The sequence below is a fragment of the Mustela nivalis genome (assembly GCF_964662115.1).
Source record: "Mustela nivalis genome assembly, chromosome: 10".
NCBI lineage: Eukaryota > Metazoa > Chordata > Mammalia > Carnivora > Mustelidae > Mustela > Mustela nivalis.
Genome location: NC_139029.1, coordinates 18,109,476 through 18,179,918, shown reverse-complemented (window position 1 = coordinate 18,179,918; position 70,443 = coordinate 18,109,476). Strand labels below are relative to the sequence as shown.

The following is a 70,443-nucleotide window of genomic DNA, read 5'->3' as shown; positions in this document are numbered from 1 at the left end:
CGATGCAGGACCTGGGGTCATGCCCTGAGCCGAAGGCAGACACTTAACTGACTGAGCCACCCAGGTGCCCCTCCTCCTACTCGATCTAAAGGTCTAAACTCAAACCTCACCTTCTCTGGGAAGCCCTCCTTGATCTTTCCAAAGATGGCCCCCTTCTCTCTGCTCTCACAGCCTGTGTGCCCGCAGTAGTAATGAGCCAGCCGACCTTGACTAAGCCCTGTACGAAGTACTTTGGGGCAGTAACTCACTTCATTCTCACAGCACTCCCTCAAAGACAGAAGGTCTGCGCTGCTAGTCCCCTGCTTTACAGATGAAGGAATGGAGGCCTGGAGGGGCTTCACAGCTCAGAAGTCATGGAGTCAGTGAGCAAGGCAGCTTGTACAGCGTCTCTCCGCTTAATGATGTGGGTCCTAACCGGGAACTTGCCTGCCTTTCCTACAAGATGGAGTAGCCTGAGGGCCGTGGCCCACATCTGCACAGCCTGGCAGAGCACCTGGCCGAGACTGGGCACGTAACGGCTGCTCAGTGAACGGATGTGTGATAAATTGACAGACCCAGGAGCCGGGGGCCAGGTATCCAAGATGTCAGTTTCTGCATAAATTCTAATAATGGATTTCGCTGACAGTAGCCGGGGGGGGGGGGGGGTGGCCTAGAGAGATGGTGAGATCCCCGTCGGTAGAGCTAATTAAGCAGAGCTAGATGAGCACCTGCCGCTGTGTGGTGTGTCTGTGTGCGTGTTATGGAGGGGACATCATGGAAACTGCCAACGAGATCTTAGGGTTCTGTGACCCTATAAGGCACTTGCTACAGACTCAGGGCCTCAGTGCCCAAGGATGGAGTCAGTGTGGCTCCCTTGGGCCCTCTTGCGGGCTGGCTATAGGCAGGGCACACTGTGACTTCCATGTGCCATAGGCTCTTTGGCCTTTGGGGTCTCTCTGCCATAGATATTATATATAAATTACATTTGATAATTTCATTGGTATAAAAACAAAAACACTGGGGTGCCTGGCTGGCTCATTTGGTGGGGTGTGCAACTCTTGGTCAAGATTACTTAAAAATAAATGAAAACATTAATATTATATATTAGGGGCATCTGGGTGGCTTAGTCAGTTAAGCATCTGCCTTCAGCTCAGGTCAGGATATCAGGGTCCTGGGATTGAGTCCTGCACAGGGCAGGGGGCGTGGCAGTCCCAGCTCAGCAGGGAGTCTCTTTCTCCTTCTCCCTCTGCCCCACCCCTACCCCTGGCTAGTGCTCTCTCACTGTCAAATAAAATCTTTAAAAACATATATAACAAGGGGCACCTGGGTGGCTCAGCGGGTTAAAGCCTCTGCCTTCGGCTCGGGTCATGATCCCAGGGTCCTGGGATTGAGCCCTGCATTGAGCCCTGCACTGGGCTCTCTGCTCAGCGGGGAGCCTGCTTCCTCCTCTCTCTGCCTGCCTCTCTGCCTACTTGTGATCTCTGTCTGTCAAAAAAAATAAATAAATCTTGGGACGCCTGGGTGGCTCAGTGGGTTAAAGCCTCTGCCTTCGGCTCGGGTCATGATCCCAGGGTCCTGGGATTGAGCCCTGCATTGAGCCCTGCACTGGGCTCTCTGCTCAGCGGGGAGCCTGCTTCCTCCTCTCTCTGCCTGCCTCTCTGCCTCCTTGTGATTTCTGTCTATCAAATAAATAAATAAATCTTTAAAATAAATAAATAAATCTTAAAAACAAAAACAAAAACAAAAAACATATATATCTAAACATTTTCTTCCACTTAAATGTATGGTTTTTTTCTTCTGATTTTTAAAGAAATGAAAATCATTTCATCAAAATAAAAATTTTCTTGGGTCCCTGAAAGTACCACAGGACCTAGGCACTGTGCCTCCTAGATCCAAAGGAAACCTTAAAACATGCATTGAATTTATGTTTAAAAAAAAAAAAAACCCTAAGTGGGAGAGAGCACACACATGCGTTGTTCGTGCACACAGAGTACCTCAGAAAAGAAACTAGAAACGGTGTTTGGCTCCAGGAAGGAAAACTGGGTGGCCAGAGTCAGGGGTGGGAGGGAGATTTACTGTATACCCCTTTTGTGCCTTTGGAATTTTGTAGCCTGTGAATGAATTCCCTATTCATAAAAATAAATAAATAACAATTTTAAAGGGTGGAGGCTTATTCCAAAGCAATAGGAGACTGTTCACCGGAGGTGGAAAAATACGGGTTTTGGGGCCAGAAGTGTAGGGCTGAAGCCCAGCTCCATAGCCGCCCCATCACAAACTCGAGGGAGGCTATGATGAGTCAAGGAGTTCATCACCCAAGGGCCTTGGCTGGCTCCCTCCACCACTCTGAACCTCAGTTTCCTGTTCCCTGAAATGGGAATGAAAATGCTTCCCTTGCAGGGTACTTGAGGGTGAGTGACTTGTGCAAAGGGGCTGGCACAGCACTGGGCTCCACGTGTTCACTTCCTCCCCTCCCCCTCGGCCTCCCTGCCTGCCCAGTGAATGTGGGAAAGTGGCTGTGGGACAGTGGCAGGGACTGTGAATTGCCTCTTTCTCGGGCCAGTGCTTGTTTATTCAGGCCACCTTCGGGGGTTGCCCTGTGGCTGGTGGCCTCCCTCTCTCCTTACTGTCTGGCTGCTTCAGGCAGCTGCCTGACACCTCAGGGAAACTGAGGCTTAACGTTACTCCAGAGATTACAAGGCCTGTTCTCTGCAGGGGGTGGGGGTGGGAGCTGAGGTCAAAGACAGAACTGGGGAAATTGCAGAGGACGGTCAGAGTCTGCCAGGCATTACCCCTTGGAAATAAACTCACCCACCATGCTACCCAGAGGGCGGCCCGCACGGGTGAGAAAGCCTTGGCCAGTTCTGGCCAATTTGGGTTCCATCAGAACACATTCAGCGAGTCCGCAGTTCGCTTCCTGTGTGAAGCTCCCTAATTTCCAGTTTCACAAAGAAGTTCAGACCGAAATAGCTTTCAGATTCACCAGTGCAGTAATTAAAGTCAGCCGAAAGAAGAACTTCTAGGGGCGCCTGGGTGGCTCAGTGGGTTAAAGCCTCTGCCTTCGGCTTAGATCATGGTCCCAGGATCCTGGGATCGAGCCCCACATGGGGCTCTCTGCTTGGCAGGGAGCCTGCTTCCTCCTCTCTATTCCCCTGCCTCTCTGCCTACTTGTGATCTCTGTCTGTCAAACAAATAAATAAAATCTTTAAAAAAAAATCTTCTATAAGCAAGAACAGCTAAAAGTCTAATTAGGAAGGTCAGGCGGGGCCATGGTGAACAAGAGAAACTTGTTCACTGAAGGTAAGCTCTGTCTGAGCTCTGAGCTTCAGGGGCCTGGGGGTGGGGGTGATCCCCGACCTTTCAGATCACTCCGAGGATGGGTCCGGGCAGCAGGGCCTGTGGGCTAAAGAGGCTATTGCATTCCTACCTCTGGCTGTGGGGCTCCTTGGAGGCCGTGTGCCTTGAGGTAGAGGAATTGCATTCCCAGCAGAGCCCTCTGGCTGAGAGAAGCCCCTGAGAGGCAGAGGCAAAAAGGGAGCTTGGCCACGTGAAGAATTCCCGTGGGGGACAGGGGTGGTGAGCTGAGAACAGCCCATGTTGTTCTAGCAGAGAACAGGGAGATACCTGAGGGAGGGAGCAAGGGAAGGACACCAGAGTGACAGGTTCCAACTCGGGTCTGCCCCACGCATGGAGAAGGAACCTGCTGCTGCTCTGGGCCTGGACAACCTCAAAAGGAATGGAATACAGGCCTGCACAACCACTCTTCGGACACTGCCGGCCTCCCAGGGGCGCAGAGGGGTTTGGATACTTAGGGGTTAACTGCTTTATCACCTGAGGCCTGTCACTCCAACTAGCCCAGGGACAGGAGTTTCTGAACAACTCTCCATGTCCCACAGGCCACCACGCCCCTTACATGTCTCCAGGCAGTCGTGCTGGTGGGAAGTTCTTCTGCTGGTCTGACCTCATTCATATTTGCTGTTTCCTTAAGAGATTAATTCCCCAAATTAGACACAGGAGCAGCTTCCATCTGTGACTAGTCCTTAATCTCCACGGCTCTGAGGCATTTGATGGGTTGATCGTTCACCCTTGGTTAAAACTCAGAATTCTAATGCTGAAGGTTTTGGAAACGGGCAACTCTGGATTTCAGCACTGTGCCCTGTCTGTCTGGGTGGCCTCAGACAAATTACTTAACCTCTCTGAGCTTAGTGTCTGGTACACAAACAAATGAAAGCAGTTAGTATTATTTTATTATAACGATTATTTATACTTTAGCACAGACCGAGCCCAACAGACATGTATGTTAAAATATTAGGGAAGGAGGAATTGGAACAAGAGAAAAAGAGTAAGTAGGAGTGAGTCATATTTTTGTGTTTATGGACCCCTAAGGGAGAACCCCCCAAACCTACTTTGGATACCCCGTGTGACAAAGGACCTTCTGAGTGAGGTTTCTCTCGGTCTAACCTGATTCTCCCTCCTGGGGCAGCTGGGGCCAGAGTTCGTCAGGCCTAGCTGGTTCTCCAGTCCCATCTCCATCCGCCCTCTACCCTGGCCTCTGGGCTCACTCCCACTGCAGATCCCTCCCACCCAGCACCCTCCTTACCCACCCCCCACCCCCACCCCGGGGTGGCAGAGGTAAAGGTCCACTTACTGCTCAGGTCCGTGGTCCTGCTCACAGTGCCCATCCCGGGGGCAGGCAGAGGACTCAGTGCCTGCCGTGCGCCACCCGCCCCTCTCCTCTGCCAGGGCTAGCAGGGGCACCCCAGGGTGGGGGCTGTGCTGTCCCAGCTGGCCAGGGGCCCCACCTCGCCATGGGTGGGCTTCGGGGAGAAGCGGGAGGGCCACGTCAAAGCCAGGCCGGAAGGTGTCCACTGTGGGGCTGGCCTTGGCCACCATCGCCTGTCCCAGTTGGAAGGTCTGGGGGCAGAAGTTTGGGTGGAGACCGAGGACCAGATGGTTCCTTCCACCGTTCCACTGCTGGGGCAAGGGGCTGCTCTCCCCAGCTGGGGCTTCCAGGCTGAGGAGGAGGAGGAGGCAGGCCTCCTCGGGGCTGACGGAGCCGAAGCGGGAGCTCTCAATGGAAGCCAGGATCCCACGCTGAGTGTCAGAGATCGGTCCAGCCACTGGGTACGCGAACACCTTGAGACCACCACCCCTGCACTTGGAGACATCAAAGCAAGCTCCCCAGTCGCAGCTGCCACCACGGGGGGCTGGAAGAGGTTGAGGATCATCTTCTGGGAGCTCCCCAGGCTGGGAGAAACTCTGCAGGAGCTCTATGTCCAGCCAGTGGGGCCAGCCTTGGGGGGCACCCGCCCGGGGTCTGGCAGGCACTGCCAGGCGGAGGAGGGGGAAGACTCTCAGAAGGACGAGGAGCCAAGAGGCCGACAGTGCCAGCCAGAGGGACTTTCTTCTCCACGACTGCATGTGGCCACCCGTGGCCAGGGCTGGGGGAAGCAGGAGGAGCAGGGGCTCGAGGCTGAGTCGCTGGAGCTGGGCTCTGCCTTCTAGTTCAGCGCCTTCATTGCACAGATGGGAAGACTGAGGCCCATTGAGAACGGGCGGCCTGAATAAGGTCAAACCGCAAGTCACCAGCCAGGTGCCGGGAAGCCAGGTAGGACCCGACTTTGTGGCCTTGCCTTCTTGCAGTCAGGAATCTGCTTCCTTGGCCTTTGGACAACCAAGCTGGGCTTTGCCCCTGCAGCAGGGCCCCCTGCCCCTGGGCACTGCTCAGGCTGATGCAATCCCCTGACCACACTGCAAGGCCACGTCCTTCTGCCCTCCTGGCTGCACCCCCTGACCTTGGCCTCAGCAGAGAGGCGGGCAGTCTGCCAGGCCATGGGGAACCCGTCAGGGCTCTCGCAGGAGGTGGCTTGGCCAGGGTGCAGGGCTGGACAGAAGGGGGGCTGACCTCTCCAATTCTCCCCTTGCCTGAGCGGCTCCGGAGTAGCCCACTGGCTGGCACTCCTGGGCTGTGGGCCCTGCGGCTGGAGCTAAAATTAGACCCCACACCCCATGTGGGCTATCAGGGTCGGCTGAGGTCGAGGCCTGGGTGCAGCCGGTGCCCCCTGCCTGGGGAGCTGGGAGTTCTCTGGGTCCTAGTCCTCTCCCACTCCGCGGCTGTCCCCTACGCAGGCAGCTCGGTCCCCTCCTCCCCCACCCCTAGCAGCTGGTCCTGCACCCTCTGACTTGGAGCTATCACGGGGCACACACCGAGGACCCTGCCCCACGCCCAGTCCCACCGCCCCCTGCCCAACTGGCGTCTTCTCCCGTTCCCTCTCCGGGCAGCATCTGGCCGGACTGGATCTCTTTCCCAGCCTGGCTCCTCCCCTGCCAGCCCTGATTCGTTCCTGCCTGGGAGGCGGGGTCTCCACTTAACCCTTTCCAAACCAGTTTCCTCCAATGTCAGTAATTCTCACCGGCGGGACCCAAATCTCTCAGATACCTCAAGCTATCCCAGCCCGTCTCTGAATTCACACGTCAAGGCTCCAAAGCAGAGGTTTAGCCGTGTCATGCTTCACAGGGAGAGAAGCAAAACTCAGAGAGAGGTGGTATCTTCCTAAAATGACAAAGATGCGGCAGGGCGGGGACTTTAAACCTTGAACTCCAGGCCCTTCTTCTTAGAGCTCCCCACCGGTCACTGCAGCTGGTGGTGCGAGTGTGTGGAGTCTGTCAGTCAGAGGACGAGGAAGCCCACAGAGGAGGAAAGTGAAGTGTCGAGTGGGGAGAGGGGTAGGTGGGAGCGGGATGGGGTGGGTGGTATTGGGTAAGACGCTCCCACTGATTCCCAGGATTAGCCCCTCCTCCTTCAGCACCGCCCCCCAATCTCTTCTGGCGGCAGGCTTTTCAGGCCCACTCCTGTCACCCCCACTCCTGTCATGGGCTGGTCAGGTGTCTGATGAGGTCTGCCCTCATCAGGAGCCCTAGAGGGAAGGTCTTGAGGCTCACCCTCCAGTCCATATGGAGAGTTCTGCCTGACGAAGAACTTGGCTATCCATTAGTCCACGGCTGTTGAGGGCTTCCCCTGCTTAGTTCCTTGGTCTGTGCTCTGAAAGGGGGGGGGGGGTTTAGGAATGGGGGATGTCACCCACTGAAGTATCGCTGAGGCACAGACCCCTGGCCGCCAGGAGTGCCAGTCTGATGCGGGAGGCCACACTGGACCAGGCTGACGAGAGCAAACTCTGTCTCTTCCTCTCAGCTGGATGATGTGGGACCTCTGTCCCCTCATCTCTACATGGAGGTGAAGATCTTTACCGTGAGAAGGTTGTCAGGTTAAATCCAGGCCTATCCCATGGGGTCCCCCAACAAGTGGCAACCTCTTTTCCTTGCTTGCCTTGCCCTGATCTCAGAGGGCCACTGATCTGACCAGGGAGAATGTTTTGCCCTCTGTGGGAATGTTTTGTCGTCCATGGGCAGCAGGTCTGAGGGAAAAGCACAGTTCATTCACCCAAGTATGTCCTCAAGATGGCCAGCACAGGGGAAACCTGGCCTCTTCGCCTACAGTGTCCATCACTGAGTCCTGGACTGACTTTCCCTGCACGAACAAGGCTTTCCCAAGGGGAGAGGGGCCTTTGCACTTGCTGTTTGCTGCTCCTGACATTCACCTTGCTCAGTGAACCTCCCCTTCCCCACCCCGCCATCCGACAGGAATCAGCTCCCCTCCTACAAGAAGCCTTCCTGACTCTCCTCAGGCTGGGGCTGGGGCTGGGCCCTCCCCTAGGTTCTCATGCCACTTCTTCATCCTTCTATCCCTGTCCTCATTCATTCATTCATTCATCCAACAAGTACTTACTAAGTACTCAGTGTGGGCCGGGTTTTGTGCCAGGCCCTGGAGATAGACCCTGAAGAACAATGACAGCTACCTTTCCTTTAACACTAACTATGTCCCACATGCAACTCCTAAGTGCAAGTGTATTAGCTCATTGGGTCCTCTCCTGGGGGGACTCTGAGGAAGGTATTGTTATTATCCCCATCTTATAGACAGGAAAACAGAGGTCCAGGCAATTTAGGTAAGTCGCCTAAATTCCCAAATATTAGCAAGGATTTGGACCCGGGCAGTCCATTCCGTCACCCATTGCACCATCCTGTCTCCTGAGTGAGACACGTGCACCCCATTCTTTTAATTTAATTTAATTTAATTTATTTATTTGAGAGAGAGAATGAGAGGAGAGGACCAGAGGCAGAAGCAGACTCCCCGCTGAGCTGGGAGCCCAATGCGGGACTTGATCCTGGGACTCCAGGATCATGACCTGAGCCAAAGACAGTCGCTTAACCAACTGAGCCACCCAGGCACCCCCTTTTTTTAAAAAAAAATATTTTATTTAGGTACACCCTCATTCTTACAGAAGGCAGCATCCCTGAGGAACACCAGGATCCTGGCAATTACAGGACAAGGGGGGCGGGGAGGATGGGAGTTCCCCAAGGGGCTGCCTCATGCAGTCATACCTGCCCTAACACTTGAAGGACACAGTATGTTTTTTAGAACCACTGGCTACCTACGTGGAGCAGACAGGAAATGGCAGAAGTGGAGACAGGGACTGCCTTTTTTTAATGACTGTCTCCCCCACAAGTCATTCATTCCCTCATTCCACGACTCTCCTTCCTGAGTCCATACTGTGGGCCAGGTGGGTTCTCAGGGAAGAAAACAAAGCAGACAAAACCTTGCCCTCATGGAGTTCACATTCCTGGGCAGGGACATGGGCAATGAGCAAAATGTAAATAAATTATCTGGTGTTATTTGGCAAGAAAGGCTGTGGAGAAGGGGAGGAGCTGCAGTGTTAGATGGGACAAGTCTGGAGGGACGAGGGGCGCACCGAGGGACGCACTGAGAAGCTGACATTGGAGGTGAGGGAGTGTGTGTGTGTGTGTGTGTGTGTGTGCAAGGTCAGGTCACTTCAGTCGGGTGGGGAGAAGCCAGGGCACAGGTTCTGGGGGGCTGTGGATGTGTGACAACATGGGAGACAAGACCTGACTTGTTTTTGAGGCTCGGCTCGGATTCCAGGGAAGAAGTTGTTGCAGGGGCAGAGACAGAGGGGGGAGCCCTGTTGTCCCGGGGGAGCCATGTATGGGAGCCCTGATGGTGTCTAGGACCAGGTGGCAGGGGCGAAAGGGGCGAAAGTCATTGGATTGTGGGTATGTTCTGAGCTAGGGCAAAAGGACAGATTAGCTGCTGGACTGGATGAGAAGTTCGGCCTGAGCCACAGGACGCTGCATCAATCGAGATGGGGAAGCCGGGTGGGGAGCCGAGGTGGGGGAGGTCAGAGGTCTGGTTATGAGGCTAGGAATTTTGCCTCATTCACCCTTCTCATCCCAGCACTAGGGTAATAAATGGCCAACAAATACTTGTTGAATGAGTGAGTGAGCCGACTGGTGGACAAAGCTGGAAGGGCTAAGAGGCCAAGGCCAGCCGGTGAGGGGCTTGGCAGGGGGCTCCTGCTCCTGCTCCCCCAGCCCTGGGCACCCTGGCTGGCTCCTGCCCGTGTCCACACTTGCATACGCACAAGCCAGCTCCTACCTTCAGCCCTGCCTGGGGAGGCTCCTGGGCCCTGGGTTTGTCTAGTCTGTGATTCACAGGGTTGCCCTGCGGCTTGGATGCAGGAAGAGAAGGCAGGCCGTCCTGGCAGTCAGGGCTGAGCAGGGCTCATTCTAAAAATACATTGCCAGGCTCTGCCAAAAGCTCCCGGGCCTCCATTGTCGAGCTCTTCAGGGCTCATCAAAGCCTCCCTGAGCTCCTATGCTATGCCTGGGCTGGGATCAATGGCCGGCCCAGTAACCCACACTCTGGGGAGAGGAGGTTGAGATAGGGCAGGGAGGAAAGGACCGCAGGAAGAGGGAGGAGGAGGAGGAGAAGGCCAAGGCAAGGGCTCTGGTTCACAGCGGGGAGGCTTCTGGGAGAAGGCAGCCCTCTTGTTTCCCGCAGGGCAGGGTTGAAGCCGCCCCTGAGTGGACTGGACACCAGGAGGTGCTCTGGATGGCATCCCCAGAGCTGGAGTGCTGAAGTGCCTGCTTCGGGGCTATGGTGTGTCCCACTGCCAGGGGGGCTGCCCGGGCCGGGGGTACTCCCTGCCTGAGGTGCCAGGTCTCGTGTTGGCAAGGTGCCCAGGCAGAAAATGGGGACTAACACCACTGTGTTTGATCTGGAGTGTTCCCTCTTTGCACCCTGGTTCTGCCTCCCTCCTGTCTTTCCTTCTCTGGAATGGGCCTGAAATTTCCAGAAGGAATGTATCCAAGAGAAAGGGACCTGGAGCATTAACTCAGGTGCTCTTAAAGCTGTGTGTTCCTGTGCAAGTTACTTCACCTCTCTGTGCTGCTGTTTCCGCCTCTACAAAATGCTGAGTGTAGCACATTCCTGCAACACTTTCTGGGAAGAGGATTCAGTGAGATCATCAAAGGACAACCTTCAACATACTATGCCTGGCACAATGCCAGCACCTAATAAATGCATCCTCTGTTCTCCTCGGACCCCCGGGGAGATGAGCCGGCCTGCCCCAAGCTGTCCATATGGGGTAGATCGGGGTGCAGACTTGGACTTTCTCCCCAGTGCCCATGTTCCTCCTGCTGCACCTCCATTGCTGTTCTGAAAGAAAGACACTTGGCGCTCCAGGAGGTAATCACCATGGCAACCATCTGCTGCTTCTCATCTGCTGCTGTTTTTTCCTCTAGCTCTGAGCTTTCTGGGTGTCTCACTGCAGAATTCACACGTGTGGGGGGCTGGAGGTCATGGTAGGCTCCAGGGTCTCAACTCTCACTTGCCTGAGCACTGATGACCCCCAAGCGGCAGCACATCCCCACAGGGCTGTATGATAGCAACCCAGCTCCAGTCAAAGTGAGTTTCCTCCTGAGCCCCCCCACCCCACAATGCAGAGTGATTTCTGGCCATAGTGGAGAACTCGCACCTGGAACACAGACCTGGGGCAGACCCTGGGGCAGGCCCCGGGGATGGGAGTCAGGGAATGTAGATCTGGCCTCTGCCACTCCCGGTATAGCTGTGTGACCTTGGACAAGTCACATCCTTTCCCTGGACCTTCAGTTTCTCTCCATCACCCTAATATAGTAGCAGGACTACGTTTTCAAGCAAAAAGATCTGAAATTCTTACTGAGAAGTGATTCTGACAGTTTGGAAACCCAATCCTTCCCTTTTTCATCCTGAGAGCACTTGACTTTGTCAGGAGCTGGTCCCCTGAACCAGCTCTGTCATCCTATAGTTTCCTAATGAATGAGAGAAATACAATTTCAACAGGCACTCGCTATGCAGCTGTATGATCATTTTCTTTAAAAACTTGGAAGAGGGCGCCTGGGTGGCTCAGTGGGTTAAGCCTTCAGCTCAGGTCATGGTCTCAGGGTCCAGGGATGGAGCCCCGCATCGGGAATCTCTGCTCAGCAGGGAACCTGCTTCCTCCTCTCTCTCTGCCTGCCTCTCTGCCTACTTGTGATCTGTCAAATAAATAAATAAAATATTTTAAAAAATAAAAAATGAAAACTTGGAAGATTATAATTTGATACCTCAGTGAACCTCATTTTCCTCTTCTGTAAAATTCAAGAGAGGAATTCAAGGGAATTTAAGGGAGGGGCCAGGACATTTGATCCCAGTGCCAGGCACGGACAGAACTCTTTGGATCCATGATTCCATTTAAGCCTCACGGTAAAATCACCCACATGAGTATCTGTTGCAACCATCGAACAGGTGAGATTAGTGAGGTTCCGAGAGGTGACATGATTGTCCAAGGGCTACACAGCTGGTGAGTAACAGGGCCTAGATTTGAGCTGCTCCCTTCTGCTTGGGAGGTTTATTACAAAGCTGGTTGAAGGAGACAACGCGTGGGAAAGGTCTTGGCCAACTGGACGGGCACACGCACGTGTAAATAATTATTGTCCGCCAAGGCTACCTTCTAACCAGCCACACCTAGACACAGCCCAGGCCTGGGTCCCCACCCCTGGGAGGTGGGGCTCTGCTTCTTACACAGTAGGTGTCTCGAAGCTGGAGAAAGCCAGAAGGGATTTGGGTGAGCAGGGCCAACCTCTTACCCACAGGGCACCATCCTTGCCTGAAACTGCAGGCTGAGCTTTCGGCCCTGGCTACTCCTTTGGGGCCTGTATTCCAGGGATCTCAGGGTAGACGCTGGAGGATGGCAGGACCAGACTGGTCAAATAAAGTAAATTTCAAACCCTGGTCCGAGTCATTCTCTTCCCTCCTCCTGAATGTTTCCCTTCAATTAGTCCCTCTCCGAAGGCTCCAAAGCCCGGCCCAGCCTCCTCAAGTTCTTCGATGGTCCCAGATCAGCTCACACCCAGACTCCTCGACCTCAGTCCTGGGTGCCAAGGGGTTAACTGACAGGCCAGTTTGGCAAGTGTTTACATAGCAGTGGAACCCCAGGTAATTAACAGCCTGCTTTTCAAAGCCAAGGCAGGAAGATTTGTTTCTCCTCTCCTCCCTCCCTAGGGATGCCACTTGGCAGAGTAAACACAGCTTTCTGTTGGCTCTTTGAGGAGATGCCCAGCAGAGGAGTGAGAGCTAGGGGCAGGATCAGGCGGGAGATGGGCTTCAAGGAGGAGATGAAGGGGGCTCAGTCCCATCTCTCTGGGAGTCTTGGCCCCACCTCCAAAGCCTGGCTCAGCTGACATTCCTAAAGACACGATGATTATGGCTGTAATCGATTATGGCTGTAATTGATGGGAGCCCATGTGAGGGCTGGGCCCCTTACAGACATGGAGACATTGCCTCATTTAATCCCTGCGATCACATTTTCTATTTTCTCACAGCAGCCAGAGGATCTTGTTAAAGTATAAACCCCATCCCTCCTTGGTAACTCTGTATTAACCACGTCTTTTTATTTTCTGTATTTTGATGCTTTGACATGGGGGAGGGGGTGGCTTGCTGACCCTGGAGGGACTGCCCCTCCCAAGGCTAGCTGGTTCCTGGAGATAATAAGCAAGTGACTCTTGAGCTTGCCTTGAGGCAAGCCGACCAGTCCAGGGCCCATACTCCCAAACACCTCCTGGAGGGCTCAGGGCCACTCTCCCCCTGCCCTATTCACCCCAAGGCCTGTGCTAGACAACAGGGGGGACCGCCCCTCTGTCTCAGAGCCTGCTGACGTTAGTCACACCTTCCCCTACCTTATCCATTCCTCCCACAGAAACCGCAATAAAGGCTCTTGCCCAGGCTTTCCCCCTTGCTCCCTCTGCCTCCTGACGGAGCTGGTGCTTTCCCACGTGATCCCCTGGAGCATGGGATGGCCCCTCCTCTTGGGATCTGGGAATCTGTTGGCTTTGCCATACCTCAATAATAAAACCTTTTTTTTTTTTTTTTTTTTAATAAAACAACCCCTCCCCCCACCACCCTGTGGTTCGCATCACACAGAATAAAATCAGAGCTTCCTTCCATGGCCTAGAACAGGCCGTGTGTGATGTCGTCACTGCCACCCTCCAGGACCTTGTCTCCGGCCCATATCTTGGACTCATCGCACTCCAGCCCGTGGCCTGATTGCTACTTCTCAGACCCAGCAAAGCCACTTCCCACCTTGGGACCTTCCCTTCGCTCTTCTCTCTGCCTCGAACATTCTTCTCCCAGGGTTTAGCAGGGGCTCCCCCATCCAGGGCTCTGTGTACACGTCGCCTTCACGGAGAAGCCTTCTCTGAATCCTGACCATCGCGGAATCATAACAGTAGCACATCTTGGGTGTTTCCCACGTGCCAGATACCATTTCACACTTCCCGTGTTTTCACTCTTTGAATACTCATGGCAAGCCTCTGAAGGGAGGTGTTATTATTATTTCCATTTTGCAAGTGAGGTCACAGGCTCAGAGAGGTTAAGTGACAGGACCCAAGTCTCACAACTAACAGGCAGGAGGGCTGGGACCCGAACGTGGCAGCCCATTTCCAGAGTTCTGGTGCCCTGAACCACAGCACCTTATTTCCTGGGGTGGAGTCAGTTTGTAATTACTCGTTATTGTTGCCATTGTTAACAGAGGCTGAATTTTATGCTCCAATTTTCTTTTTCTTTTTTTAATGTATGCATTTTTTTAAAGATATCAAAAAAGTTTTTTTTATTTTTTATTAACATATAATGTATTATTATTAGCCCCAGGGGTACAGGTCTGTGAATTGTCAGGCTTACACACTTCATAGCACTCACCATAGCACATACCCTCTCCAATGTCCATAACCCCACCATCCTCTCCCTCCCCCCCCCCCCCAGCAACTCTCAGTAAAGATTTTATTTATGTACTTAGAGAGTAGGAGAGAGAGAGCAAGAGAAAGCACAAGGTGGGCCAGGTGCAGAGAGAGAGGGAGAAGCAGGCTCCCCACTGAGCAGGCCCCCATCCCAGGACTCCAAGATCATGAGCTGAGCATGACCTGAGCTGAAGGCAGACACCAACTGAGCCACTTGGGTGCCCCCCCCCATTTTTTGTTTTTAAGTATTTATTTGATTGAGAGAGAGCAAGACTGAGTGTGCGAGTGGCAGGACGGGCAGAGGGCGAGAAAGAGAGAGAAGCAGACCCTGCTAAGCGTGGAGCCCAATGTGGGGCTCCATCTCACAGCCCTGAGATCATGACCTGAGCTGAAATCAAGAGTCCGAGGCTCAACCAACTGAGCCACGCAGGCGTCTCTCTCCTATTTCCTTCCATGGAATTCAAATTCCTTTAGGCAAATCACTCTGTCCAGTTTGCCACCATCATTCCCATTCCACAGCGCCTTACACCAATTTGTTTGACTTGCATAAACCCCGAAGTCATTCGTGTTTCCAACCCCCTGCTCTGGGTGTCTCTTAATCATTCACTCATTCTCTTAAGCAACACCCACTGTGCCCAGCGCTGTGGTAGGCCCACAGAGAGGAATAAGAGGGCATCCTTGCCCTCAAGGAGCCCATGGCCATGTGAGGAGACAGACCTGTCATGGGGATGCCGGTGTGTGTTTGGGAAGCACCAAAGAGCACAGGGGGCTCAATCAGGATCCCCCAGAGGAAGTGATATTTGTCTCTGCTGGGTTTGGAAGGCTGGACAGGAAGCAGATAGGACTGGTGCAGTAGGCACAAATGGAAACAGCATAAATCACATGGAGGTGGCTGAGCACATGCAAGTCTAGGAAGCAGGCAGTCCCTTTGCAGGAGAAGAAAGGGTGAATCTGACTGCCTGAAGGAACTTGATTCAGATCTTGAAGCGCTTCTGGGCTTTCTGGTGAGGATCCTGGGCTTAGTCATGGAGGCTGAAAGCAGTCCTAGAAGAATTTTGAGCAGGGACTGACAAGGCATTACTTATGTTAGTAAAGAATCCATCCCTACACACTCCCATTTTCCCAAAGCTGCCAAGAACTTGGTCCCCACCAGGCCAGCTCGTATTCTGCAGGCTGGCCAGCCTTTACCAGACATTTGATGGGCTTGATGATAACAAGGCTGGGGGCCAGGAAGAAAAGATTGAAAGTGGGAATTTAGGACCTCCTTGGCCTCTGGACATCCCTGAACTGGCCTAGCTTCCAAGAATCATTTTTGATGGGAGGTTCTGGGAAGCAGGCCAATGCCAAGGCCAAGTAAACACCTGAAGGCATAGAAGGAGTCAGGAAATTGAAAGGGTAATGCCTTCAACAGTTTTCCCCTCTCAGGTGGGGTTGGGCAAGATGTTGAGCTTCTTCCTTTGCAGGAAATCCCCTCAGCCTGGACTCTTTCCTCTGGGCTCCACAGTCCTTGCCCCTCTCAGCCGGCGGTCTAGTGACTGCCTTGGGGGCTGTCCCCTTAGCTGCAGAGTTAGGTCTGATAGAGGGGAAATGTCAGGACAACCTCAGAGACCCCAATGCCTACCCGTCCCTCCAGCCAGGTACCACGCATAGGAGCCGAACAGGTAGATCTTGGTTTTGGTCCTGGCTTTGCCAGTCATTAACTGTAAGACCTTGGGAAAATCATCCCACCTCTGTGAACCCTGTTTCCTGACCGGCCAACTGAGAATGGCACTACAGACCTCTCAGAATGATCGTGTCAGTGGAATGAGATCAGTTTGTGGCACTTGGCACAGATGTGATTCTTGTCAGCTCTGGACACTCACAGCTGGAGTTCATCAGGTGGAGGGCGCAGGGATGGGTGAAGGTGGACATTAGATGGACCACAATGGGTGGCCATGGCAGAGGACACAGCACTTGCAAAGACAAAGAGGGTGACGGGGTATGGCCGGATTGGGGAATGCGATGTCCCCAAGCAGTTTGCTTTGCCTGGAACAAGAGGTGGCTGAGAATGAAGAGATTGGACAGGAGCAGGGAAGTTCAAGATGGGAGGGGTGTCAGGTGGGGCTAAAGGGGCTTGGGTTCCATCTTCATTCAGGCTCATTGAAGACGGTGGAATGCGATCCACGTGAACCTGAATTCCAATTCCAGTTCTGCCACTTGGTTGGGTGGCCTTGGGCGAATCACTTAGGCTCTGTCTTAGCTTGAGTCCCCTCAAAAGCAGACCCCTGGGACTTAGGTGCTTGTAGTCTACCTGGGAGGTGATTTCAAGAAGCAGAAATAAAGGCATGGAGAAGATGAGGCCGGGAGAGGAGCTAATATGGGCGGGTGCAATCGTGGGAAGCTTGCTGCCATCAGGCACTGGGTTCAGTCCCCCTGGGGACTCTCTGAGACACAGTGTGAAACGCACCTCAAAATCACCTTGGCTCAGGATGGGGAAGCACAGATTTCCTTGATGGCTGAAGGTTGCCCTTGAGGTGTGGAACATGACACTCTCTCACCCTTCCTGGTTCACAGATGCCCAAGAAAGCCCTTGGGGCAAGGAAGCAAGCAGAAGGAGGAGCCTGAGTGGATGGGCCCTCAGCATGCTGGAAAGTACCACATTGGCAAGGGACCTCAGAGAATGGATGAGGGGAAAAAAGAGGCAGGCATCAACACTCACTCCTATTACCTTTTGAGCCTCTGTTTTTTTTTTTGTCTGAAAAAACAGAAAGACTATGCCATACTTTCCAGAGGGATTAAATGAAGTAAAGTATTTGAAACTTCCTAATGACGTGTCTGACACATAGTAGATAGTCAAGAAATGGTAGGTGTGGTTGGGCTCAGCATAAATGTCAGCTCTTCATAGAATCCTTCCTGGACCATTGTTCTCCATCAAAGCATCCTGTCTGTTTCCTGTAGAGCACTTAATGTAGCGTGTAATTATCTTGGTTATATGTTTGTTTATTATCTGTCTCTCTCAGATAATAAACAGAATGAAAGCACCATGTGGGTAGGAAATTAATTTATCGATTCACCACTTGATCTCCAGTGCTGAACACAGGGCCTGGGACATACCAGGGGCTCAATAATTTTTTTTTAAGATTTTATTTATTTATTTGACAGACAGAAATCACAAGCAGGCAGAGAGGCAGGCAGAGAGAGAGGAGGAAGCAGGCTCTCTGCTGAGCTGAGAGCCCAATGCGGGCTCAATCCCAGGACCCTGGGATCATGACCTGAGCCGAAGGAAGGGGCTTTAACCTACTGAGCCACCCAGGCACCCCTCAATATCTTTTTTGAATGGGAGAAGAATCATTATATTAACAATAAGAGAGAAGGACAGTTACTATTTTTGACCTTTATGAAGCATATACTGCATCCGTTTACAGGACATTAGACCTTGCTGGATTCATTCGGACTCCAGCTAGGGCCCAAGGCTGAAAAGAGTAGATGTGGCTGTATTCAAAGTAGGACCCATCAATTCCTCCTACATGAGCCCACTAACTTCCAGGCTGTAAGACAAGAAAGAGCTGAGAGTATTCAAGCAGATCTCAGCCAGGGCAAGGGTATTTGGGGAGAGCTTGTTTGAAGGCAGTGATTTGAAAAGAATGAAGCTATTGCATAATTTTGCCTCTTCCCAAGGTCAGAGTTGTAGAGAATGTAATGAAGTTTAAGCTTTCAAGTCATTTCCGAGGCCCTGGAAGGGGACCTAGCAACGTGTGCACGTGGCCACGTGTTTTACAATGTTTGGAAAAGTACGACATTGAAAATTCTTTTTTTGTTTAAAGGGGGTCTCCCCAAATTGGATAAACACCTAGCCTCACAAAACCTGGATCCTCTTCTGACAACCGTCAGATCCATGCCATTTAAGTAACCAGTGATCCGTGCATGAGCTCACTTGTTCCTTGCGTCAACTCTATAACGTAGATGCTATTGTTGTCCTCGTTTACAAATGAGCGAACTGAGGCCCAGATCTCAGTTAGTGAGTGGCACATCTGGGATTTAAAGTTCGTAGCCAGGGCACCTGGGTGGTTCAATGGGTTAAGCGTCCAGCTCTTGGTTTTGGCTCAGGTCATGATCAAGTCCTGCGTCAGGCTCTGCACTCAGTGGGGAGTCTGCTTGAGGATTCTGCCTCTCCCCCTTCTGCCCACTTGCATTCTTACTCTCTCTCTCTAAAATAAATAAATAAATCTTAAGAGAAAAAGCTTCATAGCCTATCTCCAGGGCTCAGTGCTTTCCAGTGGTCTATATTCGTGCTTTTGCCCGTTTTTCCTACCAGCCATGAGGTCCCTAAAGACACGATGGCAAGTAATTTCTATACACCCAGCACACAGCCCAGAGCAAACATCAACAAATGTTGGTATATAAGGAAGAAGAAAGCAGCCCCTGACCTCCAGGACCTGTTCTGGGACTCATAGTTCTGTTCCTAAGCTGAATGGAAACAATTTCACAAGAACATTGACATCAGTGGGACCACTATGTCCGTGATGGGTCAAGATACAAACAGGACCTTGGCACCTGGGTGGTTCAATCAGTTACGCGGCTGACTTCAGCTCATGATCCCGGGGTCCTGGGATCGAGCCCCACATCAGGTTCCCTGTTCAATGGGGAGTCTGCTTCTCCCTCTCCTTCAGCTGCTCCCCCTGCTTGTGCTTGTTCTCTCTGTCAAATAAATCTTTTTAAAAAGATGCAAACAGGAAAATTCCATAATCACCTCTGAATATAGACAAAATGAACATTGAACATTGTCCAAGCTACAAGAAACACCAACCATCCCCTATCCTGGCTAATAAAAGAGACTATTGCTTCTTACTAACAACAGCTGTCACCTTAGTGTTCTTCCCTCCTTCTAGATAAAATTAAGATCCCCAAGTCATAGAACTACCCCTACTTTTGGATAGCATCCAATCCAGAGCAAAGCCCTGCTTCCTTTAATAGTCCCCGAAATCATCTAACAAAAGCCCCAATTCCAAGTCTTTTCTGATACCCTTTGTGAGATGGCCCACAGTTCTCGATCATGTCTGCTCTCCCTCACTGCAATGAGTACCCAATTTATTCAATTACAGCTCTGTTTCTGGTGTTCTTTTACTGCACTGGCATTAACACAAGTATCACCCATTGATGGGTCATTGAGCGTAAAACATCACTGTCAGAAGTTCCAAAGTGTTGCTCACCCAAAACTAGTTGGTAACGATAGGAAAAGAGTGGCTCCCTCTGGGGGATGAGCGGTTATTAACAGGGAAGGGACATGAGGAAACCATTCAAAGTACTGGAAACATTCCACATTTCAAACTAAGTGATGATTACACCTCTTTTTTTTTTTTTAAGATTTATTTATTTTAGAGAGAGAGAGAGAGTGCTGGGACAAGGAATGGCAGAGGGAGAGGGAGAGAGGGAATCTCAAGCAGAGTGCCCACTGAACACAGATTCCTGATTCTCTTTGGGGGCTCAATCCCAGGAGTCCAAGATCATGGTCCAAGTCAGAACCAAGAGGTGGATACTCAACCAACTGAGCCACCCAGGCGCCCCTATTTATTTATTTGAGAGAAAGAGAGAGCTTGTGTGTACGTGAGGCGGGAAGGGGCAGAGGGAGAGAACGAGGGACAAGCCGACTCCAAGCTGAGTGCAGAGCTTAACTTGGATTCAATCTCATGACCCTGAGATCATGACCTCAACTGAGACCAAGAATCAGACACCCAACTGACTGTGCCATCCAGGTGTCCCAACCTACGTCAAATATTTTTTTAAAAAGATTAAGCTGTCCACTTACTAGTAGTGCACTTTACATACTTTATTGTGTGTGTGTGTGTGTGTGTGTGTGTGTGTGTATAACAGTTTGATTTTAAAAAGTATTGTCCAACAATTTTGGCAGGTAGTGCATAGAATAGGAGATCCAAACTGGTCACTTAAATATCAAGTTAGTAACTTAGCAACAAGGAGAAGGCTGGAGTGGGATGGCAACCAACTGGAAGGGAACCTTGGGCTGTTGGAGGGCAGGATTTATGCTGAAAGCCTGGAACATCAGCTGCTTGCTAAAAATTTAAAGCATTTGGGTTGTTTATCTCCAAAAAAGACGAGACTGGAAGGAAATGCAATTGAACTTGAGCATTCTATTTTGCCACAGGAGTTTGGGCCCAAGACAGATCTTCAGTGACAAAGTCAGTGACAAAGGAGGTAAAGGAGGCTGTGATGTCCCTGTCCCTGGGTGCCCAGCAAATACCCTCATCGTAGGCTGGTCTGGGAGTAGGAGACAGAGGAATGACCCCAGCTGCTCCTTTCATGACAGGACTCTGGTTAATCCTTGGTGTTCTGGGCCAGGTGCAGAGCACCAATTAATTAATGCCAAGGAGAGCATTCTCCGATGTGTGCTACGCTTTTCTCATTCTGCTGTCAACGCCACTAACCACAGCTTTAATTAAATCCGGGGCTTAATTACCACAGTGCAGTGCTGCCGTCACTCTTTCCTGACGACTTTATCGTGGCTCCCGGAAGGATGGTGGCATTGACAGAGTCAGGAGCAGGGGTGAACCTAAAAAAGACCAGAACAGGAACTCTGGACACTTGAGGGTATGTGAGGTGGGGGTGGGCGGGGATCGCCTGTAGGACTCAGCACCTGACCTCAGAGACTCACAATTTCTTGCTAAGCCCCTACATGAGAGGTGTGCACAAATATCCCAGCAACTGAGCAGGGCAGAGGTCCTTTGAGACGTGAGGAATCAGGGAAGCTTCATGGGGAGGAGCGCCTAGCAGGATCAGACCAGCCACCTGGCAGCATCTAGTGGAGGAAAGAGCATGAATGAAGGTGTCGAGGGAACAACAAAACCCAGATGCATCTCGAGAATGGCAGGAGGTGAAGGTAGCTAGAGGCAGAGCAGAAGAGAGGACATCCCTGTCAGAGTGAGCGACACTTCTGGGGAAGTAGTGGGGGGCCAGGTTGAGGAGGACCTCCAATGCCAAGCCGAGGCACGGAAACTGAAGGGATCCCATGAGAGAAAAAGCTGTTTTTTGTTTTTGTTTTTCTTCCTTTGTTCCTTTTTGGGCTTCTATTCTTGCTAGACCTGCACCCTTGCCCTACACATGCCTTATTGTATGTATGTCCTCCTTGTAAGGGACATACATACTTTGTCCCTTGTAAGGGACAAAGAGTTAATGATATATTTGGAGCCTTCCAGCACAATAGATAATATCTAAGGAACTACTAGGCAGAGCCATCTTGTGCATATTCCAAATCCCTGGTGCTAGAAATCTCAACACCAAGACCCCTAACTCTGAGGAGTTCGTGACCTGGGACCTTGTCCTTGTTTTGACCAGTTCCTGGATGCCTGAGAGGACACGTGCATGGTACCATGATTGTCTGCAAATCCCCCAGACCCCAAGCAAAGATGAGACTCGGGCTCTCTTCCTTTCTGAGTCTCCCAGACGCTTTGCCTATATCTGCTGTTTCTATAACCTCAACAAACCTCGTTTGTTGTTGAAATTGGGACCTCGTTCGGTAGGTAGTTGGAAGGTGTTGACAGTTTTTAAATCGCTTGAATGATCCAAATGTCTTACAGAAGTTTATAAGACTCGAGGACGTGGCTCTATCTACCTCCTCAGGTGTCTCTCCACTCCCTCCCTCACACTCCTGTGCTCCATCCCGCCTGAATCTAAGGCATTCTTCACAATCCCCTTCCCGGCTAAGTCTAAATCCCTCAATTCTCAGTTTTAGCGTCTTTCTAAGATCTCTAAGAAGCCTTCTGTCACTGTTCCATTTTCCCGAAGCCTGCGCAAGTGCCTCCTTTCAGGGTTCCCACAACCCCTCTGTTTCCCCTATTAAGAGCACGTATCGCTGGTGGTGTACTTCATCTGCCGGGATCCTCCGCTAGATTGTGATTTCATTTGAAGCTAGGGACAGTATCTTGTTCACCACCGTGTCCCTAAGAACCAGCACAGGGGCTGCAAAGGAATGACGGCTGAAGGGGATGGGCTGGAGGGGTGGGGCAGTGATCCCTCCGGGTTCTTCCTGTTTTCTGTCGGTGAGTTTCTGAAGAAGGACAATGGAAAATCCCAAGTGTCAACAAGTATCGGTTGGTAGAAAATGTGCGCTTAACTTGAATGATCAGTTTCATATTCTCACAGAGTGCAAAGTAGGGGTAAATCAAAAAAAGGGCCAAAACTTCCCGAAAACCCCACACTCCCTAAGAATAAGACGAAGCCATGGGTATTTGTAGGCACGCCCAGGAATTATTTGAGAAATGGTGAGGCGGAGGGTTACTAACCGGAACTATAAGCGGTAACCCTCCGCTCGAGTCTTGTAATGGTGGAGGCGACGCCTCAGACCGCCAGGGGGAGGAATCGCGCCGTACCCCGAGACTTGGGCGGTATCATTCAACAATGAGGGGACGCGTGGAACTCTGGGGATTGTAGTTTTAAGGGTCGCAATGCGCGTCTTGAGCGATGCACATCGGAAGTTGTAGTTCTAGGCGGAGAGGAGGGGAGTGCTTTTAAGGGCCAATGATGAGTTCTGAAAACTACACCTACCCAAGGGCCACGGGGTTCGGAGTAGATTCTGGTTTCGGTGGAGTTGACCTTCTTGGTTACTTCTGAGGGGTCAACTTGGCTGGGTAAGTTGGCTTGGAGAAAGCTCTTGTTCTGAGCTGAGCTATTAACCGGTTTCTCATTCTCCAGCCGGGTTTGGGGGCTGCTTGTCTCAATCCCAGTAACTCTGGGATTAATCCTTCATTCTTTCCTGTTTCCTCTTAAGACACTTCCAGTATCTACCCTCACCCTTAATGCTCCCACTATCATCTCGCACCTCCCGGCGCCCCTGGAATCCCACCCTGAGCTCTGGTGGTAGGACCCAGCCCCCCCCACAGCCCCATCCGCAGCACACAACGTGACGTCCCCGAAAACTGGGCGTCTTTATGCCCCACGCCTCCTGTGTGCTTCTCTCTTCCTTCACTTACCGCTGTTTCATGCTCGTGGAAGAAAAGTCGCCATTCCCTCTTGTCACTGTGGAAGAGCCCTGGACGCAGCCGACCCAAGATCTGCCCGTCCCCCCGCAGCTCACTCGCTTTGTGACCTTGGATCTTGGGCAAATCAAGCAATCTCCCTGGGACTCCCGCTCTTCGTTTACAAAATGGAAATGGCAATTGCTCTGTCAGTCTTAGGGTGAGGCTCTTCGGTGGAGCCAATAAGCTAATATGTGTGAAAGGGCTTTTAAAACTGTAACGCTTCCATAAGCCAGAGAGGTTATTTTTATTAGAATTATTAATGCTCTGGAACACTCTTATCTTGGTGTGTGTGGGGGGTGTTTTTTTTTTTTTTTTTAGATTTTATTTATTTATTTGACAGACAGAGATCACAGGTAGGCAGAGAGGCAGGCAGAGAGAGAGAGAGGAAGGGAAGCGGGCTCCCCGCTGAGCAGAGAGCCGGATGCTGGGCTGGGGCTGGATCCCAGGACTCGGATCATGACTTAAGCCAAAGGCAGAGGCTTTAACCCACTGAGCCCAGGCGTCCCTTTATCTTGGGTTCTTTTCTCTCTCTGCCCCCTTGTTGCTCAAGCTAACCCCTTGAATGCTTGGTGTCTCCATTCTCTAAGAGCAGGATATTTCCTCACTTCCTCCAGAGACCAAAGGTCAGATGAGCTTTAAGTCCCCAGAGAGCTTTGTCTGAAAGGAAGCCACAGAGAACTGCTTCTCTTGGACTCTGTCCTGAAATAGCCAGTGATGAAAAGTCCACACAGCTGGCAAAAGGGTGGCTGGTTTCTGCTCACTGGAAACAGGATCCCAGCAGGAGATAGGACAGCTGCATTGTAGGAACCATCCATCTCCTGGGCTCTTGTGGGCATTTTAGTACACTCTGATTTTTGCTGGGGTGTTTCAGACTCAAGAAGGCTGGGAGAGGGCACCTGGGTGGCTCAGTGGGTTAAGCCGCTGCCTTCAGCTCAGGTCATGATCTCAGGGTCCTGGGATCGAGGCCCACATCGGGCTCTCTGCTCAGCAGGGAGCCTGCTTCCCTCTCTCTCTCTCTCTCTCTGCCTGCCTGCCTCTCTATCTACTTGTGATTTCTCTCTGTCAAGTAAATAAATAAAATCTTAAAAAAAAAAAAAAAGGCTGGGAGAAAGGTTTCACTTTGCCAAAGGGTTTAATACAGAAAAGATGAAAGAGACCTTGACCCCTTGGCCAGGTATGATGAAATAGCATTGTTAATTAATTTTTAACATTTTGTGAGCACTTAAAATGTACCAAGCCTTAGGCAAGATAGCACTTTTCTTATTTATGTATTTTTTCAAATTTGTATATATTTTCTCAATTTTCTTATTTAAATTTAACTTTTGAAGTGGCTTCATTTTACTTATAAAGAACTTGGGCTTAGAGAGGTCATGCTGTAGTAATTACTGTAGTTAGAGTTACCATCTCTGTTTATAGTGCCTTCTACATGTCAGGTGTTTTATATTCATTATTTAATCATTGACAACCTCATGAGTGCTGTTATTTCTGCCGTATAGGATAAATTCTCAGAGGCTTAGAATTTAAGGATCTTGCTCAAGATCGCAGCCATTTAAGAACTGGAAGACTGTCACCAAAGCCTTTCTTTTTACACCTTAAGACTGTCACCAAAGCCTTTCTTTTTACACTATGCCATATAGCCTTATTTTTGGATTAAAAAAAAAAAAAGAATTGAGTGGTTTTAAATCAAAGCCAAGTAAAGGAGCATTTAGTGGGTCCTTACTACATAAGGAAAGCATTAGGGTACATGGTTTGGCCTACAAAGAAGTATAAAACACAGCCTTTGTATAGTATGTATATCCAAAGAAGTGAGGCATAAGTTGTGTAAAAATTAAGTCAGATTCATTGGATAAGTTAATTATTGAGACCAGTTTTATGCAAGGCACTGCATTAAGCCTTGTGATTGGCAGGAACATGGTTCTAGGTAGCCACAGGGATTGAACCCAGTGAAATCCATGGTCATTTCATTACCATAAAATGGTGGGCTAGAACATCGTATACTCTCAGCAGGTGTTTGTTGCGTGGGTGCATCTCTGAATAAAAAGTCCTTTGTGTCATCTGGGCCAGAGGTTCTCAAACCTTGCTGATGAGAAACATGGGAAGCTTTTAAAAATTGACCTCTGGGGGCGCCTGGGTGGCTCAGTGGTTTAAGCCTCTGCCTTCGGCTCAGGTCATAATCCCAGGGTCCTGGAATCAAGCCCTGAATCAGGCTCTCTCTGCTCACTGGAGAGCCTGCTTTCCTTCCTCTCTCTCTCTGCCTGCCTCTCTGCCTACTTGTGATCTCTCTATCTCTGTGTCAAAAAATAAATAAAACCTTAAAACAAAAATAAAAACAAACAAACAAAAAAATTGACCTCTGGGGGCACCTGGGTAGCTCAGTGAATAAGCGTCTGCCTTCGACTCAGGTCATGATCCCAGGGTTCTGGGATCAAGCCCCACATTGGGCTCCTTGCTCAGCGGGGAGCCTGCTTCTCCCTCTCCCACTCACCCTGCTTGTATTCCCTCTCTCACTGTGTCAAATAAGTAAATAAAATCTTAAAAAAAAACTGACCTCTGGGAATGAGGACCCTAAAATCTGTATCTTTGAAAGTTTCCCAGGTGACTGTGACAGTAGACTCAGGAACCTCTGAACTCGGTTCTACTTGGGCCACTTGTAGGCAAATCACTGATTGAAAACTGCTAGAATAGGTAATTACCCAAGAGCTATCCTAAGGTGCCCGTGATTGGTTAGCAGGTGAGGGATGCGGACAATGCTTAGAGTGGAGAGGAGGGCAGGTGAAAGGACTTGTTAAAGCACAGAGAACCAGAGATTTCTGTGGGCCCTCCTGGATGGGGCAGGCTTGCATGGGTGGAGAGGCTTCTAGACGGGCACCATCATGAATTGTGCGGATGAGCTGAACAAAAGAAGGTAGACACACCTGGGCCGATTTCCTTGGAAAATCACATGACATTTATTAGAAAGGAGATACTGTGGATGGGTGTCTCTTGGGCAAAATAGGATTTTCCCATCTCCCTACTTCCTTGGGCATCAGTTAATGTGAGCCCAGAGAACGCAGATTCATTTTTGTGTATGCCTCACTCTGGCCAGTTAGCTTTAGTTTGTATTTATTTCCAAACTTAGTTAAGATTCTCCCAGAAACTTTCCAGGACTACTAGAGAGTTCTAGTCCTGTCTGTTCAGCAGTTTTTAACTCTTCTCATCCTGATTTCTATCCCAAGCGCTCTTCTCTATATGGGATAAGACTGAAAGGTCTTCACGTAAGAAGTTACTCTCATTCTGGTCACCCAGTCCTGAAACCCGACTCCTCTTTGGCTCATCTATCTTCCTTGCCTCGCCAAATCCACTCATTTGCCAGATCCGATGTTGCTACTTTCCACTCAGTCAACAAGTACTTCCTGGATACTTCGAGAGAGCCAGGTACTATCAAGGTGTTCTAAATGCATTATTTCATTTCACCTCCCTAGCAACCCTACGAGGATGGATAGTTTTCCATTGTACCCGTGGGGAATCAGACTCGGTGAGATCAGAGGATCTGCCCAAAGTAAAAAACCTACGCAGCAAGGGAGCTGGGCTCAAACTTGGCTCCTTCAGACTTAATATCACTCATTTGAGGAGTAGATTCAAGCTCCTTAGTCTAGCACTAGAGAGACCGCTACCTTCCATGTCCATTGTACCTTTCTCTTCTCCCATGTGCTTTCTTACCCCTGTGCCTTAGCTCAAGCACTTTCTTCTACTTGAAAAGTCAACCTTTGCCATCTTCCTCTGCCCTCTGCTGCCAAGCTACAGAAATGTGCTTTTTTCTCAGAACTCCTGCATCAGATCTTCTTTTTTTTTTTTTTTAAAGATTATTTATTTATTTATTTGACAAAGAGAAATTACAAGTACACTGAGAGGCAGGCAGAGAGAGAGAAGGAAGCAGGCTCCCTGCTAAGCAGAGCCCGATGCGGGACTTGATCCCAGGACCCTGAGATCATGACCTGAGCCGAAGGCAGCAGCTTAACCTACTGAGCCACCCAGGCGCCCTGCATCAGATCTTCTTATCTGACCCTCTTTTCTGGCAGCTAGAACTCGGAGCTGCTTCATTGTCATGTGCTCTGTGTCATATGTCCCTGCCTATGTCTTCCGTGTGTGCCCTCAGCAGCGAGGGGGAAAAGGTCAGGGTGCGAGACTAAGTAACACATACTCAGCTTCTCTGGCTAGCCAGTCCACTGACTGCATCCGGACCTCAGTTCCTTCCTTCTTTTCTTTCTTTCTTTTTTAAGATTTTATTTATTTGAGAGAGGGCAAGAGAGCACAAGCAGAGGGAGAGGGAGAAGCAGGCTCCCTGCTTAGCACGGAGCCTGATGCAGGGCTCGATCCCAGGGTCCTGGGGTCATGACCCAAGCCTCAGGCAGATGCTTAACCCACTGAGCCACCCTGGCGCCCTGAGCTTAGTTTCTTTTTAAAAAGAACTGCATTCCACCACTACTGAGTAGTAGAAAGAAAATCATTTGTTATATTCCTACATTAAGCAGAATGACATTCAGATTTTTGGTTATTTGGGGTTTGCCATTGGACCAGACATTTGGAAGTTGGCAGCCAGGAGTTGTATGTGTGATAATAGTTCTGCTTGCGACGTGCAGCTCGCTTAATTTCTGAGGATCTGTATGTAGTGGGGAGGGTGGGAGATGACTGTGGCAAGGATTGATAGAAGTAGCTTATAAGGTCTCTTTTTGCCCAGACACACTTGGATTTGAACTTTCTGATCCATCCCAGAATGTCTTAAAAAAAGCAGAATAGTGTAGTGACAAAAAAATGTGAGTCTGGGACTCAGTGTATTGGTTTAGATGCTTTTGGTTCAGGCAATCGAAATCTAAAGTCATTTGGTTTTAACAAAAAAGGGACTTACTGACTCATGTAACTAGAAAGTCCAGAAGCCGGTCAGGTTTTTCAGGTAGTGTCTGATCTAGAGATTCTTAATGTCTTCACAGATATGACTCCATTTGTCTGATTCTCTCTGTGCTGCTGTCCTCCATGGGTAGCTTCATCCTCAAGGTAGCAAAGTGGCCGCAACATTTCAAGGCTTCATACCTGCTTATCACTGTAGTTCAGGACAAGAAAGAACATTTCCATCTTCAACCATCAAGGTCCTGGGCTTTTCTCTAAATGGACCAATTATATCATGTGCCCACTCTTCATCCAGAGACGGACCAGGGGACACCAAGGACTGATCGGTTCAGGTCAACTAAGGCCCAAATCTAGAAGTTAGGGAAGGGGTGTCAGACCCACCCAAGCCACCCAAGCCACAGGGATACTGCATAGGAGGGCAGGATAGAATGGATATGGAGAAGTTTGGCCATATTCTCCACTGTTAACAGCCATGTTGCCCCTGATCAAATTCTGGCTCTGTTAGCTAGATGTTCTTAGAGAAGTTACCGAACTTTGCCAAGCATTGGTTTCCTCATCTCAGTTTTTCAATTAATGATGTATTAAAGCACATAGTATAATTCCTGGCACTCCGTAAGTGTCGTGAGGATGATGATGCTGGGGATGATGAGATTGAAGAGGGAGAGAGCAACGGCATTGACCCCAATTTAGGGAGCAGCCAAGTTACAGGAATGTTTGCTATTTAGGAACACGCTCACCTGCTTGATGAGGCTGCTGCTTGATCTGCTGCCTCGTCCTGCTCTTCTCTGTCTCTGCCCTTATGTCCTGTGTAGGAATGCTTTCCTTCCTCTAAATCTACCTCAAGGCACAGCCCAATTGCTACTTTTTAAAAAAATATATTTTTTTGATAGAGACATCACAAGCAGACAGAGAGAGGGAAGGAAGCAGGCTCCCCACTGAGCAGAGAGCCCGATGCGGGGCTCGATCCCAGGACCCTGAGATCATGACCTGAGCTGAAGGCAGAGGCTTAACCCGCTGAGCCACCCGGGTACCCTCCAAGTACTACTTTTATAGTAGTTTAGGTCTGTGTTTGTGTAGACAGGTAACTGAGTCTCCCCCATGAGCAGGATCAGTAGATCCAAGTAGACCTAAGAGCTTAGGTCTGGATTAGACAGACCTGGTTTTGCGGCCGGGAAGCAGGATCACTTGGGAAAGTTATTCAGCCGGTTTCCTCATCTGTAAACAGGGTCTTCATAGGCCCTTCTTCGGAGAGTAGTGGAGAGAATGAAATAATGTACTATATGGAAGGAGCTTAGCTCAGTGCTGACACAGAGCGACTAACGCATCTTATCCTGGCCTCATGAGGTCACGGTCTGGGTTACAGTCTCTGAAGAAGTTACTGCCATGCTGGGCACATAGTAGGTGCTGAGTAAATACTTGGCAGTGGGTTTCGTTGTTTTTTGTTTTTAAGAATTTTTTATTTATTTGAGAGCTAGAGTGCGAGTGAGGGGAGGGGACAGGAAGAGGGAGAGAATCTTATTTATTTATTTATTTATTTGCCAGAGATCACAAGGGAGGCAGAGAGGGAAGGGGAAGGGCAGGTTCCTTGCTGAGCAGAGAGCCTGATGTGGGGCTCGATCCCAGGACCCAGGGATCATGACCTGAGCTGAAGACAGAGGCTTTAAACCCACTGGGCCACCCAGGCGCCCTGAGGGAGAGAATGTAAGCAGACTCCTTGCTGAGTGTGGAGCCTGACAAGAGGCTTAATCTCATGACCCTGGAACTATGACCTGAGCTGAAACCAAGAGTTGGACCCTCCTGTGACTGAGCCACCCAGGCGTCCCCTTGTGAGTGGGTTTTGGGGAGCATGGGGGCTCTTTTTCCCCAGCTGTCCCTTCACCCTGCTCCCAGCAACAACAAAGCAGCCCTTAAACCTTGGTGAAGTCAGTGTAGCAAAGTAGATGACGTGGAAGACGGAGTGAGTCCCTGGCAGGGAGATGGGGTGATAAGAAGCGTGGGACACGGGTGACAGATAACACATAGAAGCAACAGGAAGCTAAAAGGAAACCAGCAAGAGGCTGTTCTGTGTTCTGCCCTCAGCCATCAAGTCCGGCTCTGCCCAGGTCGTTGTTTGTTTCAACTGGTGATAAAATGGGGGTGAACCAGTCCGTGGGCTTCCCGCCTGTCACAGGACCCCACCTCGTGGGCTGCGGGGATGTGATGGAGGGACAGGGTCGCCAGGTAAGTGCTTCAGCTCCATCCCCGCACATCCCCCTCCCTTCTGTGCCCTGTCAATAGCCAACCTAACAGAGGTGGTTCTCAGCAGGGGAAACAAGAGTTAGAGCTGGATTTGCTGATAGAGCCCAGGTCCGTCTTTCCTGACCTTTTTCTTCTTCTTTCCTGTTAGAAAGCTCTCAGTAGCCAGAGATGGATTCTTTTGCCAGCTAGGAGGAAGGCAGGGGCTCCAGCTCCAAAGGCAGCTCTCAGATCCCCTGCTCAGTCTTGAGAGCAGATGCCGGATCTGGAAAGGTTTCCAGTCTCGTCCCAACCTGAGGGTGTGAGGGGGGAGCAGTGGACCGTGTGCTGTTGGCCTTTTACTCTCCAAACTGGGTAGGAAGACCTGCTCCTCCTCCTCCTCTACTGCCTTTATCCTTTTTCCCTCCTGCTTTGGTTCTGGACTTTCCATCCACCAGTTCCCAAGTGCTTCTCTGCCAGTCCTTGGACTCCCCCTTTCCCTTCTGAGAGGCACATACTTCGTGTTGACCTGTCACCCACTCCCATGTGAAACAGTTGTGTTGCTGCTTCCTAAGGGCCAGCCTCGAGAACGGGTCTGGGTAACCCCCAGATGCTGCCCCCCCCAGCATGAGGGCTAATCTCATTCCCAGGGCTCCTCCGGGCCTGGGCTCAGGGTCAGATTTAAATCTCTCTGATCCAAGCACTGAAAATATTTCAGTGCCCCCCAGATGTCATTAAAAATATAGTCGGCTATTTGAAATAACATAAGCCTTACGTGTATGCTAAAAATAAAACTGCTACTTTCCGGATTTTCTGGATGAAAAATTCAGGTATATGGATGGACGCTTAAGTGCCCCATTTTGCTGGCCTGCTTTGCTGGTACCCCACATACCCCCTGAGTGTGCCTGTAGAGAAATCTCACCAGGCTTGGATTCTTGCTCTGAGCAGTTGCTGTCTTCTTTCCTACAGGGAAGCTTCTTTCGACTCTTCTACCCCTGCCAAGAGGCAGAAGAGACTCCAGAGCAGCCACTTTGGATTCCCCGCTATGAGTACTGCACGGGCCTGGCCGATTACCTGCGCTTTAACAAGCGCTGGGGTGGGTTGCTGTTCAGCTTGGGTGTGGGTAAGTGCTGCCCCCCCCCCCACATTCCCAGCTTTTTAGTTCTGTTCCTAGGAGATCCCTCGGCAGGCAAAGTACTGTTAAAGCTGGCATCGTCCAGCCCTCTTGTAGTGGGGCATGCATGAGCCAATGTGGTGTGGAGAGTTAGGAGAGGATTACATACATTGGTTACAGAGCTATGTTGTCCTGGGTTCAAATCCACACTTCATCATTGAAAGTTTCTCCTTAGCTCTCCTCTCTCTGGGTAAAGTCATGTTGAATCATCTACTTCCCCCAAAGGCCCCACCATGAGGAACTCTAGTTAACTGCCTTGGCATCTCAGGGGTTTACCCCATAGTTGTTTGGTACTTCTTTGCATTTATCTTCCCATATTCTATCATATTTGTACTTTCTAAGGAAGAAAGGGGGAAAGCAGAGGTGATTGATTGCCCTGGACTGCTCAGGGGTAAAGGTGCTTCTGTGCTTCTCCAGTGAGGAGGGCACATGTCCCCACCCATGCCTTTGCCCAGACTGCCTCTGGGATTCCGGCTTCAGGGCAGCCGGAGGTAACATAGGCCCTGTCTCTGCTAGGATCTTGTCGCCTGCCTGTTAGCTGGAATGGCCCCTTTAAGACAAAGGACTCCGGATATCCTCTGATCATCTTCTCCCATGGCATGGGAGCCTTCAGGTAAGAGCTTCTGTCCCTCAGACCTTGTCATAGCCCTTAACTCATGGCAGCTGCTGAGTCTTGACTTACTCTCAGGGGGCTGAGAGACAGACATTTCCATCTGCCAGCACTGGGTCCACCGTCCCATGAAGGCCGTCCCTAAGCCTCTGTCGCCTGGTGGGGTCTTTCTGCAGGCTTCCCATCCTTTACTTCTCGTGGTCCTGCATGGATAAATGAATAAGCAGACATAATTGATTACATGTTTATATTATATTTAAAAATAAAGAAACATTTATAAATAAACACTTCTAGCTCTCTTCCTATATACACAGCACAGAAGTCTTAGAAGGAGCTGGAGTGTTACAGCCAGACTTGTTCCCTCAGTGCCTGTGGAGGGACAGCTCTGCCATGGCACCAACGTGGCGGTGACACGGGCCCACTCCCTGCACGCCTGCAGTGCAGGGCCCAACCTGGGAGGCTGTGCCCCATGGCAGCGCAGGACAGCCATAGAACTCTCGGGGCCCTGATATCCTCTGCGTGGTGTGTGAGGGTTCAGTTAGGCCGGCACCTAGCAAGCGTGCACACACAGTGCTCGCTCTCTGTGTGGAGGACACGGGCTGGGGAACTGTAAGGTCTCTTACCAGATTCGGGAAACTCTGCCTGATGTTTGTAAGGCAGTATCCATTCAGAAGTCTTCCTGTGGAGCCTGATTTCCCCACCTTGCTGTGTTGGGTAGCTTTTTTTTTTTTTTTTAAGATTATTTATTTATTTGACAGGGATCACAAGTAGGCAGAGAGGCAGGCAGAGAGAGAGGGGGGAGGCAGGCTCCCTGCTGAGCAGAGAGTCCGATGCAGGGCTCAATCCCAGGACCCTGAGACCATGACCCGTTCCAAAGGCAGAGGCTTAACCCACTGAGCCACCCAAGTGCCCCTGTGTTAAGTAGCTTAATAACCGTAATTCATATGTTGCTGTTTAATTTTGTGACTATTCTGTCTCTATGTTCATTATCAACATGTAAGTCTAGTTTATGTCCTAGAGTGTCACACGTCATAAAGGTGTCTGTTTTTGCCTTCCCACTCCCCAAACCATTTTCCATACTGTAGCCAGGGAGATCTGTTTGTTTTGTTTTTTATTTTTATTTTATTTATTTGACAGAGAGAGAGACGGCAAGAGAGGGAACACAAGCAGGGGAACAGGGAGAGGGAGAAGCAGGCTCCCCGCTGAGCAAGGAGCCTGATGCAGGGCTCGATCCCAGGACCATGGGATCACAACCTGAGCTGAAGGCAAGCACTTTAATGACTAAGCCACCCAGGCGCCCCTTGTTTTGTTTTTTAAAGATGTATCCATTTATTTGAGAGAGAGGGAGACTGAGCATGAGCAGGGGAGGGGCAGAGAGAGAGGGAACGAGAGAATCTCAAGCAGGCTCCCTGCTGAATGTGGAGCCCGAGGTGGGGCTTGATCCTAGCACCCTGAAATCATGACTTGAGTCCAACCAGCTGAGCCACCCAGGTGCTCTGGGGGAGATCTGTTTTAAAAGCAAATATGACCTTTAATTTCAGCACCTAGAACAGTGCCTGGCAGAGAGTAGGTGCTCAGTAAATAGTTGTTGAATAAATGAATGAATGTCGCTTCCCTATTTCGTCTTTACAGTAGCCTTTGAACTTACTTCAGCTCCTGTCATTGTCTTACCTGGATGCATGTCCCCAATAGTCTCCAGCCTTGTTTCTTACTACTTGCCCCACTCCAACTCTCTAGACACACTGACCTTCTTTCACTTACATAAAGGTACTACGTTATTTTCTGCTTCAGAGTTTTTATCTGTTCTGTGCTTTGTGGTTCTTCCCTTTGCCTGGAATATTTGCTGTTCTGCTCCTTGCTTCCTCCTGTGCTCCCCACCCCTTCACCTTTGTCTGGCTAATTCCAGATCTCCCTCAAGGTCTTAGTTTGGATGTGGCTTTCTTAGGGACACCCATCCCTTAAACATTAGTTCACGTTTTTCCGTAATATGCTTTCATTAGATAACCTGTACTTTCCAATATTTAACACAATTGCAGTGAAGGAATTACACATGTGATTATTCTTTAAGGTCTGTCTTTCCTACTGGATTGTAAGCTCCATGAAGGCAAGAACCGTATCTGCCTTCTCTCTCTTTTGGTACCTAGGACAATACCTGGAAAGTAGTAGTTTCTCAAAGAATATTTATTAAGTGAATGCAAGGGCTATGTTTTGCTAGGTTTTCATTCATTTAGCAAGTACATGGCATAAGAAGTCCTCTGGAGATCAGTCAAGGAATTGCATTTCCTCGGGGAGCCCAAACATGGTCTCTCATAACTGTAGCCCGTGGCAGGAGAGTGAATGCAGAGATGAGGCCGTAAGGCAAGTGGATGGTTTTCAGTGTCGCTTTCTTATTCAGCAAATTTAGTACCTGCCATATGCTGGGCCTGTGCTGGGGTTTTTTACTCATTAGTGAGTAAGATAGAGTCCCTTCCGTCAGAAGGACTATAGTCTAGCAGGAAAAAGAAGTCAGAAACATTCTCTCCTAAGTTCACAGGTATTTTATACAGAGAGCGGGTGAGCACATGACTTTGGAGAGTGGTCTTTTAAGAATCGGTATTGAGACTTCACACCTCAGTCGACCTGGGTGACCCATTTATAAATACTCTTCATTCGCCAGAATGAAACTCCAAGTCAAAGGGCAGGGAGGGAAAGGGGCTGGTTTCCTCCTGTTGCGTGTGTGGTTAATTCAGGATCTGAAATCCTTCCAGACCTATGTGTCCCCACCCCAGGGAGCAGTATATGCATTTAAACGTTCCCTGCTTGCAATGTGCTATTGTTCCTTTGGTTTCCACACAGCCCCGTGAGGTAGGCAGTGGGGGTGTGTACCTTACAGATGACCAAACGGGCTCTGAAAGGCGGACTTGCTGAAGGTTACACAGTCTGAACTGAGAAGGGATCAGAGATCTCTCTGGTTCTGCCTCCCTTGGAAAAGTGAGAGAAGGTGAAAGGAAATGTAATGTCTCTCCTTCCTGACTTTTCTGAATCAGTTAAGATCCAGGCAAATTGTAATAATAGAAAAACCGCCAACAGTAGTGGCCGAAGCAATAGGAAATGTGTTTCTTGCTCAGCTCAAAGAACGCTAGTGGTAGACAGAGATGATATGGTACTTTCACAGAGTTACTGGAACTTCTTTTATCATGCTCTGCCCCATGTGGCTTCCATCTCTAAGGCTGTCTAATGACGTCAGGGGGCTGCTGTAGCTCCTGCCATTCATCTACATTCCAGGCAATAGGAAGGGAGAACTCTCCTGAGATCTTTTTTTTCCCCCCTGAAAGTTCTATCGAGCACAGTCGGTTACGTCCCAATGACTGGAGCTGCTCTGTTCATTTTAGTAGCTTTTAGCGACGTGTGGCTGTTGAACGTAGCAAATATCGCTGGTGTAAACTAAGATGTGCTGAATTATAAGATCCTGGATTTCAAAGACTTCATATGGGAAAAAAGAGCTAAATAAAATATTTCATTAATTCCACATTTCTTTTTTTTAAAGATTTTATTTTCATTTATTTGGCAGAGGAGATCACAAGTAGGCAGAGAGGCAGGCGGAGAGAGAGATAGGAGGAAGCAGGCTCCCCGCTGAGCAGAGAGCCCCATGCGGGGCTCGATCCCAGGACCCTGAGATCATGACCTAAGTCGAAGGCAGTGGCTTAACCCACTGAGCCACCCAGGCGCCCCCCATATCTCTTTTTTAAAGTAATCTCTATACCCAATGTTGGTCTCGAACTCATGACCTCGAGATCAAGAATCAGGTGCTCTACCGACTGCGCCAGCCAGGCTCCCCTAACTCAGACATTTTGATTATATGTTAAAATGATAATGTTTTGGCTCTGTTAAATTAAATAAAATATATTATTCAGATTAATTCCACCTTTTTTTTTTTAACTTTAAAAAATATATCTACTAGAGAATTTCAATTACTTATGAGGGCAGCATTATATTTCTGTTGCTGGGCTGGAACTTAATCACATAGATCAACCTGGCTGCAAGGAAGGCCACAAATGTCATACTGATATCTGTATCTTCAGCTGATAATCAGGTTCTGCTACTAAGGAGGACAGAAAAATAAGTGTTTAGGCAGTTGACAGTGTCTGCCGTATTCCTTTTTTTCTAGGAAGTTGGAGGCTGGACAAATTGACATGCTAAATTACAGGTGCATATTTGCATATTACAGAAAGGGCCAGAGTGCCTGTCTCCAGGGATCTGACCTGCTAATTTGGGAGACCTACAAGAATACGTAGACAATAAAAATGCAATTGTTGGAGTAGCCAGACTATATTGGGGGTGGGTGGAGAGGAATCAGGGTTTGTGTGGGGTTGAAAACACCATGGATGGATTTACACATGCTTCATGGAGCCTTGGGGAGACGAGTGCTCTGCTAACCAGAGAGAGCACCTTGAAGAGGGAGGGTTGCTGCAGGTGAAACTTCCTCTCTTCAGTCTTTTGAGATGGTCACCAGCAGAGCATGGTTGGAATGGGGGCTGCAGGGGGCCGTTCTTCTGAGCGCTCCTCTTGTCTCTCGCAACTCTAGGACGCTGTATTCAGCCTTCTGCATGGAGCTGGCCTCCCACGGCTTTGTGGTTGCTGTCCCGGAGCACAGGTGAGGGGTGAAGGCCATAATGAACTCTTGGATTGGCAGCCGCCAGTGGGCTGGGACAGAGGCTAGTCCCTTACCCGTATATTATTTCTAATCTTCACAATGACCATGCAAGGCGGGTATTCTACTCAATTTCAAGACAAGGAAACCAAAGTTCAAAGGTTTACTTGCTGGAAGGGACACAGCTGAGTTGGGGCCCAAGTCCAAGTCAGTCTTTAAAATCAATGTTTTTTTTCTACTCTCCTGTGTATGGCCCCAGATCTTTCTCCCTGCTAGCCAAAAGATGACCTAGAGTGTCTTGGCGGAAATGGAGGATTTGGCAAAGGGAAAAAATAAGCTCAAGGGTGTCCTCTAGTTTCTCCAGCGGCACGTGTATTTCAGGGATGGGTCCGCCGCGACCACCTGTTTCTGCAAGCAGGCCCCGGGGGAGAACCAGCAAGCTCCCGAGCTGCTGGAGGAAGAATGGATCCCTTACCGTCAGATTGAGGAAGGGGAGAAAGAGTTCTATGTCCGGAATTGCCAGGTAGGCTTGTGCCTGTTGGGGAGGGGGAGTTCATAAGCCTGTCCTCCTGACACTAACAGTCCCTAAGAAGACTGAACTAAGAAGACTTTGATCTCCTGTCCTGAGATCTCACTCAGAGTGGGTCTGAGCTTACCATGGCAGAGAAAGGGGGTAGTAATCAAGACTCTTCACAATTGTAGGTGACAGAAACTTAATTTAATCTTGGTAGGCAAACCAGAGAATTGACCGGCTTATACAGGCTGCATGTAAGGGGCAGGACCACTGGAGCCCGATACCATCAAGATGTTTTTTCCTTCTCTGTCTCCTCTGCTGGTTGGTCTTATCTGCAGACTGCCTTAGAACCACAAGGTTAAAACCACAGCTCTGGACAGACTGAGTTTGCTTATACTTGGCCTCACCACTGGAGAGAATAGGGCTCTTTGGAGGGTCGTCCCCCAGTTGTCACACCTGCCTCAAGCTGCAGAATGAAAAATCCTGGAGGGAGGCTTCTGGGCCCAGGAGAAGTACCCAAATGGGAAATTTTCATCAGAAATAGGTCGACAGATTTGAGGGGGTCACAGTCCTCAAATGTGAGGGGTAGTGGGTGAATTGGGGATAGGTGAGCGCTAGGCAGATGAAAACAATAGATGTATGCTATAAATAGGGAAGTCAAATCCAGTACTGGGTTGATTAAAAAAAAAAACACTCTTATTTCTTTTGTGTTCAGGGTGCTTTCCTATATGTTGTCTTATTAGGTCCTCCTGATGCCCCATGGGGAGGGGGGCAGTGTGAAGGGCCGTGCTGACTCCAGTGGACCGTTAGGTGGCGCTTGTATGGAGCTGCTGGGAGGTTGCCGAGCCTTTCTCAGGCCATGGAGCCCACGGTGCTTGCTGAGCACTAGGTGGGCATGCTCTCCCCACACCCTCCCTCGGCTCTGTCAGAGAGTGAGGTTCTTGCCGAACGGTGTGCCGTGTTCTGTTCCCGCCCCCACCACGACTCTGTGTTGTAGGTGCATCAGAGGGTGAGCGAGTGTACTCGGGTGTTGAGGATCCTGCAAGAGGTCACTGCTGGGCAGATCGTCCTCAATATCTTGCCCGACGGGCTGGATCTGAAGACCTTGAAGGTATGGCAGCAATTAGTGTCACCTGGAGCACATGTGTTCATCAGGACCTTGGGGTCTGTTCTGTTCCACATAACAAAAACCTAACTCATTGGCTTAAACTAGAAGAGAATTTGTTGGCTCTGATAAGTGAAGAAGACCAAACGCAGACTGGCTTTAGGCCAGATCCAGGGTCTCAGACATTGTCATCAAGGCTCTGGCACTCTCTCTTCTTCTCCTGGCTCCCTTCCACTCCATGTGTGGGCTTCATTCTCACCGGACTCTCCCCATTAGGCAGGAACCCTGGTTGCTGGCAGCCCAAGCCTATATTTCAATGCAGCTTCAAATTTAAAAGGAAAAGAGATTCTCGTGGTTTCCACTGTTCTGAGAAGGCTGTGGCCCTGCTTGGGTTACATGTCCCTTCCAGACCAGTCACTGTACGAGAGGGACAGGGTGTTCTGATTGGCCTGCCTACATTATACACCCACTTCTGGGTCAGGGGAACCTGAGCGCCAGGACTGGCATCCCTACAGGGCCACGTGGATAAGGGAAAGATGTCTCGTTCCCCAAAGGAAGGGCTGTTGAGCAACGAACAACCTGTGTTCTTTTCTAATTCTTTCCTTTGAGGGAATCCCAAAAATCCTTCCAGGAGGATAGAAACTGTCCCAGCTCTGGAATCTGGTTCCTATGCAGATACATTCCCAGCACCCCGCACCCCCCCATCTTTCCCACCTGAGTTCAAAAGTAGCTCAGGCTCTATTTAGAGAACCAAGAAATCACACAAAAGCATAAAGAAAAAAAGCTTTTCTTTTTGCATATTGACGTTTGTCTTTCCAGTTCCTTTAAAACGCGTAACACATGTTTATGTTTTTAAAAACAATAATGTTATTATTTAATACATGCTGTTTTGTGGCCCTTTTTTTCAGTTAGCATACTAGTCTGAATGTCTTCTTATGCCAGTTAATATTTTTCTATGGCATGATTTTTTGATAGCCATGTAGTATGCCATTGCACAAATGAGAATGGGGTGTGTGTGTGTGTTTGTATATGTACATACATACATACGTATATATAAATTAACAACTACTGTTGTATGAGTACTTAAAATGATAAGAGCCCCTTATAGAAACTTATGCAGCAAGCATTATTAGCTCTTTACATAAAAAGAAACCAAGGATCAAAGAGGCTAAGAATCTACCCAAGGTTACACAGTCAAGTAAGTGGTAGAGTCAGACTTCAAACTGGGGCCTTTTGATACCAAAGCCTGTGCTGTGTGCCCCACAGACTTACTAGCAAATGCCTTTTAAAGGCTCTGGTCGAGTCAAGGCCAGCCAGGGCACGGTATCTGCCTGGAGGGCAGCTGGGAGCCGACATCTGAAGCACTTCTCCAGCAGAGCGCTGTGTGCTGCCGGCCCCTAGCAGACAGAAAGGGTTCCAGGCACTGAAGTACAGGGTTGTGTGCCTCTGAGCCTGCGACAGGCCTTGGGCAGGCTGGAGTTGAGTTGGATTATCATTGGGGGAAATACGGCATAAAAACAGCTAAGAACACTTTCACCTAGCAGAGTAAGTTCTAAAAATTGATTACTCACTCTTGTTGGCAAAGCTCTGGGGAAGCAGATACTGTGCTGGGTTGCCCGTGAGAGTACAGATTGCCCCACGCAGAGCAGTTTGGCAATAGCTATCAGCAGTACAAGCGGGCATATTCTTTGACCTAGCGATGTCCAGTTCTAGGAATGGATTCTGTAGATATCTACACGTGCAGCTTGATAATATGTACAAGGTTATTCGTTCCACTGCTGTTGGTAATGGCAAAAGACTGGTCATATCCTAAGTGTTCTCCAGTAAGGGAAGTCCTTGAATAGATTATGGGACAATGGATATTAGTTTTGATAATGCTAATTGCTGTAACTACTAAGTCCCAGACCTCAGTAGCTTAATGCAATACAAATTTACTTCTCTCCCACGCCAAGTTGCAAATAGGTGCTCCTCTTGCAAGGGGTGACTCAGGGATCCAGGCTCCTTTTAGCTTATAGCTCTAGCCTCTTCCACTTGTGAAACCCAAGGCCACTGTGTGCATTAAGCCAGGAGCCGGGAAGGGCATGGAGATTTATATAAAACACTTTTTTATGGGCCAGGCCTGGAAGTGGAGATACTGCTTTCATGCTCCTGTTGGCTGGAACTCAGTCCCAAGGCCACATCCAGCTGCTGGGAAACAGAGTCCAGCTGTATGTTGGGAAAGAAGAAAGACAGATTTGGTGATCAGCCAGCCATCTATGCCATGGGGAAACCAGATGTAGCTATAAGAAAGGATAAGGAAGGTCTTTCTGTAACTAATATTATTATACACAAAGTAGCTATAAGAAAGGATAAGGAAGGTCTTTCTGTAACTAATATATTATGCACAAAGGTAAGTTTTGTGTAAAGAGTGGGGATATAGAGATTCGCATTTACCTGTGTGTGCGTAAGTAAGCTCTCCAAAGACACTGAAGAAACTGACCCGTTTGGGGATATGTGTTGGGCCACTATGTGGAAAGGGAATGTGATACGTGGGTGACTTCTTTATATGCTCCTGATTTTCCGCATATATAAATATATTAACCTGTGAAAAAAAGCAGAAGCGGCCATCAACCAAGTTGTTGGTCTGAAAGTACTAAGCAAAGGGAGAGAATTTAGGTACAGGGCCTCAGGATGGAAACTGGGGAGAGCAGAGGAGAGCACAGGTTCAGGGCACAGCCTGGGCCACAATGGCTAGAGAGATTTCCCAAACCCCTCGGCAGGCAGCTGCAGTGGCTTCTTACATAACCGTGCCCTAGAGGCTTCTGGGGACAACTTGAAATAGATATTTGCAGAGCAGGAAGAGCAAGCCGACTCATTCTGCCCGATCAAAGTCAGGACAGATACCCAAAGGAAGTAGAAGCCGGCTTTGTTTCTACACAAGCAGCCCTTGCCTTCAGAGGGACATGGAGGAAGCAGGAGCTTTCCGTTCTGTCCCCCGACTTGGCTCCTGTGTCACCCTTTGGACTGGCTGTAAGGCAGGGATCTAGGGGTTGGAGACGGTTCTCATTCCTAACGTGCTTGCACGGATGGATCTGTGTGGAATCCATCATTTAGGCCCAGTCATTTCTTCACGTATATTTAGCTGTCTCCCTGGTCCAGGCATCACAGGTGGTATGCTTACAAAAATGAAGATGAGGGGCGCCTGAGTGGCTCAGTGGGTTAAAGCCTCTGCCTTCGGCTCAGGTCATGATCCCAGGGTCCTGGGATCGAGCCCCACATCAGGCTCTCTGCTCAGCAGGGAGCCTGCTTCCTCCTCTCTCTCTCTGCCTGCCTCTCTGCCTACTTGTGATCTCTGTCAAATAAATAAATAAAATCTTAAAAAAAAAAAAAAAACGAAGATGAAGAACATAGTTTTCAGAATTCCTGACTGCAGGAAGTTGTCTGGTCTGGGGATTGGCTGACTGGTCGCTCTCCGTTGAGCACGAGGTTCCTGCCCTACAGGCAGGACCTCATCCACTGTACAGTGCTTCTGCCTCATTGTCTCACTCTCTGCCTCCTGTCTCTGAAGAATTCCTGGAAAAGCAGCCCCACATTTCTGATTTGGTTCAGTTCTCTGCTTTCCTCAGGGCAGCATCAACATGAGCCGCGTGGCTGTGATGGGACATTCATTTGGCGGGGCCACAGCTGTCTTGGCTTTGGCCAAGGAGACCCAGTTTCGGTGAGTGTCCTAGCGACGCTGCTGTTGAGCTCTGCGCACTGTTCCGTCATTCAGCAAGTATTTGTCACACGAGCGTTATGTGCTAGGTACTGGTTTGGGAGCTGGGGATTCAGTGGCGAACAAGAAAATAAGGTCTCTGATTTCATGGAATTACGTTATTGTGGGAGGAGACGGATGAGTAAACAAGCTAACAGCCAAATCCCCAGCACTCAGGTACAGTGAAGAAAATAAACAAGGCTGATACGCCAGAGTAACTGGAGGCTTCTTTCAGGAAGTGACGTAAGCCAAGACTTCAGAAGCCAACCGTGTGAAGGTCTAGGGAAGGATCATTCTAGGCAGAGGGAACAGGTAATGCAAACACCCTGAGGTAGAAGGAAGCTTGCCGTGTCAGTGTGGGAATGGCACAGTGAGTGAGGGGGAAGTGGTTCAAGATAATGATCAGAGAGATAAACAGGTTAGATCACACGGCCTTTTGGCCAGAGTGAAGAGAGTTCAATTTTATTCTAAGTACGATGGGAAACCATTAAGGGTTTTAAGCAGAGAAAAATATTTTAAGTTTTTATTTATTCATTTAACTAATCACTACACCCAACGTGGGGCTCAAACTCACAACCCCGAGATCAAGAGTTGCAAATTCTTTTAACTGAGCCAGCCAGGCACCCTGAGAAAAATCTTACTTACATGTTAAAGTATTAAGAATACAGTGCTGATAGTTCCAGGAAAAATCAGTGGATTAAGTGTCTAACTTGATCTCAGCCCAAGTCCTGATGTCAGGGTCCTGAGTTCAAGCCCTGTGTTGGGTTCCACACTAGGTATGGAGCCTACTTTAAAAAAAATAAAAATAAATAAATTAAAAATTAAAAAAAAAAAAAAAGATCCCTCTGGCTACTGTATGGCTACTCTACTGTATGAAGAGTAGATGGTTGAAGACAAGACTGAAAACCAAGAGGCCGGTTAGAGGAAGGCTGTTTTAGAGTCAAAGTCAGAGGTGATGGATTGGCATTCAGATGGAGGAGGCAGGATGGAGAGATGCGAATTGAGTCAGGATATGTTTTAGAATTTGAGTGGGGGAGATGATTGTCCTTTATTGAGATGGAGAAGACTGGAGGAACTCTGGGTAGGGGAAAGGAGCTAATCTTAGGGCCTTAGTTTTGCCCCAGGGGACAGATTACTGGACACACTGGCCATGTCTTTGAGCTCTGGCACCACAGAGGCTTTTCCTGACCTCCTGTGCTGTGCACACTGTGGGCTCACATAGCTCCACGTGCAGTCAGGGCACTAAGCTCTATTTTGTTCCCTTGTCTGTTCTGTCTCCCCTTGATCCTTAAGAACAAGAACTGTGTTATGTGTCTCTGTATCCACAGCATGGGGCTAAGCACATAGTAGGTACTCAGTGTTGAATGAATGGCCTTTGAGTAACCCAGGTCAGCTGCCTGAGAGTAGACCCAGGAAAAGGTCTGATCCTTGCTGTCAGGGACTTTAAAATCTAGAAGGATCTGGGGTGTCTAGCTGGCTCATTGAGTAGAGCATCCAAATCTTGACCTCAGGTTGTGAATTCAAATTCTGCATTGGGCATGGAGGCTATTCTAAAATAAATATAAACAAACAAACAAACAAAACCTAGAAGCATCTTTGGTGACAGGTAAAAGGGATGTCTATCCAAGATCCTAACTGAAGGGTCTGGGCCCTGGTACCCCCTTCCTGGCTTTCTGAGCCTTCCTCCCACTGAAGGGAAGAACCCTGTCCCGCCCCAACTGGCCTGACTATCCTTGCCTGGGTTTCTGCACAGCAGTTCCAAATGTCTGGTCCTGTCGCAGGTGTGCTGTGGCTCTGGACGCTTGGATGTTTCCTCTGGAACATGACTTTTACCCCAAAGCCCGAGGCCCTGTGTTCTTTATCAATGCTGAGAAATTCCAGACAGTGGAGAGTGTCAACTTGATGAAGAAGATATGTGCCCAGCACGAACAGTCCAGGATCATAACTGTCCTGTGAGTAAGCCCCAGGGTCTTGATCAGGATCCCCAGTGTCCTCTCCATTTGCTACTTGGTGATGGCTCTCTTAATTTCTTATAAATTATCTGTAAGTTCTACCCATTAATACAATACTTAAATACTTCCTGAAATGCAAAGTGTTAATTCCTTTAGGACTTCCGGTCTGTCCTCCTTCATCTAGCTCTACCTACAGCAGTTCCTTTCCTACTTTATATGACCCGATGATGGGATTTACCTCTTGGCTTCTGGAAGAAGAGTATTGTGGGATTGTGAGTTGGAGAGGGAAGGTATGGGTCGATGGACTCCAGAGATCTCTAACCTCATTTGGGAATTTTATTGAGTCTTTTGAAGAGTGTAACTACAACAGACCCTTGACATTCACGAGATAGACTTTTGGAGACCTTGAATACCTCAATTCAGATATCGCCCATAAACCATCTATATTCTCCCCAAGAGAAACCACATTCACTTCCATTACTAGCACCCTCAGGTGGTTTTCTCACGGGAGCCACTTATCACAGAAAGAACATTTTGAGTGACCTTTAGATTTTGTAGCATAGATCAGAAGTGGCACAGAGTTCAGGTGCAGGGCTGAGGGCTCATGGACAAGTCTCCCAACTTGCTTCTGCCCTGCACTCGAGCCTAACAGAGCCTGACCACATATGCCACAAGGGTCCCAGGTCCTAGTTCAGCAAAACGACAACGAACTACATGTCCCAGGCTTCTGGAATCACTTGGGTAGTTGAAATCCTAAATCCAAAGCCCTGGAATGCTGGGAGTCCTGTAGTCAATGCTTCTTCCCATGCTTCTCTTGGCTAGGCTGTCTTCCTTAGGGCCAGCGCTCCCCGTCCTTCAGATCTCATGGCTGCAGAGGACTGCTTGACAGTTTCCCCAGCCAGTCAGATGGAGGATAATAGTGACCTCTGGAGGGAAAGGATAATAGTGACCTCCGGAGGGAAAGGAGGCGAGAGCAGTTGGCAAGGAGAACCCAAGGGCGGACTATCGGCACTGTATTCTTAAACCGAGTGTTGGGTACCCAAGTGTCCATTATATTATTCTTTCCACTTTTCATCTGCCTTAAACAATACATTTTTAAAAACAAGTCAGGTTTTCTGCATGATGTCAACTAAAGTTTAGCGTTTAGATTTTTTTCCCTCATTGAATTGACTAGTAAATACTTAGCTGTGAGTCATAGCCCAAAATGAACCTAGTGGGCATTTCACTTTTGAATTAAATGTATTTGATAGCTAGGAACTTAAATTCTAATCCAAAAGCCTTTTTTTATAGGTGTTTGCCCTTACTTTTCTGATTACTCCAATAAAGGCAGGTGATTCCTTCTCCTGTTTACTTTGTGGCACTGTTCTGATGAAGAAGGAGCTGATATGTTTTGTGACCATTCAAACATCACCAGGGAAAAGCCACAGTGGTTTATAATGACAGTGGAATGACATTACGGCAGGCCTTGCCTCCTCGCCGCCTCGCCCTGCACCTGCCCTACTGCACTCTACTTAACTCAGCCTTTCAGACATGGTCTGGGGGTTGAGGCAGCTTTTAAGCCAGACACACCTGCATTCAAGTCCTAGCTCTCTTCCTTCCTGGCTGTGTGACCTTGGGCAGATCATTTCCTCTGATTCTATCCCAAGGAAAATGCTTCCCTTCCGAGACTGTGGTGAAAAGTCAGAGGTGGTGCACATAAAGCCTCTTGCCCGTGGTAGGTGCTTAGCAAATATTCGTGTGCTCTCACCTCCAGACCTGTACCAGTTACTCATTTCTCTTTGCCTCTAGTGGGTCTGTTCATCGGAGTCAAACTGACTTTGCTTTTGTGGCTGGTAACTGGATCGGTAAATTCTTCTCCGCACAAACTCGTGGGAGCTTGGACCCGTATGAAGGTCAGGAGGTTATGGTGAGGGCCATGTTGGCCTTCCTGCAGAAGCACCTAGGTAAGGAGAGAACGGGGGTTTGTGGGCAGCCCTGGGGGTCCCTTAGATTTCCTTACCCAGTGGCCTATCCTGACATGTCCCAGGTCAGGCAGATGTATGGCAAAAGGAAAAATCTGAGTGAAGGAGAGAGCTGCGTAGAGTTGCAGAGAGAATGCTTAGCTGTAAGTTTGCAGACCCTAACTCTTTTCTCTTACTCCCCAAATGACCTTGGCCTAGTCATTTTACTTCTGAGCCTCGGTTTCCTCACTGTAAATGGCACTTTCACCTTTCTCTCTCTCTCTCTCTCTCTCTTCCATTACCTGTGTCCTAACTCATTCTCACTCCCCTCATCTGTACCGCAGAGGAGGTTATGACGCTACATGGGCTAAGTTTGTAGACATACTTTTTTTTTTTTTTAAGATTTTGTTTATTTATTTGACAGAGAGAGATCACTAGTAGGCAGAGAGGTAGGCAGAGAGAGAGAGGAGGAAGCAGGCTCCCTGCTGAGCAGAGAGCCCGATGCAGGACTCGATCCCAGGACCCTGAGATCATGACCTGAGCCGAAGGCAGTGGCTTAACCCACTGAGCCACCCAAGCGCCCTGTAGACATACTTTAAACAAAACAAAGCATGGAAGGCTTATGACCAGTGTCATCCGTCACTGACCAGTTAAGTGGCAAGGCCTGTAGAGGTCTTTGGTGCAGCCTTCCACCCAGGGCGCGTCTCCTCTCCCTTCGTCCCACCACAGAGTCAGGCAGCATGGAGAGTGCGCCACTACGAGGGTCGGCCCCCTCTGCCTCTCCATTTTCAGACTGATATTCTAGTTAGGCTCCTTTGGGTTATGAGGAATGGAGAGTCCATCATTTACCTGGAGAAAAAAAGGTGAGTTTGTTTATGAAAGTACATCTGGCCACGTGGGAAGTGAAGAGTTAGGGGAACCGAGGTGGCTTAGCAGGACTGACCGCTCTCTCTCTGGTCTCTCTCACGGGCTCAGTCTCTCTGTCTCTTCTTCTAATGACATCTGTTTCTCTTACCTCTGGTCTGTTTTCTTCTTTTCTACTCTGGTTTTTCTCTTGCTGATAGCATCTCCTTATTCATAGGTAACTATGTTCCTCACAGCTTCGGTTGGCTCAAACCACGGCTTGATCTCCCAACTTCATGGCATCCTTTTCCTCTGTGGCTCTCAGTCCTCACTGCCGTATTTTCTTGGGTTTCTTCGACCAGATTCCCAAGGGAGACAGCTTGATTCTCCTGGCTCACCTTTACTTAGCAGCACGATACATCGTGCAGTGGGGCCAGTGCCCCACTGAGGCCTGGAGCTCTCTTGACTGATGTCTTTTTCTAATCTAGCCAGCATAGAGGAGGTGAGGGGCTGGGTGGCTCAGTCGGTTAAGTATCTGCCTTTGGCTGAGGTCATGATCTCAGCTTCTTGGGATGGAGCCGCGCATTGGGCTGTCTGCTTAGTGGTGAGTCTCCTTCTCCCTCTCCCTCTGATCTCTCTTGCTTTCACACTCTCTCAAATAAATAAAATCTTTAAAAAAAAAAAAAAAAGAAAGAAATAAAGAATGGAGGGGGCCACCACTGTGTGCCCTAGACTGAGCCCTCAGTGGTGTTGTACACAGTACAGTTTCCTCAGAAGGGAGCCAGGCCACCCCGAGTGTCCAGGGTCACCTCACTCTAGCCTAAGACCGAGATCTGATCCTTTCTGACTCCTCTTTGCTTGGCCTGGTCATCCCCTCGAGGGCCACCCAGCGAAGCTGCAGACCCTTTGCACATGGCAGCTATTTAGGTATTCAAAGTCCCCAGTGGTGTCTTCTCTGCGTTTTCTGTTCGGTAAGCTCGATGTCCGTGGTACCTCCCACCTGTTCCCCAATGCTTCCCCATGGTTCCCCATGTCGCCATTTATTATCCCCTCTGGATGCACTGTTTGTCAGGATGCCTTTTGACGTGTGGTGCCCTGACTTCAACCTGACATGCTGGATGTGGTACATAGAGTAGGATGGTCACCTCTGTGCTCTGGACACTAGACATCTAGTTGTGTGGCCTGAGTGCCTAAAAAATTTGGTGTGAATTCACTTTGCTTTCTTTTTTTAAAAAATATTTTATTTATTGACTTGAGAGAGATAGAGTGAGTGAGAGAGAGCACAAGCAAGGTGAAGGGCAGAGGGAGAAGCAGATTCCCTGCTGAGCAGGGAGCCCGGTGTGAGACTTGATCCCAGGATCCTGGGATTTGGGATCTGAGCTGAAGGCAGATGCTTAACCAGCTGAGCCACCCAGGTGCCCACGGATTCAGTTTGCTTTTAAAATATATTTGTTCTGTTATGAATGTATTGACTCTCTTAACCGGAATTTACATATGTACATACATGTTCATTTCATCTTGCTCCTGTGAACCATGATGCCCCCTGGGTTTAGAGACCTTAGGGTTAATACTTTAAAGCAGCACTCTATCACCTCATGGGAGAGGGAATGGATCCGTGACCCTAGACTGCGGTGAGGACTGACTACATGGTCCTCGGCCCACTCTCCCTGGTCACTCTTAGCATCGTGTCATTAGCTAAAGAGTGAAAGACGGCAGCGGAGACCACAGTGGCGTAGTCTGGCTGCCTTTAGGAACTAAGATGTTGAGCTAAGACGCTCATTACTGGAGACCAACAGAAGAGCTGGGAAGGAGAGTCTTAGACCGTAGGGAGATTATCCAGAACTTGCTTTACGCCAGGCCTTCACTAAGTACTCAGATTCACCATCACATGTAATCCCGAAGACGGCCCTCTCTGGTAGGTACTCGTTTTATTAACGCCATTTTATAGATGAAGAAATGAAGCTTTGGAAAGTTAAGTAATTTGTCCGTAGTTATCTGGTTATGAAGTGGCAAGGCCAGAAGGCACCTAAATTGCCTGATTCCAAAGCCCACATACTTAGCGGATGCCCTGTCCTGTCAGCGACTTCAATGACCAGGGTGTAGCCTCAGTCTTGAGGAGACACAGAGAGCAGGCACCAAACTGATGGAAAGGAAAGGACAGCCAGGAGAGGAGGCTCCCCAGACAAAGTGATCCGCGTCTTTAACCTTAACAGAGGAGTCTGGTTCACCAGGGAAGGGGCCCATGGCTTGTCAACAGAAGGCACAGAGGCTTGTGCGATCGGTTTGGAGAAACTGGGTTTAGTGTGCCTGGTGCCCGGGAGAGTGAATTGGCAGAACTTAAAGGCAGAGAAGTGGGCAGAAGCCAAGTGTAAAAGCCACGTATTTGCTGGAATGAGTGTGGATTTTAGTCCTTTGGCAAGGTAATGTCACGAATAGACGTGTGTGGGCTGTCCAGCTGCATCATGGAGGACGGGCGGTGGGCCTGTCTGAGAGGCTGAGGGTCCTACTCCGAGGCTCTGGTGTCACTAGGCGAGAAGAGATGGGACAGAGTCTGAAAAGGCAAAGCCTCTCCGTTTGGGGCAATTAGCTTTGCAAAGAAGAGAAAAGCATTTTGGTGGCCACATGGTGCATGTCACACAGGAAACCAAAGTGGGTTGCAGTGAGCTGTACCTCTCCCTGCTCCTAAAAATGCCTCTGGGAGCACATCTGCCACTGACCCAGGGATATTCTTTCTCTTTTATTAAGAAGATTGGGGCTTCTGTCCTATGAGCTGTAGGCAGCTTCTGTCTCTGCTCTTCCACTCTCCCTTCTCCTTTCTCTGCAGACCTCTGACACCCTCCCCTCCCCTGTCTCTGAGCTGATGAACTTGGCCTCCCAGGTCACGGAGAGAATGGAAGTAGCCGGTACTTCCTTGAAATCCCAGCACCTCATCCACACGCCTTTGTGTGATGCTCTGCTCCATGCCTGGCCACTAGCTCCCAGTCTGTTCTCTAAGGCCAGCCCCACCACCCACACACAACACGTTCCCTTCTCTCCCCCGTGGGTTCAAGGTGATTGTGACAACAGGTTTTTCCTTTTATCTGCAGATGTCAATCTGCCCCTCTTGATCTGGTTCATTTCACCCTGAGATTTCTCTCTCTCTCTTATTTTTAAAGATATTATTTATTTATTTGGGAGAGAGAGTGAGAGGGAGAGAGAGAGAGGCCGCACAAGTAGGGGGAGAGGCAGGAGAGGGAGAAGCAGACTCCCCGCTGAGCAGGGAGCCTGATGCAGGACTCGATCCCAGGAGCTTGGGCTCATGACCTGAGCTGAAGGCAGATGTTTAACCAACTGAGCTGCCCAGGTACCCCTCACCCTAAAATTTCTGTTAAAAGATACCTACTTGACCCCACCTTCCCCTCCAGTTAGCGCCCCATTTCCCTGTTCCTCCTAACAAAACTCCTTGAAAGAATGTCCGTCTTTACGTTCTCTGGCTCTTCTCTCCGCGTTCTCTCTTAAGCCCACTCTAGTGAGGCATTTGCATCCCAGTTCCCTGTGACAATTGCTTTTGTCAACATGGCCAGTGACCGTCACAGCCCTCAGCCGGGTGGCGAGTTCTCCTTCCTCATCTGCTGCCGTGCTCAGCTTCTTTTTTTCTTTTTTCTTTTTTTTTCTTTTGGTCAGAGAGAGCGAGCACAGGCAGACAGAGTGGCAGGCAGAGGCAGAGGCAGAGGGAGAATCAGGCTTCCTGCTGAGCAAGGAGCCCAATGTGGGACTTGATCCCAGGACGCTGGGATCATGACCTGAGCCGAAGGCAGCCGCTTAACCAACTGAGCCACCCAGGCGTCCCTGTGCTCAGCTTCTGAGAGAGCTGGTGACGCCCTCCTCCGTGAAACCCCATGTTCACTTCCAGAATACTCCACTGTGGGTGTTCTCCTGTCTGGACGTCTACTCCTTCTCCGTCTGCGTTACTGCTTCTGGTGCTCAGGGCTTGGACCTTGTCTCTGTATCCCCTCACGTTATCTCTCCACGCTCGTGGGTAGGTCTTAGGCTGACAACACCCCACTTTATGTCTCCAGTTCGATCTCTCGAGCATCAGATCCGTATAACCCATCACTCAGGGCTTCTCCACCCAGTAGACATCCCCGACCAAACCCGATTCCGAGTTACTCAAGCTGATGTCTTCATTCTTGTCTCTGCTCCCCTTTCCGATCCCTCAGAAATCCTCTTGGCTCTACCTTTCGACTACATGTGGAACCTCGTCACATGCCCTCACCCCCGTGACTGTCACCCTGTCCAAGTTGTCTCTCCCTGCCCTTGCCTCCCCACACGGTCTTTTCTTAATCGAGTGGCCAGAGTGAACCTGATAGAAATTAAGTCCAGTCTCTCACACCCCTCTTCCGAATCCTCCGTGGCTCCCCATTTCTCTGAGAGTCAAAGCCAATGTCCAGTGTCCTGCTGGCCCCGTATGATGTGGCCCTCGGTCCCTCCTGACCCCGCTCCCTGCTGCTCCTCCCCAGGCCGCCTTCAGTGTTGCTGCGCAAGCCTCCGGCACTCCAGGCACACACCCACTTCGGGGTCTTTGCGCTGCTGTTCCCGCTGTCTGGGACACTGTTCCGTTCGGTCCCGTGGCTTCTTCCCATCTCCTTTAGGTCTTTGTGCAGATCTCTCCAGTGAGGCACACCCTGACCACCCTTTTATTTCTTTTTATTTTTTTAAGTTATTTTATTTTATTTTAAAGATTTTATTTATTTGTTTGACAGACAGAGATTATAAGTAGACAGAGAGGCAGGCAGAGAGAGAGAGGAGGAAGCAGGCTCCCCGCTGAGCAGGGAGCCGGATCGCTGAGCAGGGAGCCCAATGCGGGGCTCGATTCTAGAACCCTGGGACCATGACCTGAGCTGAAGGCAGAGGCTTTAATCCCCTTAGCCACCCAGGTGCCCCTTAAGTTACTTTATTTAAGTAATCTCTATACCCAGTGTGGGGCTAGAACTCATGACCCTGAGATCAAGAGTCATATATTCTTCTAACAGAGTCACCCAGGCACCCCTGATCCCCCTTGTTACGCCCCTGTACCTTCCCTTCCTCGCCTCACCCCCATCTCCCAGGCACCACCACTGCGTCTCTTATCCGCTCTGTTTTTTCCCCATAGTACTTACCACCTTTTCCCACGCAATATAATTTATTGTGTTTGTTGTTATCTCTGCCTATTAGATTATGAGCTCTATGAGGATAAGGGTTTCTGTTTTTGTGTGGTATTTTTAGCACCAAGAACAGATTGGCCCATCATGGGTGTGCTTGATAGTTTCTGAATTGATGAATATGTAACACTTCCTTGTTGAGGAACTCTTCCCTGCCAGGTTCGCGGCAGGGCACTGGGGATCCAGAGATGAAGAAGAGTGGTCCCTGCCTTCTGTCCCAGCTTTTGTTTGTTTGGAACAAAAGCACCATTTGCCTGTTTAGCTGTGCCCTGCTCCCTCCACCTGAGGCCTTCGTCCCTTTTTTACTGTTCTTGCTATGGTAGACCCATCTGCCTGCGACCCCAGGGCCCTCTCTGGAATCCTATCCGGTATTGGGCTGCCTCATGATGTTGCCGTCTAGTTCTCTCCCGCTTGTCATGGAAGTCCCCCAGCTGACGTGCAAAGATCCCTTCCTTCCCGCTCAACGGCTTCCCTGGGCTTTCCATTTTCTCATGCCTTTGACCCAGGTTTGAATTCTGTCTCTACCACTTCTCCGTTGGAATGACCTCGGGTGAATCGGGTAGCTTCTCTGAGCCTCAGTTTCCTCCGCTATAAAATAGCTAATACAGGACTTCCTGCATAGGGAGATTGTGAAAATTACATGAATCGGTGCGTGTCTGGCCCAGTTTCTAGGATGCATTACCCTTCAGTAAATGCTGGCTTCTATTATTACCCTTACTGGGTTGTTCCGGGTCAAGCAAGTCATTTATGAAGCACACTGATAAAACATTCAGTGGACACTAGTTACCATACTGCTCTCACCGTCACACCCACCATAACCAGTCCTTTCCGTATCCCTGGTGCTCCTCTCCAGGATGACCCCCGAAATCCACGGTAGCTACTCCTTGAACTAACCTTACAAAGATTTCCCTAACCTTCCTGTTTTTTTTCCCACACAGACCTACAAGAGGACTATGACCAGTGGAACAGCCTCATTGAAGGCATTGGACCATCGCTCACCCCAGGGGCCCCACACCATCTGTCCAGCCTGTAGGCACAACCGGCCGTTTGTGAAAGGTCACTGAGCTGAGTTCCCATTTGGGGCCTGCCCAGGGACACGTAGCCTCCTATCAGGAAGTGGCTGATGTGACCCTCACAGATTAAGAGGATGTAATTGTGCTGCTGATTGGATAACTGGATACTTTGATCTTGGACTTGCTGATCTTAAACTCACGCTGGGACTTGGATCACTTACTGATTGGCAAATTGACTTCCTGGGAACTGAACACTGATGGTGTGGGGACTAAGCAGTGGGGTAGAGCTGGGGGGGCGGGGGACGGGGGTTGCTTCAAGCTTTAAGCTGAACAGTATTAACCCAGAGGCCTACTCCCTCCCCTTGGGCCATTGTATCTTCTGCCATGGAAGAAATGAAACCAAAGGATGGAGTGAAATTCCCACCTTCAGGACCTCTAGCCCAGCTTAGCACTACCTCTTCCTACCTCTCAGCCTTTCCCTCCCCAGGGCCATTTGGTAAGTTCTGAGCACTTTAGGTAACTTTCTAGGACGTGGACCACCATCAAGATTCTCCATTTATTTTCTTGTTCCATGAAACATGGTCAGGACTCAGACTTGTGAGCCCAAGGAGGAGGGCGGGAGTAGTGTCCTCACGGCATAGGGAGAGAAGCTGAGGTCCAGAGTGGTATCACAGAAGCTCTGGGTGTCATGGAGGTTTGCCAGAAATGTACCTTGACAGGGACCCACACAAGTTGGTGGAGATGGAGAATGTAGGTTAACACCATTAAGTGGCTGTTTGAACAGGTCCTTGCCACAGGAGGGAGATGTTTTGGTTGGTTATAATTTAGCCCTCCCCCCCACCCCCCCAGAGATATCTAGGAACACTTTGGTCTTTCTCTTACCTCAGGTATCAGGAGCCTCCAACATGCCCAGAATCAGGGCACTATAATTGTCTGTTTTCCGGCTCTGAGGCCCTAGCCTCAACTGTATGTCAAGATATAGACTGAATTTCCATTCTGTTCCATTTATAATATGAATGATATTAATACTCATGTTTGCCTAATGATACATTGGAATATTTTCTTTATTTAATCTACATTAGAGCAAGATGGCGAGCCATCTGGAAGTAACTTTTCCTTCTGTCTTTCTTTGTTCGCTTACCACTTATGCCCATGTGGGAAAAAAAAAAAACTTTAAAAGGAAAGGAAATCTTCCTGGAGATCTAACTCAAAGTTGTCCGGGAACATCATCCTGAAACTGTCCTCTCCACTCCTCTAGACGTCATGCCTCAGCCCAGGTAGGGGACCCCAGAGGAGGCAGGAGCAAAAAGGGTCTACACAGTAGACCCAAGGTCAGTGCCACCAAAGCAAGCAGGGACCATGTCTCCCATCTCAACAGCTGTTCTTTCTAAGACACGAAATACCGGATCCACTGAGACTTGGGAGGATCTTGGGAATTCTGGCAAGACAGAGTATAAAGAGAATATCCTTTATTAAAGCCCTGGGCTCTAGAATTTTGTATCCTGGTTTTGAGTCCCGGCTCTACCGCCACTGTGTAAATTCGAGCAAATTGTGTTCTCTTTCCATTCTTAGTTCCTGACTTTCTAAAACGGGGATCTGCACCATGAATTGTTCAGCAGATAAAGTGTAAGGATGTGTGACCCATGGGTTATTTTAAAAGTATGTTTCCTACTTTCCAAATATGTGAGATTTTTTAAACTATCTTACAGCTTTTGTTTTCTGGCTTGATTGTTTGTGGTCAAAGAAAATAACCCTATGGTCTTCATCCTTCAACATTTGTTGAAACTTGCTTTTTGGCCCACTGGAAGATCAGTTTTATAAATATTCCATATATGATTTAAAAGACTGTATATTTTGAAGTTTGGGACTTGCTGGTTTACTCAACAACACATTATGGACGACTTCTAGGAGAGTGCATACAAGTATTTTAGAGAGCCTGCCAACCCCGTACGGGGACCAGAGCCCGTCTGCACTCACAGAACCAGCAGATGCCACTTCTTGTGCCTGGGGCTGGTCCTGCAGGTGCTGGGGGCCAGTGCTGGCCGCATTAGCCCAGGAGACCCAGCAAATATGTCCCATGTCTATGTAGGTATCATTCAGAAGGTACTCAGAAACTGGACCCACCTCCCCCATTCGGTTCGTGATCTGGTAATGACTCATTTATCTGGCAATACTGGAGTAGGGGAATCTTCATATAACTGAAAATTATCCTTTAAGCTACAAAACACAATACTGACTATTTTGAGTGGCAATCTACCAAAAAGATAATGCACACATTTGCCTAATGTGAGCCGACCTCTGACATTTTAGGATGTTTCTGTTAAGATAAACTAGATTATGTAGCTGCTAACAAGCAGTCCCCAAAGGTAACAGGTGTATTTCTTGCCCATGTCCTTGATCTCTGTCGGTTGGGGAAGCTCTGCCTGGTGGCATCTTTATCTGCATTTGGGGACCCAGGCTGGCTGAAAGCGTTTGCTGCCAGCTGTCGTGATGGAGCGCCTGCTAGCGCTTGAACCTTCTGCCCAGAAGGGCCGCTCCCTGTTTCCATTCACATTTCATTAGCCAGAGCAAGTCATCTGGCCATACCTAGTACCCCACACCGCCCCCAGGAGAGCTGACCTATATCGGTGGGCAGGTCTGAGGTCTGAGCAGCGGTACCCTCTGGTCTGCAAAGATGTGGAGAGCTGTTTGCTTCGACCGTCTGCAGCCCCAGTGGCTGTCCTTGGAGCTCTCTTGATTGCTTTTCAGAGTCCTGCTGTCTTCCTTGTGGTCGGACTGCCAGCTCTCACTCCTCTTTGCCTTAATGGCAGTCTTCCCTGATCCCTTCAAGTCTGTGACCTCTGATCAGCCACCTTACTTAACAATTGTCTAAAGTAAAAGCAGGTAGTCAGAGAGGGCGTTAGAGACTCTCCTGCAGTGAAAATGCACTGCCTTTAGCGCTTGGACTTTGTAATCCTTTGCTCAGGAGGGATGTCACAAGGCCTTTGGTCCTTTGTCCTGAGTTGTGGGTTTTTTTGTTGTTGTTTTTTAAGGTTTTCTTTTTTCTTTTTTTTTTAAATTTTTTCAATTTATTTATTTTCAGAAAAACAGTATTCATTATTTTTTCACCACACCCAGTGCTCCATGCAATCCGTGTCCTCTATAATACCCACCACCTGGTACCCCAACCTCCCACCCCCCCGCCACTTCAAACCCCTCAGATTGTTTTTCAGAGTTTTTTAAGGTTATTTATTTATTTATTTGACAGAGATCACAAGCAGGCCGAAAGGCAGGCAGAGAGAGGGGGAAGCAGGATCCCTGCTGAGCAGAGAGCCTGATGCGTGGCTAGATGCCAGGACCCTGGGATCATGACCTGAGTGGAAGGCAGAGGCTTTAACCCATAGAGCCACCCAGGCGCCCCTCTTTGTCCTGGTTTTTTGTTCGCTTCCAGGGGATTGAAAGATACCAGCTAATTGGGCCTTTAGGTAAATAAGGTAATTGTGCATATTGTTTGTCATTTGCTGGTAAGTAACCTTCTGGTAAATTACCTTTCCAAAAGCTAAGAAGAGGTTTGGGGTTTCTTTTTTTTTTTTTTAATTTTTAGAAAAGATTTTATTTATTTATTTGACACAGAGAGAGAGATCACAAGTAGGCAGAGAGAGGGGGGGAAGCAGGCTCCACGCTGAGCAGAGAGCCCGATGCAGTGCTCAATCCCAGGACCCTGGATCATGACTGGAGCCGAAGACAGAGGCATAGCCCACTGAGCCACCCAGGCACCCCTTGGGTTCTTCTGCATCTTGTTCCCCATCCCATTCTGGGACTATACCTAGGGAAGCCTCCTAGTGGTACATGGTGAAGCTTCCGTGCATGGGATGCCACGTGAGGGAATTTCAGTCAACACAGATTGGAATGAGATTCCTCATCCCTTCCCCTTCCCGGATTTGTCACACTGAGGCCGATCGGGTTCTTGCTGTGCCCCCAACACAGTCCCCAGGTGCCTTTCCTATGTATGTCCTGACATGGCTGCCTCCTTGCCCATCCTCAGGAGGACTACGGGGCTCTTGAAGAAACATCAGTGGACTTCAGCTGCGTGTCTGGGCCTTGTGGGGGTCCTATATCTGCTCCCCTTTTCTTCTGGGGTCCCTGGGCCTGCCGAGTGACAGAGGGACAGGAGAGCCTGCACTCTATACTCAGGACCCATGCTCATTAGGAAGATTACTTCCTGTCCTGTCACAACCACATGCAGATGCCCAGTGTCCCCAGCCGGTGCCGCATGGTGAAGGGACCAAGATGATGATCGCCACAGCCTCTGTTTACTGGCCCTTCCTGGGAGTCAAGGATTCCACTTGGCTTCACACGCATCATCTCGCTTGCTTCTCACCTGAACCCCCTGAGCTCAGGTGCTGTTGGCCTCATTTTATGTATGAGGAACTAGAGCCCTAGAGAAGTGACTCGATCAAGAGATCACAGGAAGAGTTTGGCAAAGCTGGCATTTCGGCATCAAAATCCAAGCTCCCAGTGAGCCGTACTGTTGGTTACACAGTCTCAGTTTTGCATCTTCCTCTGTCTCTAAACTGTCAGGATAAGAAAAATGTAATTTCATCTATGGACTCTGAAAAACAATCTGAGGGGTTTGAAGCGGCGGGGGGGGGTGGTGGGAGGTTGGGGTACCAGGTGGTGGGTATTATAGAGGGCACGGATTGCATGGAGCACTGGGTGTGGTGAAAAAAATAATGAATACTGAAAATAAATAAATTGAAAAAATTTTAAAAAAAAGTAATTTCATGAGGAATGGAATCAAAAACAGCACATTCTATGGGGTGCCTGGCTGGCTCAGTCCCTGGATGGAGCAGGCAACTCTTGATCTTGGGGCTGTAAGTTCGAGCCCCACATTGGGCATAGAGCTCACTTAAGAATAAAATCCTTTTAAAAAAAAGTCAAGACTCCAGCAATTTTCTGTAGGACTATTTAGACTCAGTGACACCCCAGCATTATCGAGAGATGGGTTGGGGAGGGAAGTGCACCTCTTCAAGGACTGTGGCTCAGGTGTTTGGTTGGTATAAGCTCTATGACTTCAGGCTGTTCGTGAACTTCGGTTTCCTCGTTTGCCAAGTGAGAATTCTAGTAGTATTTCCCTCTGCGAGCTGTTGGAACAATTAGATGAGGTACTGTGTGTAAAGCCCTTAAGTCTGCTAAGGGCTTCATCAGCACTAGCTGTGACCAATGCTGTATTCTTCGGTCCTCCTGACATGCCTATACGGTCAGGTGTCGCTTGCCCTTCCCTGAGTGGACCCCGGTGGCCCTGGCCTCAGCTCTTACTGCAGCTTCTCTGGTTTCCCGGGTATTTCCGTCACAAGAAGCCGCCCCCTGCCACCCAGCTGCTCTCACTGTGCAAGGGAGGAGCTAGATGAAGACAGTTTTTCTGTTCTCTTGGCTCTGATTTCCGGCTCCTCACATCAAAACTCAAGACCCACCCCACAGTTCTAGCCTGGTAGGCTGTCTTCCCCACCAGGAAGGGTCTATGCTCTTAGGTTCTGGTCTGGGTTTTAGTTTCACTCCTGATCATCCAAGCACACGTGTCTATGCAGCAGATAGAACCTGGAGGTCCTAAAATGTTGAGTGGGAAACTCACAGGCCTGTTTAGATGGTCGGAGGGAGGAGGACCTGGAGGCGGGGAGTGTGTAGTGGTTGTAGTGTTTTCTGCTGCCTCTGAGGTGGGCAAAAGGGGTTCAAATGCCCCGTGACCTCCTCAGGAGACACCCCTGAGGCCTGACAAGGGTCCGCGAATGACCTCAGCTCTCCCCGTCGCTGCTGGCTCTGATTTCCCACCAGCTCCGCTGTGCCCTCCCCGATGCTGGTTTCCGGGTCCTTTGAGGCCAGTCTGACCAGCAGCTTACCCCTGGACTAATCCCTTTCCCCCCGGCGTCTTGCTGCCAAATCTGCCCTACAACACTCCTTTTGTATCAAAATGCCAGTCTGGCAAGGTGGTCTGATGGGAAGAGGACCAAACTGCTGGTCTGGAGCCAGGGTACACGTCTCATCTCTGTCATGGTCTCTCTTGCTCCGTGACCTTGTGTAGGTGCTTTCCCTCCGGTGACTTCGGTCTCTCTATCTGTATATCGGGCTTTGGGGTTGTGGTTGTTGATCTGGCTGATCCCTGAGGCCCCTTAGGTTCTGCCATTCCAGGGCTCTGGCCTGGAGTTGTCAGGGACCTGCAGGACTCCCTTTTCCCTGTAGGATGGCATCTCGCCTCCCCACTCCATCTGGTCTTGCCCTATCCCTCCTGTCCTCTGCTTCTTACCACGTACTCTTTTTCCCCAGTCCCCCTAACGTGCCCACCCAGTTCCCCAAACGAACATGCATGCCCTTTCTCATGATGTTTCTTGCTTGGAGGCGGGGAGGGCTCCCAGCCCTCTTCCTGTACTTCCAAGTACTACTAATTCTTTAGGCCCCTTTCGAGTTCCCCTCTTCTCTGAAAGCCTTCTTGATTAGATTCAACCAACATTTGATCCCTTGGCCTCTTGCTCCCCAGGAGAAACACATCCGTGCCATACTTAGTGTTGGGCTGGATTACATTATTTCAGGAGCAAGACCCATCTGTTGCATGGGAAAGCACCCCCCTGTTGACTGACACAGGGAGCAGGGATCAACTGTCCCCTCCCTGCTTGTCCCCTTCTTGTTCCCCAGCCAGACTTGGGAACAGCTGGTGTTCACCCAGCCCTCTGATGGCTCCAGCTGCCCCTGCTTCCCTTCCTTTTGGTTTTCTCAGACCCCAGCTGTGGGGCCTGGGGCAGAGCCAGTGACGACACGGCCCAGGGCAGCTGGAGTGAACAGAGATACAGGGACGAGGGGCGCCCAAGAGTTAGAAGGAAAGCAAAACTGAGCACAGATCACACTGATACTGAAAACGAGGGAAAGTTTGCCAGCTTATTTTCCCCATCTTGCTTTCGTCTAAAAAAAGAAGCTGCTCCAAAATCCAGTCCTCCTCAGCCTGCGAAGCCAGATGGTCCCTACATGCTCAGCCTGCCAAGTGTGCGCGTATAATTACTCATTTGCATGGTATCACACCCAGGTCTGAAGCCAGACACACTTTTTTGCCATTTGATCTGGAGCCAGTGAACCCTTCCGAGCCTTCCTTTTCTGTAAAATGGGGTCACTGATGCCTGCCATGCCCACCTCAGGATTGGGGTGGAGGGAAGGTTTCAGTGTCAGATGTAAGAGCGGCTTTGTAATTTGCAAGGCACTAGACAAATATATATCGCTATTAATAACAGAAGTGCCATATTTTGTTTTTGCCAGCGTGCCGCTACATAATGAGCACTTGTTTCGGGCCAGATTCTATGCTAAGTGTTGCACATACATTGTATCATTTAAGCCTAACGACATCCCTGCAAGGTAGTGTGTGTTCTCCCCATACCGTAGCTCTGGAAAATGAGGTTCAGAAAGATGTCCTGGCTCAGCCACAGTCACCAGCATGTGATAAAGTCCTGGAGCCAGGACTTGAACCTAAATTGTCGGGTTCTAAGGCCAGTGCTCTGAATTTCTGAGCATTCCCATCTCACAAAAAGAAAGCAGCTCTTTACCCTATGTGGGCAAAAATCACCCATGATTTGCTTTCCAGTAAATGCCCTCAATGGTCGGATCATACAAAGAGACATTTTTGTTGATAATCCAACTGGGTCCTGATAGTGCACCTGGAACGCTTTTCTAGCAGTTTCCAGCAGTCGAGGTGGGCTGGTTCCAACAGTCCATCTGTCATTTGTCCACCGCACAGAAAGTGAACAGTTCAGAGAACAAAACTATGGGGCTGACCAACTGGCAGGAAAAAAATCTCTGACATACAGGGTAGATCAATGATTCTCAGCTCTAGACACACATCTGAATTGCTTTGGAACTTTGTACAAATACGGATGCCCTGGCCATGTCTCCAGAGACCCAGAGAAGCTGATTCAGAAAGTAGAGGGTGGGCTTTAGGAGTGTGTGTGTGTGTGTGTGTGTGTGTAATAAGCTTGAGGGGTATTCCTGATAAGCAGCCTAGCTTGAGAACCCCTGCTATGGTTTAACATTACTAGCCTATTTTTCTCTTCTTCTTCTTCTTTTTTTTTTTTTAAGATTTTATTTATTTATTTGACAGATCACAAGTAGGCAGAGAGGCAGGCAGAGAGAGGGGGGAAGCAGGCTCCCCGCTGAGCAGAGAGCCCGATGCGGGGCTTGATCCCAGGACCCCTAGATCATGACCTAAGCCGAAGGCAGAGGCCCAACCCACTGAGCCACCCAGGGGCACCCTATTTTTCCCTTCTTTATGGAACAAGAGAACTAGCTGAAAATATAGAATCATTAAATTTTAGAATGGGAAGAGCCTTTTGATGCATGAGGAAACCAAAGCTCGGAGAAGTTCCTCAAGAAGTTGGGTAGAGAATTAAAATCCATATCTCGGGCTGCCGGGGTGGCTCAGTCTGTTAAGTGTCTGATTCTTGGTCTCAGCTCAGGTCTTTATCTCGGGTGAAGCCCTGTGTTGGGTTCCACCCTGGGCATGGGACATACTTAAAAAAATCAAATCCAATCCAGATCTGACTTCCATTCTAGTGCTCTAAATGCTTCCAGAGATGCCAGGGTTTTATTGGATTTATGAAGAAAATCCTAAGGACCCACTCACCATGACATCCATGGTTTCCAACAGTCCAACCTTGGAGTTTTTGTGCAGAAAAGAAGCCTGGGCTAAAAGATCTGTGAGAATCAACTCAGATGGCCTTTCTCACATGTGTTCATGTACTCTCAATGGATGGCCCCGTCCTCATGAAACTGAATCTAGAGGGCAATAAAGGCCAACAGTTAGGCTCTGTGTCACGAGCACTGAACCAGAGGCTATCTGAGGCTCTGAAGGGGCACAGGGTGATGAGTTCAACTTCAGCAGAGGAGAAAAGTTCTCAGTATTATATACTTGAGCTAGGCATTTGTATTAGTCATCACAGCATAATAACCCCAAATTTAACAGCTTAGAACAACAAACATTATCTCACACTTTACGGCTCAGGAATTCTGGAGTGGCTTAGCTGGGTGGTTCTGGCTTAACATCTCTCTTGGGGCCGCAGTCAGGATGTCGGCTGGGATTACTGTCATCTGAAGGCTTGACAAAGATTGGAGGATCCATTTCCGGGCTGGCTCACTCACATGGGCGCTACCAGGAGGCCTTACCTCACGGAGAGCTCCATGGGGCTGCTGCTCAAGACATGGCTGCTGGCTTCTCCCAAAGCAAGGGATCCAGGAGAGAGTAAGATGGAAGCTGCAGTGTCTGTTATGACCCATCCTTGGAACTCTCATTCCATTGTATCCATAATATCCTGTTATTTTTCGGGCCAGGCCTGTTCAGTAGGGGAGGGGATTTTACAAGGGTGTGACTACCAGGATGTGGAGATTACTGGGGGGGGGGGGGTGTCATCATGGAGGGTGGCTGCCACAGAATTGAGGACGGATGGAATTTTCCAGATGGCTAAGGGAGAAGGCCTTCTGAGCCCAAGAAATAACATGTAAAGATCCAGAAATATAAATAGCAAGGCATAACATATTCAGGACATTGTAACTGGTTTGGAGAAAATAAGTGAAAAATGGGAATATAGGGAAGCTTACCGAAGAAATCAAGGCCTTTTGTGTCAAGTGAAGGAGTTAAGCCTTTAACATTTGGCCAGTGGTTTTCAGATGTTTCCACACGTATTGGAATCATGTGAGAAGATTTTAAGACTTCCAATGCCAAAGCCACACCCATATCTAGTAAGAATCTCTAGGAGTGGACCCAGATATTAGTAGTTTTAAAAAATGTCTCAGGTGAAGGATGCCTGGCTGACTCAGTCAGTGGAGCACGTGACTCTTGATCTTGAAGTCATGAGTTCAAGCCCCACATTGGGCATGGAGCCTACTTAAAAAAAATAAAATAAAAAAGTTTCTTAGGTGACTATAATATGCAGCCAAGTTAGAAAACCAGTGCTGTAGGCCACATGAAGTAACCAAAAAGCTTGAAGCAGGAGAGTTAGGTGACCAGACTTCCAGATTCTTCTAGACTCTTCTCAGGGGTGAGGAAGTGAAGCTGTACTTTCCCTCTCGGCTCACCTCGAAAGTTACCGGTAGAATTAGAAAGGCTCCATCCTCTGCCCTCACCCCTCACTCAGGTAGTCCATGGGTCATCCTCTTTACGACCAAAAATGGAGCAAAAGTATCTAAACTTTAGCAGCCCCGAGTAACTTCTCATCATCCTAAATTGCCTATTTATAAATTTCCAAACCTGGTGCGGATGCCAACTTTCTTACATTAACATAATCACTCTTGAGGATTTTTTTCCCACCTGCTTCACACTTTCATATATCCATTTGTCTATCTCTGCATGGTCCTCCCGTCCAACAGGGGCATGTGAGTGAGGGCGGGAGTCTTCTCGGTCAGATGGACCTCTGGATTGGAGTCCTGATGTCATCCCTTATTAACGTGTTGGGTGACTGAACCTCTCAGGGCTTGAGCTAACTCATTTGAAAAATGCAATCTTATCTGCCTCAGAAGATGCTTGAGGATATCAGAGGAGGTCCTGCACGTTAAGACCTCTCCTTGGTGCCCGGCACACAGCACACCATCAACATTCACTACCGTTCAGCATTCCAAACGACACTTTAATTTTCCGTTGCATCAAACACACCACCCTCCCGTTTGGGTCTACTTAGCAGCTCTACCCCTTGCCAGGGTTTTGAGCCATTTTTAGTTGTTTTTACAACTCTGCTATTTTACATTTCTTTGTATAAATTGGTGGGATTTCTCTTTAACGTTCTTTCCCTAATGTTTGAAATGTAGAAATTGAAAATTGGAGAGAGGAGGTAACTTGTCAAACGAAGGTCTTTCTGCTTGTTAGTGTCAGAACCAGGACGAGGGCCAGGTCCCAGATACCCTGAGGCTTACCCTGTGTTCTTTCTCCCCTGCCACCCACACCCCGTACTCACTGGAGACTTGAAGACTGGCCCTTCTTGCCTTCTCTTCTCCAGGCTCTGTGATTCGATCTCCCAGTGTGCCCTCTGAGATGCCCTCTCCCACCCTTTCATCATCCTAGAGGCCCCTCATCAATTTCATCAATCCCCTCTAATTGGAGCAGCAGCCCTGCTGGTCCCCTGGGGGGTGGGAGCAGACGATGACTAATGCTTTGGAGACCTGGACTCCTCTCTCGGCGCCTCTGGATCTCTGTTGGTTGATGTTGTGCAGTCAGATGGGGATGGGGATCTGTCTGACTCACACCTCTCTCTCCTACTTGGAACACGGTCTGCTTTCATCAAATCCACCTTTCCAGAACAGTGGAGCGTAAAGGAACCATAGAGATGGTGCTCTAACTAGTACCTGTTATCTACACAAGGAGGAGACAGACTTGGTGGTGCAGAGTGATCAGCAGCAGATCTGGGACTGGGACCCAGGCCAAGAGACTCCCAGCGTGGTGGTGGGGAGAGGGCTCTGGAGCTGGGCAGGCCTGGCTATGAGTGAGTCCCAGCAGTGTGAGCTTGGGCAACAGAGTTAAACGATGCCCAATTTCCTCTTCTGTAAGATGGTGATGCCCAGCTCAGGGATTCAATAAGGAGTGAATGAAGTAATGTTGAGTGTGGAGCACTGTGGTCCATAAATGGTGCACAGCCAGTAGAGCACAGGGGTTAAGAGTCTGGGCTTTGAAATCAGGGAACTGTTCAAATCCTAGACACCCACTCATGAGTTGAGCTGTGCGATCTTGAAGGACTTATTTAACAAGAGCTGATACTTAGTGAATTTACTTGTTCCAGGAATTATGCCAAACACCTTAGAGATATTATTTCATGTAATGTTCACCATACTTTATGAGATAGGTGCCGTCAATATCCCTGATTGTACAACTGGGGACACTGAGGCATGCACCAATTTAGTAATTTTACCTTTCTGGTTATTCTCGACTTTAAATTCTTTTCTGCCAAGCACACCCATCTTCTTCCGTGAATGACGAAGAATTTTCTCTTGCTTTTGAGCTTTGAAACAGGCTGTAGTCTCTTCTATGCCCTCCCTCCTCTTCTCTTCATCAGATTCGGTTCCTCCCCTCTGTTCCAGTGTTGCCATGGACTTTTCTCTGGAAAAACCCAGCCTGCAAACCTCACACAAGCTGCTCCCCCATCTTCTTGCCCCTGCCTGCTGCCAGCACCCAGGGCCTACTCCTCGGGCTGTTAGCTTCTCCCAGCCAGGTCCTCATGCACACTGGCTCCCCCGTTACACAAAGGACCCCGTGAAGGACAGGCATCCCTGGCCAGTTCAGTTCAACCAACGTCATACTTGCTTGTGTTACTGCTGGACCAGATGTCAGGCACTCTCCCGATGGTTCAGATGGTTCAGCCAGGCTGACAGAGCCCCGTCTGCTCATCCCTACTCTGTAAAAATGAAACTCAAATTTCACACCACAAATGCGGAAGTCTGAAAACACGAATGCCAGCAAAAATGTGGAACTGGGGGGAATACTCACGGGGAATATTCACGTCCTTCTGGTGGCACACCAGTCAGTTGGTGCAACCACTTTGGAAATATCTTCCAGAGTCGAAGATGCACATACCCGACGAGCAGCAAGTCTACTCCCAGACAAACCCAAAGAAACAAACAAACAAACAAAAAACCCCAAAGCATAAACAAAAACAAAAAACACCACATATAGAATCACACATACACCACAAAAATCACACATACACAAAAAAATCACACAGACACAACAAAACATCACATACAGATTTGTTTTTCTTGTAGCACACGAATCTTTCTTCATTGCAAAAGTTATTATTTCCCCAAAAACTCCTAAAAAAAAAGAAAGAAAATCTTGAATTTTTTTTAAAAAATCACATTTCCTTTAAAAAAAGTTTATTGTAAAATATACATAACGTGAAATTTACCCCTTTAATCCCTCTTAGGTGTACAGGTCTGTGGTGTTAAATGCATTCATATTGCATAACCTAAAAATCCCATGTTTCTTGAGGAGCACAGGTTTAAATACCTAGATGGTACGACCTAGTGAATTAGGAACCACCTATGTTGTCAACAAAGCATTAAATAAACTATGTTTTAATTTATCCTAGCATTTAACTGCCCCCTTTTCTTATTGACACGAAATTAAATGTGCTGCCTAATTTTCTTCTTCCTGATTCTTGTGCTTCTAATTTTTCCCCAACTTTGTGTTATGAAAAACTTCAAACATAGAGAAAAGTCAAAATCATAGTACAAAGAACCCCTCCTGTAAACCCACCACTGGATTCAATAATTTGAGACTCTTTACTCATGTAGTTCCTAAAACATCGCCATCACGTGTCTCTTGGGTTGGTCCTCTGTTTCCTGTATCCCATTTGGGTCCATTTCTTTCCTGACTTCCTTTTCCCTTTTGCGTGAGTATGCATACTGCTTTGAATGGTTGTGTGACAGGGAAACGTGGAGTCCTTTAGGATCTCAGATGTGTATGTTAATTTGGCTGAGGAGAAGATTCTAGGTACAAATTCATTTTTTTCCCACAGACCTTTGAAGACCTCACTCCTTTGTCTTGCAGCATACAGTACTGTTGGTAAGAGACCTGATGCCAGTTCAAGTCTTGATCCTTTATCTCTGGGAACTCTAGAGGCCAACTTCTATCCTCAGAGGTCAGGCACTACACCAATATGTGCCTGGGTATGTATCTCTTTTTGATTGAAAGACATTTATGAATAAATACTTGGTTGATTAGTGTAGACAGACAGCTGGTGTGGGTTCCTCTGAAGCTTGGGAGGTATTTTTTCACAGGGGATCACTTTTTTCCCATGGGAGGTCTGATTATATGGGCTCTGAGAATAAGGGCCTGTCAATAAGCAAGCCTCCCATCAGACAATCTTAGGATTCCCAAAGTTCTAAAATAAGAAGTGGAACAGTGTGTTAGTGGTCTGTTAATTGCAATGGACAGAAAACAGGCATGATCCCACTTAAGCAAAGACAATTCATTGGCTTAGGAAGTTTGACTAGGGTTGCTGACTATCTGCATGGTGGCAAGATGGCTGCCAGCAGCCCCACACTGCCATCATCTTTATAGTCCACAATCCCAGAGGAAGATCCTAGAGTGTTCTCTCCCAGGCACCATATTATTAGACCTGTGGAAGGAGGCTGACTCTGCTTGGTTTCTGTACCTTCGTCTTAGACCACTCGCTGTGGACAGGAGATAGGTACTAGAATTGGCCAGGCTTGAGCCGTGGCCCACTTCTGTTGCCTGGGGCAGGCAGGACACTGAGACTGTTTACCAGAACCACATGGGATGGCAGAAGGGCGGGCAGCCCCGCAAAGGGCCGAACTCCAGGCAGGCAGACCACCTATATCCTCAGAAGGATTCGAGGGTTTTTCATTCCCGGATGGAGCTCTTTTTCCCTTCTGGGACCTCTGGCTTTTTCACCTGAGAACCAGCCCTCCCTGAGATCTCTAGCTTTGTTTAGAAATCACTTCCAATACCTTTAGCAGATTTAAAAGTGGCCATTCAGGGGCGCCTGGGTGGCTCAGTGGGTTAAAGCCTCTGCCTTCAGCTCAGGTCATGGTCTCAGGGTCCTGGGATCCAGCCTCCTATGGAGCTCTCTGCTCAGCAGGGAGCCTGCTTCCCCCCTCTCTCTCTCTGCCTGCCTCTCTGCCTACTTGTGATCTCTGTCTGTCAAATAAATAAATAAATAAATAAAATCTTTAGATAAAATAAAAGTGGCCATTCAGCCCTGGAATGCATCGGCACAGCACTGTTCATATGAGGTCTTCTACCCTAAAAACCGAATCATTAAATTTATAACCTTTTTTTTCTGTCAAGCTATACAGGCAAAGCAGACATCCTCACTTCCCCTCCGAGCCCCGCCCAATGCCAGCTCTCACTTCCGAAAGTCAGGAATGATCTGCAGTGGAGAAGCGGTCAGAGAATAGTAGAAATCAGGAATGGAGTCAAGGTTGGATGTGGAATTAGAGGGGGAAGAGGAGGGTCTGTGAGAAAGTAAGGGTTGGAAAGGTCTTTCAGAAGTTACTTGGTGCTTTTTAAAAAATTTTTCTATTTTGACTCAGTTCTACCAAAATGTCCCCCATATCGAATTGGCTTCGCCCAACTGCCCTGCTCTGAGGCCCAGTTGGAATGAGACTCAGATCAGCTGACTCCCCAGGCCAGTACTCTTAGCAGATGGTGTACAGTCTCCTTGCAGGAAAGTCCCAGACACAGACAGGGCAGATTCCTGACAATTCCTGAGGCTCTGCTCTCATTTGTCTCCCGTGGGTTTCTGCCTGAGCAGATGCTCCACCCATCCTGTGTCCCGCTCCCCACAGCCCCTTCCTCTTCCTCCTGGGTTCAGATCAGGAAGGTGAGTGTGGAACGGGCAAGGGTCAGCTAACTGGTGGCTCCCACTTTCTAACCCCTGCCCTTCTAGTCTCTCCGGCCTCCTTGTCTTTCATCATTGAAGGTTGAGGCCCAGAGGATGCCCTCACTTCCTGTTCCCCCCTGTTCGCAACCAGAGCTCCAGAGCCTGGAGACTCCCTCCACACCTCGGCGGTACCTGGGAAAGCCATAGGCCTTGGTGGTCCCCACAGCCCTGGAGTACTGGGGCAGACAGATCAATTGTTTCCCAGGGGACAGTCCCTCTTCATGGTGGGGTCTCAACCTTGAGTGAAAACTTTTGGTATTTAATTTTGTTTCTCTTCCCTTCTTCCTCTCTTGTATTCCCACCATCCCCCAACACACACACACACCCGCCACCCCCATTCTTTGAGTAAGAGATACTCTCCTCTTAACTTGGGCTGCCATAGCAAAATATCACAGACTGAGGTGCTTAGACAACAGGCATTTGTTTCCCACAGTGTTGGAGGCTAGGAAGTCCCAAAACAAAGGTGCCAGCTTATTTGGTTCTTGGGTCACTCTGCGTGGCCTGCAGACAGTTGCCTTCTCCCTATGTCTTCACAGGACCTAGGGAGAGCAGTCTCTTTCTCTTGGTCTTCCATTCCTCTAGAACCACTGAATCCATCATGAGGACGCCACGCTCAATCCCATCGGAACTCTATTACCTCCCAAGGGCACCGCTTCTCAATGCTATCACATTCCCAGTTAGAACTTCAATGTATGAATTTTAGGGGGACATAAATATTTGGTCCATGTTGAAGATGCAGCAAGATGCCCGCCTCCGAACCTGGAGAGGGGCTCTCACCAGACATGTTATCTGCCGGCGCCTTCAGCTTGGACTTTCCAGCATCTAGAACTGTGAGAAGGAAACATTTGTTTTTTAAACCACCCACTTGCTGGTGTTTTGTTATAGCAACCTGAACAGACTGAGGCTGTTACCATTGGGGAAACCTAGGCGAAAGGTATAGACAATCTCTCAATATTACCTCTTATAACTCCATGTTAATCTAAAAATTAACCCAAGGGGTGACTGGGTGGCAGCATTCGGTTGAGCGTCCGACTCTTGGTTTTGGCTCGGGTCGTGATCTTGGGGTCATGAGATCGAGCCCCATGTTGAGATTCCATCTCCCTCTCACCCTCCCCCTGCTCATGCGTGAGCCTGCTCTCTCTCTCTCAAATAAATAAATCTTTAAAAAATAAATAAATAAAAATGAACACAAAATAAAAAGTTTTAAGGAATGTATTATAGTGGACATCTTCTGGATGTACCTGTATATCTCAACTTCTAAGTACTTCCTTTAGGTTGATTGCTATGAGAGAAATTATTCATTAAAACTATTCATTTCAGGGCACCTGGGTGGCTCAGTGGGTTAAAGCCTCTGCCTTCAGCTCAGGTCATGATCCCAGGGTCCTGGGATGGAGCCCCGCGTCGGGCTCTCGGCTCTAAGAGGAGCCTGCTTCGTCCTCTCGTTCTGCCTGCCTCTCTGCCTACTTGTATCTCTCTCTGTCAAATAAATAAATTAAATCTTTAAAAAGAAAAAAACTATTCATTTCCACTCATTAGCAGAAAAGAAGAGCTCTGGATTTCAGCACACTGGGGCTTTCTGGCTTTCACCCAAGAAGCCTTGTGGGCATAGAAAATTGATCTGGATGTCGGCAGAGGAGGAGGGGTTAGCCATACTCACAGATTGTTCTATTAAACCCAGAATTCTAGCTCACTATTTACAATGAGAAACGTTAGCTAAGGGGACCAGACTCCCGGTCTCTTGGCCAGAGATTTCACTCCTTGTAGGCCCTCCACTGGCAGAGTCAGGGGAATTAGGTGACGTGATTCAGATGTTAAAGATACCAAACTACACACATTTCCATAGTAGGACTAAACCATTGTCACCAGGGACAGATGAATAGGTTCTTGGCCCTGGACATTCCTCCCTAAGCAATGCTTGAATAGGGACAGCCTGTATTTGCCATTTCTGTGCTCCCAAGGTTGATTAACCCCTGTTCCAGTTAACACATTGTTTCTTTAGGTATATGATTATATTCTAGTGAATTACAGCCAGATCTTGTTGACCTTGGAGCCCTTCTATCTCATTAAAGCACTTTTTCTTAACCCCTTATTCAGTAGAGCTGGAAG

At 49.0% G+C, this 70,443-nt stretch overlaps 2 protein-coding genes across 4 annotated transcripts in view; one reads left to right on the top strand and one right to left on the bottom strand.

Annotated features, from left to right (window-relative positions):
* The window catches only part of EXTL1 (exostosin like glycosyltransferase 1), a 16,065-nt gene extending 9,363 nt beyond the window's left edge, over positions 1–6,702 (bottom strand). The window contains exon 1 of one of the 3 annotated variants that reach the window (XM_082684811.1): positions 4,625–6,702. In XM_082684811.1, coding sequence (XP_082540937.1) covers positions 4,625–5,397 — 773 coding nt within the window. In that variant the 5' untranslated portion in view covers positions 5,398–6,702. The remainder of the gene's footprint in view (positions 1–4,624) is intronic. The other 2 variants (XM_082684810.1, XM_082684809.1) reach the window with 2 other exon arrangements.
* A 15,902-nt stretch (positions 6,703–22,604) lies between these two features.
* PAFAH2 (platelet activating factor acetylhydrolase 2) lies at positions 22,605–54,798 on the top strand. The gene is made up of 11 exons (XM_082684897.1): positions 22,605–22,757; positions 30,111–30,251; positions 31,215–31,368; positions 31,936–32,032; positions 36,594–36,662; positions 37,041–37,182; positions 38,171–38,284; positions 41,884–41,975; positions 43,793–43,963; positions 45,752–45,906; positions 52,865–54,798. The coding sequence occupies exons 2-11, from the start codon at positions 30,162–30,164 to the stop codon at positions 52,957–52,959; spliced, it is 1,179 nt and encodes a 392-aa protein (XP_082541023.1). The 5' UTR covers positions 22,605–22,757; positions 30,111–30,161; the 3' UTR covers positions 52,960–54,798.
* The last annotated feature ends 15,645 nt before the right edge of the window (positions 54,799–70,443 follow it).

Excerpts from the sequence above, each read along its gene's own strand:
- PAFAH2 (XM_082684897.1), top strand. The coding sequence starts at position 30,162 with ATGGGGGTGAACCAGTCCGTGGGCTTCCCGCCTGTCACAGGACCCCAC. Across the intron at positions 32,033-36,593 it reads CATGGCATGGGAGCCTTCAG|GACGCTGTATTCAGCCTTCT; the intron begins GTAAGAGCTTCT and ends TCGCAACTCTAG. Across the intron at positions 41,976-43,792 it reads GCCAAGGAGACCCAGTTTCG|GTGTGCTGTGGCTCTGGACG; the intron begins GTGAGTGTCCTA and ends GTCCTGTCGCAG.